Source organism: Uloborus diversus, chromosome 1 (genome assembly GCF_026930045.1).
Source record: "Uloborus diversus isolate 005 chromosome 1, Udiv.v.3.1, whole genome shotgun sequence".
In the NCBI taxonomy this organism is placed as follows: domain Eukaryota; kingdom Metazoa; phylum Arthropoda; class Arachnida; order Araneae; family Uloboridae; genus Uloborus; species Uloborus diversus.
The window spans coordinates 224,763,489-224,835,577 of record NC_072731.1 but is presented as its reverse complement, the minus strand read 5'-3'; the positions used below and the strand labels follow the sequence as shown (position 1 = coordinate 224,835,577).

Genomic DNA, 72,089 nt, shown 5'->3' with positions numbered 1-72,089 from the left:
TTTATTTTGTTGTTTATATGGGAAAAATGATAAGTTGGTTAAATATTTGTTAGAACTTGTCTGTTTTATCTGATGCTTATTTCAAAATATTTTCAATTCACAAGATTAAAAGTTGGAATCATTCGTCAATTAGAGGAAAAGCTCCGCAGACCCTTCCAACGGGCTATTTTCCTTTTATACCTTAACAAACTCTCATTGCGGTACCTCCTCCAGTTTCTTGATGATTCAACGTCTGTCAGGCTCCAAATCTCCAGTAAAATTAGAAAAAGGCTGTGCGACTCGGAAAAGCGTCCCGACGATATTGATCCAAGACCAACAATATTTATTACTAATATCACATGCCGTAAAATAAGGGGTATGCTCTCCTTATCTTACAAACCGCGATGTGGGTGCGCTAAATATGTCTCGCTGTCTGAAAACAGCTAATAGAGAATATTGAGATTGTACACTTCAACTAAAATACCACCAACTGAGTTTCAAATCAAGGTCAAGATGGTTAATACATTTACTCCATCCTGGTTTAGAATAAAAACCAACCATTCCATTAGAGACGGAGCTAAGCATGCGTGGGAGTTCTTTTTGCATCAAGATTCTTGCCAAAAAAGTATCAATGTAATTAATTTCGTGACTTGCTCGAAAAGGTACATTTTGTAGTTTTAATTACGCATAGTTGACAAGCTTTATAAGTAATTTTATAATTTTGTCCCCAATGGATAGAAATCTATATCCTAAATGCAGGTCTAACTTTTTGCATATTTCCCAGAGAGATTTTGTAGCCGTATAAAAACATTGATTCTTAATCGAACTTGTTTTTACATGCAATTAGATTATATAATTAAAGACCTTGTAATTTTTGAATCTCTACCCACTTCAACACATACACGATCTTTAAAAAAAAAGTTTTTTTATTCCATTGAAATTTTGACTTCTTATCAGGGCAGAGGAAAATAACCGAGAGAGAACAAACTATGCATAATGATTTTTGTTAAAAGTTTACAAAATTAAAGACAGGCCCATTATTTCGAATTTTTCGAAGGGGGGAGGGAAGGGCGTGAACACAAGGAAATGTTATCGAAAAACCACAATAAACACGCCCAATTTCATGTAAAAGCTTCTAAAAGCTTAGTTCTTAAAGTAAGGGGGGAATTGACCCCCTCCCCTTAAAATTTTAAATGATGGACCTGGAACAAGGGGGTAGACTTATTTCGTTGATATGATTAAAAATTAATGTCAATGTATTGCAGCGTATTAGGCATGTAGCTACTTTGTAATGTGTCACTCGTATATGAGGAATTTTATGTGAAACTCTCAAAATTCAGGCCTCTTGACAGAGCAAAAAAAAATAACTCACAGGCTTGAAAATGTACTCAGTAGTTTGTGTTAGGAAGTTAAAAAATTACCGCGCTAAGGTTTAAAGTTCAGCGGAAATTAAAAATAGTTTGTAAAGTTTCTCCTTATTTGATGTTTTTCTAAAAATCTCAAAAATTCAAGTCTCTTGCCAGAGCAGAAGACATTAACTCAGAGTCACGACATTTTTTCACAGTAATTTGTGTTTAGGAGTCACAAATTTCCGCACTAAGTGCTTTGCAGAAATTCGATTTTTCCGAACCACCCTACTGTACGTAGAGATATATAGTTAAGTATCATGTTTATATGTATGATTTTAAGGAAAATACTAAACATTAAAAAAAGACAGGGTTCCGACTTAAATATTTCATGAAATAACGACTTTTTGAAGTTTTAAGGTAGAGGAATTGCATATTGTTTTTGTTTTATTAAAGTAAAATATATGAACCTGGATGAGAGATTTAGGTAAGTGTTTTTACCCTAGTTCACAAATCACACTACATTGTACTATGTTATGAATTATTGTATAGTTAACAATAGATATTTGGCATCATGGACACTTCACGGCACCCCTCGCCTATGTCCACGGCACCCCATGGGGCTGCGGCACCCATTTTGAGAACCCCTGAATTTTAGCAATCTAACAACAGCGTAAAGTGAAACCTGTGTAAGTTGACCACTTGTGGGGCACTACTTTAGTGGTTAACTTAAACATGTTGTCAACTTATAGAGGTTGATGAAGATATAATGATGAAGATCTAATTATGTGCCTGAAAATAGCGGTCACAACTTAGACAGGTGATCAACTTACAAGGGTGGTCCACTTTACAGGTTTTACTGTACTTGGCGTGTCAATCCGTCACCACTGCAGCTGAACTACGATAAAGTGTTTGATTGAGTAATATAAATGATAAAGATATAGTGAATAGGTGCGAAACAACCCTATGTAATTTTGTTACACAGCATTTTTCTTTTTACCATTAATAAAAAGATACCTCTGCTTAGCTAAGGATTTGTTTTGCTTACTTACCATACTCCCAAATTATCCGATTTTTCGTTTTTCCATGAGTTTCCCTTTGGCCCCAGTTACTTTGGGAAACGAGATTCTATTTTGAGTTTTATTGTATGTCTTCCATTGTTGTTATGATTTATTTACTTATTTATTTGCTTTAATGATTAGTTCATTAGTTTATATTCAGAAATTTATGTAGAGCAGTGAAGGAAACGGGATGACAATCTATACGTCGGTGTATCTGTCCATCTGAAGCTTGGTGTTCTCGAGAATCGCTGCGAGTTGAACGTCGAACGAGGTGCCGTTCGATGTGAAATTTTCCAAAGAAAACAATAAGACCAATCTCGTAATTGTACGCCTTTTAATTAGCGAAGATGTTAATTAAAACGTCAATCGTTCGCCACGTTCTCAAGTATTTTTATTTCTTTCCTGTTGCCATTTTGCATATGAGTTAGAAAATAAAGTTCTAATAATTGTTTTAAAAGCGGATTTTTTTTATTGCTATACAAATCTTAAAATAAACTTTTCGTCTAGAATTTTATTTTAAACTAGCTTCATACCTATTTTATTCTGATACTAGAAAATTGCCCGTCAAGGTATTCGCAACTCCAGAGCTCGAATACGATAATTGCGGTGGTTAACAATACCAAAGAAAAAAGGTAAAACATTCCATTCCACGTGTTTTTTTTTGGGGTAAATTATAGGCTTCAGACAGTTTTTGTCTTAATGTAATTTCATCAGAATAGAAAAGAAAGCTTCCCAAAAACACGATGAAAAATTACTGCCATTCACGAAGCGTAGATGCAAGTTATAAGTTACAGCATTTGTTTTACCTTTTTCATCCGCCATTAGACAGTGGCTGCAGCATCCCCTATAGTTTATTGGAGTTGCGAATGACGGATGAAAATTGCTTCTACATTTGAACGAAGCAATTGCCTGTTTGGTGATGTTTTGAAAGTTGATATTTTAAGCGTAACTCCAGTGGATTAACCCTAAACTTCAGTAGATAACGTTCATTGTTGACCACTTTTTCGTTCCTTCATTCTCCTAAAATGGCAGTCTTACCAGTAATACAGTTAAGTTACCAAATTCAGTTCAGCCTTGTCAAAATAAAGCATTTCCCTGCATATCAAACATTACCAAAAAAATACATCAAATTATCATGCTATGGCACGAGTTTCATCGTTGATGATGTCAGAGCGATATTCGATCAGTGAATTCGCTATTATATATATGAGGATATAAGTCCTAAAACTACTTTTTAAGGTAATGTTTTCGTTTAGAATTTTAGCTTCGTTTCTTTTTTGTTCTAAGCAATGATTATTATTTCTTTCTGTTGCTATTTTACATATGTGTTTACAAACCACATTTTAATAAATGTTTCAGTAGGACTGAAGTCATCAAAGGCTACGTTCGCCCACCTGGACCAGTAGCTACCGGTCGATAAACGAACGCAGGCCAAGCAACCTATCAGGTTAACCGGTTGCTCTATTCGAGCATAACCTTCATTTATCGCCTGTCTATTCTATTCTATTGGGGCCGTGGTAGCCCGATCGGTAGAGTGTCAGATTCGGGGCCGGAGGGTCCTGGTTCGAACCTCGATGGTCGAAGACCCACCGTCGTCATTAAAGGGGACTGGGCGACGTTAAATATGCTCGTGGTCTCAATGTCCTCCAAGTGAAACGATACCTCTGGGGGTGCTAGTACTAGGTAGCTATTAGCTCCTGAACTAGTTCTAAATTCTCATTAACTGTTCGATCCGGTGATGGTGCTGCCATCTATCGGTATATAAAATAATGGAGGCAAGGCACTTAGTATGCAGTCCTCGACATAAATACAGTTGTAGTCAGTTGTGACTCTGAATAGGAATAGGTATTCTATTCTATTCAAGAGTCACAACTGACTTCAACTGTATTTGTGTCGAGGACTGCATACTATGTGCCTTGCCTCTATTATTTTATATACCGATAGATGGCAGCACCATCACCGGATCGAACAGTTAGTGAGAATTTTGAACTAGCCCAGGAGCTAATAGCTACCTAGTACTAGCACCCCCAGAGGTATCGTTTCACTTGGAGGACATTGAGACCACGAGCATATTTAACGTCGCCCAGTCCCCATTAATGACGACGGTGGGTCTTCGACCAGCGAGGATCGAACCCGAGGCCCTCCGGTCCCGAGTCCAATGCCTTACCGATCAGGCTACCACGGCCCCTTATCGCCTGTCTTAGACATTTTTTAAAGCCAACGTTCTCAACTTTTTTCAGCATACGAAAGCTATTTCTTTAGTTATGTTTATTTATTGAAGCGTGAGTGTACCATGACCAGCCTCATATCTTGGTAAATTTAGGATGTGTGACAAAATTATATTTATTTTGTTGGACGTTTCCCCTTCACATGGGTAAGTTTTCGAATTATAATAACTTTCTTTTTCCCTCATTTTCTTTACTTTTGAAGTATATTTTGTATGGTTAAAAGAAGTTAAAAAGTTCTAGAACAAAAAAAGATTGCTTTTAATGATTTTAGCTAAAGCTTAATTGGAAGTTGATGACTTGGTATTAAAGGAATGCAATTCTTGGTACTTAATAAATCATGATTCTTTAATTTAGTGTAATCAACAAGTAATATATGTCATTTTATGTATAAATCTCATTGCTGTAGTAATATAAATATTCTGGACATAAATGTAGTCTATCAGATTTAATTCAGATTTACGTGAGCACAGGTTATAGTTGGTAATGCATATATGTTCCTCTTTTGTGCTAATTGAAAATGCTAATAATTTTGTTTGATTGACAACTATTATTGACATTTTTTATATAAACTTTATTTTATAAAATTATTTTACAAAAGCAAAACAAATATAGTAGCTGAATATAATATAGCTGAACCCGGCCATTTTTTTTATCTTTTGTGATGGGGGACAACATTTGAAGTTTGAAGGGAAATTGTGACTGTAATAAATTGGGTGTTTTTTTCAAGCCTTACGCCTGAAAACATCTGAAAGATCAATGTCTGTTAAAATGACAGTTATACATGGAAATTTTCAAGAAAAATGATGGTACGTAGCCAACGTTTTCTCTGGTCGTATAGTTAAAAGACAGAACAACTTGATCCCCTTTCAGTTTCGAATTGAAATATAGGCATTTCCGTAAACCCGATACATATCTTTATACCATTTTGTTTATACAGTAAAATTTCTTGTCTTGCTTTTCATTTTTGTTCAATTGAAGGTGTTTGCGTGAATGGAAAGTAAAAAAAAAACCGTCAGTAAGTTTCATGAAAATGGAAGCCCATGCCTTGAATCATGAGAACTGTAAAAAAGTTTTCACCAAGAAATTTGTTCAGTAAATGTATAATTTTTAAAAAGAAAAAGTTGTATTAAAAAAAGAAAATTGGACTCCGAAATGTTTGTAAAATACAAAAGGATATTGAAACGGCATGTTAAATAACCGAAGAAATTGAGGGGAAAAAAACCTAATGCAAATAACTACTATAATAAAAATTGATGAATTACAAAGGTTCTAGATAGGTTAAAAATAAATAAAATTGACGCTTACAGGGCTGATTTCATGTTTCATTCAATATAAAAATTAAAAAATCACGCGATTCTTAAAATTTCGTCACGTACTAATGCGTTTTCATTAAAAAAGTTGAATTGAATTCGGTGCAAATTTTAGAGTTCACATTTGCAGGTTTTAAGTCCCTGTAAATTAAGAATTAATGCATGATAATTGATGAAGCTTCGTATTGAAGAACCTATCCAGAGTTGCGGAGTCGGACGGAAAATGACCGACTCCGGAAACTTAAGAATCTTCTACTCCGACTCAGACTCCTTTACCCCAAAATCAGTTCGACTCCGACTCCCCAAGCACTGGCACAGTTGCAGACTTTAAAGCAAAATTACCGACTACGACTCATGGAACTTTAAAGCTCCAACTCCCGAAACAGATTTACTCCAAAATTGGTCCGACTCCAACTCAGACTTCGTTTCCACAACCCTGAACCTATCTGTTCTGTCTAATTGCATCAAGACAGCTGTTTTAGTATCAAAACAAAGATATTTTCCTTTGCTCTTATTACATCAGAATGTTTTCTCAAACTATTAAATGTAAACGAGGTTCTCAAGCTTTTAAAAGTAGGGAGAACTGGCGTAAACATTTAAATCAAGCACGAGTCTGACTAATTTTTATTGGAATCCTATTTTTTAAATGGATTTGATTGACAGATCTTGGAAGACTAGATTGCCGTGTGCAGGTAAACGGCAGTATCTGCGGAAATGAGTTTCCGAGATATTCGAAGAAATGTGTGGTGGATTCAATACAAACAATAGGAAACTGTTGGGATTAGATGTTTTTTTTTGTTTTTTGTTTTTTTGCGCCTTTTTTACAGCGGAAACCAAATAAGCGAGCTTGTACAATAAAGATAATGTACAACAGATGACAAAAATGCAAAAAAAAAAAAAAATAAATAAATAAATAAAATAAAATAAAAATAAAAATACAGTTACTGCCCTTTACCTGCTCACGCAGTATAGTTGGGGCAACCCTAACCTGCCAGCATCACAATGCTGTGATTAGGATGTGTAGCCTTCACAATGTTGTCAGGTTAGGTTTGCTCCGACCACAGCACAGCGATTGGATAGAAAAGCAAACATCCGATTTACAGGCGGAAATGGAATCATCTATTAGTTTTCAGGGATGTCAGATTTTGCAGATGTATACAGTGAAACCTGTGTAATTTGACCACTTGCGGTGCACTACTTTAGTGGTCAACTTAATCAAGTGGTCATCTTATAGAGGTTGAACTATATGATAAAGATTTAATTCTGTGCCTAAAAATAGCGGTCAACTTAGACAGGTGATCAACTTACAAGGGTGATTAACTTTACAGGTTTTACTATATTTGCCTCTAAATTAAGCAGAGTCACTTTCAAATGAGCGGAGCACGCATATCAAATTTTTACTTCCCCCCCCTCATTCAGATTGACTCGTCTTAACTGGACGTTCGTCAATTCTATACAGCAACAACAACAACAATTAGAAAAACTAGAAATAAATTACAATATTTTACTTAGACATAAATGTCACTTCCATCATATCTAATTATGATCTAATTTTAGTCCATCAAACTTTCAAATTGCTTCCCAAACAAACTGAGAACGTAACTGCACGTCTAAAACAGTTGTTTCAGTAACAAAGATATTTCTCACTGTTCTAATTACTTCACTATATACTTACAAACTAAATATGGAAGAGTTTGAAAGCAATCCACAGTTAGTTTTGAAACTCTTTAGAGTAAATCACCAAAAGGATTATTTATGTCGACAATGTGAATACATGTCTTATCATGAAATCTGCGTATGTACCCCCTAATTAACGCCAGTTTCCTTATTTAAAACGAGAGGCGATTATATTTGAAAACTCTATCGCGATAAGATCTTTTACAAACAGCGGAAAATGTTCTATACTTCGTTCGGAGGGATTGTATCTCAAAGTCCCACAGCTCTATAGGGATTCTCTAAACCCTCATTAGTGATTTCATTCGTTTTAAATTAAAATCTGAAATGTAATACAGTGTTTTCGAAATAACAGCATACATTTTAGTAGAATTCAAAATATTGATACACAAATTGAAGTCGCAAAAGTATGGCGATAGACCAGGGTGGACGAACTATGAGGACAGCACAAAAAGGTTTTTACCATATAAGTAAATGAAAACATTTCATTTGAAAATGTGAGCCTTCTTTAGACGAAAATTAAAACTGTTTTATGAATTTAACAGTTGGTTAAATAAGCATACTAATTTAACTACTTTGCTTTGTTTCATCCACTTTTCCCCAAATTCACTTGAATAATTGTACAAAACATTTAAAACAACAGTAATCTAAATCTTAATATATAAAAATCTTCTGTGCGTACGTTTGTCACCATAAGGCTTTTAAACGGCTGGATCGATTTTGATCAAATTTTTTGTATGTAATTAAGCTATGCCAAGCATGGTTTCGAAGCGCGATGGATCGAATCGGAAACGTTTTTGTTAATTAATTAATTAATTTTAACATTGCATGGCAAAATCTCCCAAATGATTAATATTTATTTTAACCTATTGTTGAGCGAGAACTGAAATACATATTTAACCCGTTGCCAAAGGACATTAAGAAAGCCAGCTCTGCTTTTTATAATGAAATTTCCTACTGTGATATGTCAATTGAGAATAGATAAAACGTAGAGAGTGAGAGTGAAGCCTTCATTTCTTGAAAGCAACGATTTTAGGTCCAGTGATATATTTTAAAGTAAAGTACTGTAACACGTGTATTCTGTCGTCGCAGTTGAACCATGTGACCGGATCAGTGCTTTAGGTTTTCCTAACCAAAAGATCAGAAAGTACCGTACCTAGCAACATTTGTTTCTCGGTTGAAATCCATTTGAGTTTTGGCACCAATGTCAAGAATACTTTAAGGATTATCTAACTAATTAGTACATTATTAAAGGAAAAGATGATGGAATTTAAAGACGAAACAAATTTTATTTTCGCCCAGATACATTATAACAGGGTAGTTCTGTGAACAAAAGATCAGTGGCAGTGGAAGATCTTTATCTTTGGTGGGAAGAACAAATTAGGCAATATATGAAGTTTTAAAAGTTTTTGTTCAAAAGATCGGACCGCTAATCGGTCGGAGTTCGCTTCCCTCACTGATCGGCTGGATTACAGTAACGTGGTGGCTTTTTGACTTTGACTATAAACAATAGAATTGCGTGATCATTTGTTTACATTTTAAAGCTACTGTTAATGTATTTTATTGCATTTGTTGTTTTATTTGGCGAAATATTTCAAACTGCAAAAAACCGATTTTCGTTTTTAAAGAGTGTTTAGTCGTTTTAGTTGAAGAATGTTTATTTTACATCGGGGGGGGGGGGGGGGCTTCGCTTATTCAGAACTGTTTTTACCTTTATCATTTTTTAAACGATATCATTTCGATTGTTTTGTTCTTTTTCATATGGCGGACGTTGCAGCGGGATTTCCCGTTTGTTCTAGATGGTTAGTTAGTTTTTTACACTTAATATCTGAGGAAGCTTTTTATCCTTTGCGTATAGCTGAAGGAATAAACCGTCAGGTACGGGAGAAAAAATAGTTGATAAAACAACTGCTCTGTGGGCATTAGATAAATCAAGTTGTAGTAAATACTATACGCATTCTGATACCAAGCAGCTTAAAACATTTTCTTTTAACTTTTCAATTTACAAAGTTTGAGCAGAACAACGTCTGCCGGGTCCTCTAGTAATAAATAAATAAATAGAGCACTGAACATTACTAGTTAATTAATGAATACTTAATATGTTAATACCAATAAATTTATCATTTTTTAACAAGGAAATTAATTTTTGAAGCAAAACAAAATAATGCAATATGAGTATCAGTTTTTAAAAACTACTTGTATTTTGCATTATTACGCTTAAATCTTCGGAGGAAACTTTTTCGTGAATGGAGTACATTACATGTGATACTATATAGAATTACTAGATAGGTCGATCTAAAACCGGAGTAAATCTTTCCTCATTCCACTTTGCCCCACATTCTCTTATTACTTAAATTGATTTATTCTCAAATACTACAGTTGCGCAAACATTCATGATGTTATGCTTACTGATGGGTTTTTGTAATCCAAATTAATAGTACATACTCGATTTTCAAAAGTTTTTTTCCAAATTTCAAAATTTTAATGATGTTTCACTTTTACCTTTTCTAGACTACCACGCACCAATTATTTACACTAGCTGTAGGTGAGTTTTGTGGCAGGAAAAAACATGAAATTTAGGTTTTAATTTAGTAACTAGCTCGCTGTATCAAAAGTAAGAGCTATGTCACCTTAGTTGCCGAAGTGCGGACGTATTTCGTTTATTTATTCATACTTCTTAAAGTTGCATTTTTTTCCTAAAAAATAAATATTTGCCTGGGATTTAAACAAACAGAGCTAATAAAAAAAAATTAAAAGTACAGTAAAACCCCTCTAATGCGGACACTGACGGGACAAATTTTCTTGTCCACAATAGAGGGGTGTCCGCTGGACAGGGGTTTAAAAACGTTATTTGCATTAGAATCGGGGAATTAAAAAATGTCCGTATAAGAGGGGTGTCCGTTAGGAATTGTTTTACTGTATTTCCAATTGTGCAACGGATAACTTTTAAAAGCTATTAAAATCAACTGAAAATGGCTATTAAAAGCTATATGATATATCTCCTTTCAGACAGCAGTGGTAAAATTTCATTAAGTGGACCCTAGAATAACATTTTTATTTTTCCAAACATGTCGACTATCATCTTACGATAAATGAGTTAAATATGTATGGTGTCTCATATTTTTAATCACTATTTTCATATAAAAGATTAATTGGTTTTACGTGACGTCAAACGTAGAAAATTCGCAGTTAATAAAACTGTTTATCCTTGCGCGAAATATGATGGCTAATTTACCTTTTACTGGGACGCAATTTCAAATTTAAACCGTAATTATCTCCACGTATCAAGTCTTACAGTTTAAGTTAATTAAGTATAAACATTAGATCTTGCGAGATAAGCAAACTTAATGAGTTTTACTCCATTTCATGCTTATACTTCCTCTCCGCCACCGCCAAGCTGTCAAGGAAAATTCGTCATCTAAACTCGATGCAAGTGAAAAATATGGCAATTATATAAAAAAGGCTTTAGCAAAACTAGTACTTTAAGCTTTTGAAAATACTTAAACTATTTCTTGAGGACAACTGGCTAAACGATAGTGAGTAATGAAAAATAAAGCGAGATACACTTTGAAATTTCGAAGTGGTAGTTGCTGAGGGGTTCTCCATATATATTTAAGTGGTATCATATTTTTTTTCAACATATTTGACCACCTTCTCACTGTGTCACTAAGTGTCAGACGCTCTTTCCACTGCTACTTATATTACTTTGTTTCATTATCAGGGCCGAATTTGGAAGTGTGGAGGCCCCGGGGCAATGAAGGAGTGGAGGTCCCTAATCAGGGTTCGAAAAGATCATCATATTTTCGAAAATATCCGATACTTTGATATATATCCGAATGTTTTGATATATATGTATATATCCGACATTTTCGACCCGTGAAAGTTAGGATATTTTGTAAAAATTTTATTGTGGGGACCCCTTTGTTGTGGAGGCACCGGGGCCGTAGCCCCGCCTGCCTTTCCCTAAATCCGGCCCTGTTCATTATTACAATAATCCTGTAGTTCCACGGTTCGAACTAACTTAGAAGACAATAAAATGGAAAACAAATTGTGGGAAAATGTAGACAAAACTGAGGTTGTAATTATAACTTTTGCATTTAAAGAAACTGGTAAAATACTATTTTTAATAATAAAAAAAAAATAGCCGAGAACAGTAATACATTGACCCTATAAACGATGCATCGACAGAAGAGGTAAAGCTTGACCACGGAGAGATGGCGGATGACCTTGCAGAGGAAACATCATTTGAGGCAGTGAGAAGCAAAGGGATGCAAGTGTGGACTATTTTAAGATTCGAGTAAAACGCGTTTAAAGATCAGAGGTAGACTTTAATTGAAATGTTTTTCTACATCATGCTGTACAGCAGCACCTACCAGGGCTACCAGTACAATCTCTTGCCCCAAGACAGAAAAGAGGTCCACCTACCATTTGTACTGGTTATCTACAAAATCGAATTTTCGAAAAATCGCTTCGAGCTGCACACCCCTATGCTACAAACTAATTTTGATCCAAATTTCATGAAAATCGGCCGAACGGTCTAGGCGCTATGCGCGACACAGAGATCCTGACAGAGAGAGATCACGACATCCAGACAGAGAGACTTTCAGCTTTATTATTACACTGTTAAAACTACAGGATTCATTCGGCACCTTTCAGGGGAGAAACGCTTGTTCACCAGCGACACCCAATACGGAACCGAAATCGCACCTCTAAATAGGGTGAAAAACAGGCACCTTTTTAAAAATAGACAGCCGGAGTGAAAAAAAGGAGCCTTTGGAGAGAGAAATGGCACCCATACTATAGATCCTCCTCCTCCCTCCCCCGTATTGTGTGCGTTTTTGAATACAGTTGTGTATTTATTTATTTATTTATTTTTTAAGTTTTGTTTTCATTTATGATATTCTTCGTTTTGGACATTTTTCACATTGAACTCGATACTGGAAATGATTAAAACATGTAATTACAGCATTTGATCATATTTCAGAGTTTTCAACATAGTTAAGAAGTGCTCATTGCTCTAACTCAGTGTTTCTCAACCTCTTTTGACTCACGGGCGCGGTAAAAGCAAATGAAAAACTTTGCAAACCAATGAAATCTTTATCGTTTTCTTAAAAATTCATAAAATAAATAATATTAATAATAACTCTGGGGCCGTTAAAAACATGTGAAAAATGCAGTTCTGACGAGTTTTTTTTTTTTTTACAAAAAGTAATGTTAAGATTTAATAAAACAATAAATATCTACCCCTTTACTTGGTATCAAAGATCTGTCACAAATCGTTATAATTTAAAGACGAGTAATTATTTAAATAATGTGAGAAATTATACATTTAAAACCTTGACGCATTCCGAAAATGAAGCATAGCTGTACTTATGGATTATTTACATGAAGAGCCAAAAATATTCAGGGATATTACAGTTACTGAAAAACAAAATCGTTTCATAAACGTTAATCAAGAGTAACAAAATAAAATACACATGAAGTTTTTCGATAGTTAAAAAACCAAAAGATATTTATAACGCTATCCAGACATTAACCGCTAACAGGAAATGATTCTAACACTTGAATGAAAAAGCCAAAAAAAAAAAAAAAAAAGCTAGACTGAGAGAGATTTTTTTTCGCTAGCTTTCTGTTATAATCTACGTAGCACAAGAATCATTTTTATTAAGATTCTCACTTGTTGATTATTGATATCTTATAGCTTTTTTTTGGTGATTAATAAAAGCTGCTTATCGAGTACTCAAGAAAATAATGACAGATATTTTTAGTAGCGTTTTGAATGATGGAAATTTCACGATAGTAACGGTTAACGGAAACTAAAAGACAGTAACGGTAACTGAAAAGAATTAATGCACTTTTAACCACTTAACTATGTTTGAAAGCCCCTAAAAGCTACAAAGTGATCAAAAGCTGTACTTACTTGTAATTTCGGATAATTAATCCAAGAAAAATTGTGTTTAAATCCAATAGTGTACTTCATTCAATGTGAAAGACACACAAACGCAATCATCATTTGTCCGCCATATTGAGGTGGTTGAATGTATGTCTAAGGCAAAAGCGCATGCGCAATGAGTCTTTTTTGTGATTGCATGCTGTTTCGGCTCCTCTGCTCTATTTTCTAGCTTGCATTGCACCTTCAGGCACTGTGCTTTCACCTTAGAGGGAATATTTTCACTCGTCTGGAACCCCTGGTTATAACAGTGTAGTAAAGAAACTGCTGAAACATAATTAGAAAATATTGACGTAATATCGGCGGGATAAAATAAAATAATATTTGCACTTGTGTACATCAGAATAGGAGTTTTTCGTACCGTTTTATACGCGTCTAAAATAAGAATTGTAAATGAGTGCTAAGGAAACGCAGGAAAACAAATAACGTGTGATTAAAAAATAACTTAAGACTTCAGTTCTTAGTGTAAGTTCATTCCTGTATAGATTAAATTGATACTAATGGTGCTCATGTTTAGACTATTTGTAATAATTTTGTGTTTCATTTTCAAACTAACTGCATCGCCTAGCTTTGCTCGGTCTACCTCGACATTAAAGTTATGTCAAGTGACACGTGATCAACAATCAGGCTTGAATCAAATAAAAAGAAAATTGTAATATTTCTCGACAGATCGCGGGAAAATAACTAAAAAGGAAAAATTTTAAATCCCCTCATAACAGAACAAGGCTCAAAATAAAAGCCAAAATTTTATTTCGAGAAAATAATGGCAACAGATCTTTCTTATCAGTGATTTTCTTCACGCTGAAAATTTTACTAAAAGCATTATTTAACAATGAATAACATTGTTCAAAAATTCTAATTTTTGTGAGCATTTTTTCGCACTCATATTAGAAAAATGTCATTTTCGGGTTCAAAAACTAAAACTTGAACGGTTTGGTAGTTTTTCTACGTTCCTTCTAGGAGGGGGGGGGGGGGGTGCTCAAATACCTACCTACCAAATTTGGTTGAGATCCGACGTAGACTGTGGATTTGTATGGAGAACATACATATGTATAGGTGTCCCCCCAAGAAAAGAAAGTGAATTTTTTAAATTGCACATTTTTTTTTAGTTCGAAATTTTGTATTGATAAAACGTTTCCCCTAGAGCCCCAAATGTACCAATGTACCACGAAATATTTACCCAAATCGAAAAAAAAAATATTTAGGTGTCCAGCAGGAAGCTTAACATTGTTATTCGTATCAAAAAATTGATTTTTTAAATATAGTTTTAAAAAAATGTTTTTAAAGAAGTTATCAAGCTGAAAAATATACACAGTAAAGTCGATAATTTGCGTTAAATAGAAATGTTTGCTCTCTTGCAATATTTAATCCTCTAACATTGTACTCAAAATATGGATTATTTCAATGTTAAGTTACATTTTATTATTCACTTTTTTATTATTCATTTGTAAATGTTGATTTGAAAATGTGTTCGCTTATGATTTTTGAACTTGATATTCTATTTAAATGTATTTATAAATGTTTAAAAGATAAACGGAAAAAATCGTTGTTTCTTTTTTTTTTTTTTGAAAAAAATTATAAATTTTAGGCCTCCTGCTGGACGCCTAAATATTTTTTGTGATACATGTGAGGCTACAGGCGCAACGTTTTTATCAACATGAAATTTCGAACGTCCAAAAAAAAAACTTTTTTTTTTTTTTAATTCGTTCTAGAACACATTGCTGGTTTACACTTTCAGGTTCCATTTCGGCATGGATTGCCGTAATTAAAATTAAATGAAACTTTTTTTTTACCATTGTTTTGACCTAAAAGGAAAAATATAAGAGGGTGTGCGACTTGAAATATCGACTTTCGTTTTTCTTGGGACACCCTAATTTATATACTATATACACATATATATTGTTTGTTTTATTTATATAGCTTAGTAACTCTTTTCCTACTTGTTTCGTTTCACACAACAACATAACACATTGGATTCACTCAAGCAAATAGAACACTAGAAGATACGTTCATTTCAATTTTGATATTTTCTCTCCTTGTTGGCGAATCTCAGATTTAAAAATACTCATGAAACACTTCTCTAAATGTTTGTTAATATGAATTTATTTGCAATAATAGCCATTTTTAACCCCCGACACACAACGGAAGGGGGTTATAAGTTTGACGTATCTATGTATGTATGTATCTGTGTATTTGTGTGTCTGTCTGTGGCACTCTAGCGCCTAAACGGATGAACCGATTTTGGAAAAAAAAAAATGTGTTCGAAAGGAGAGTTGATCGAGAGTATTCTTAGCTAGGTTGCATCTTTGGATGACATTAATTAACGGAGATATTAATTAAAAACCTCTGAAAGGTTTTTCGCGATTTTTGCAGTAATAACATAGTTAAAATTTAATACCAAAATAAAGAGAATTTTTCCGCATCTGATAGAATCTGTTTGGAGCTTTCATGTTTCATAGAATTCAAATTATAACGTTTTTTAAAGCATATTTTAATAACGGCTAAGCCTTTATTCACACGATTGATAACCGAATTCATTGTTGGCCGACAAGGAAATAAAACGCAATAAGTTAAAATTTGTCTCTGTGGCTAGTTTCTATTTATTAGCAAATAAAATACTCGACATTGATTTTAAATAATATAAGGCTTTTAAAAGGATTTTCAATTTGCCCTTTTGATTCTACAGTTGCGACTCAGTCAGGGGTTTTAAAATTTTTTTTAATTTTATCGTTGCTTGTGTAATGTGTGTTAATGTAGGGCTTTTTCACTTAATCTTTTCATATATCTTTGAAAACTTCCTTTCAAGAGAGAAAAAGTGACTTACTCCAGAAAGTAATCTTAAAATTCTTTTAACGCTCGCATTATTTACGAAAGATAGACTATAGCTATCCATCAATCCATCAGAGCTGACAAGAGAAATTTATTCTCGAACTATTTCGTCGTTGAGCGAGATAGTCGTCAACAGCATTGCAGTTTCAACATGACAGCTCCATATTTAATAGATTTTACTAATTATTCGACAGCAGAGATCGTTTAGAATGAGTGATTACTATGTTTCGTCTGAATTCATTACTGGAGAGCACTAGATCACATCATTCAGCTCTTTTTAATTTTTAACGCGCAACATTCGTTTACAGATCGCATAATACTTTGACATTTCATTTCGATTTTAGATAATTTCATTTAAATTATATTAGATTTTTAAAGACCATAACATATCAGATGGATACACATTTATCTGTAGAAACAAATTGTAAATAATGCTAACAGATCAAACGTTCGTTCTATAAAATAGGAATATTTTGAGCATATTTTTCGTGCGTACATAAGTGTGAAGTGCACAATCATCCATTGTTCAAAAAATAAATATTAATAAAAATACAATTTAGCGTTAATCACAGTTTTGGAATTAAATTTTAAAAATAGAAATACAAAAAAAAAAAAAAAAAAAAAGGAGAGGGAGAAAAAAAAAACATAAATACACCACATCAAAGAAATATGAAAAATCATCATAGTTGAGTTATGGCCAATCTTGGCAAATAATACCTTAATCGCACGCTTTTCTTTTAAGCTATAATTAGGTGTTTTAAAAGAGCTCTTAATTCGCTTTTTTTTTTCTTTTTTAGCAACCGCATTTGATTTCATGACTTTTCTGTACCAAGATTTTTTTTCCAAGGCATCACTCGTTCTCAAAATGTATTTTATACCACCGGTATACTTATGATCAAAAGAATACAATTTCGGGGATTTTTTTTTTTGCTTCTAAAAATTTATTTACCAAGCACGGAAAAAAAACACACACACACAAACTTGCTCGAACAGGAAACTTCTGACTGAAACAAAACGATCATTGCCAATACAAGAAACTAAAAATCGATAAAAATTTTAATTAAATGTACTGCAAGGCGTGACGATATTTCTGAAATGTTTCGATTTTCAAATTTAAACTGCAGTAAATTTTTACTTATTAAAAATGTGATGTGAAAACAACAGTGCTTTCTTGTGCGCCAATTAAACAAAAAATAAATTTTATAATCGGAAACTTGTCCAAATCTTATCTCGATTAAATACTTCTGAATATGCAAACTAGAAAATACTGAAAATGTAATAAAAAGTGTGTGAAAAGTTCAGTTTTGACAAAACATAAAAATTTCCTAAAAGTAAGTACCTAATACCTTGATACAAAAGTGACTTGAAATTAACATTGAATTGAAGCAAAAAACACGCGAAAAGCCTTTTTAAAACATCGGACACCAACCAAAAAAGGCGATGCACTAGGGAAAGACCGCCTATATTGGACCCCCTAAGAACAAGAGTCCCGTGTCGCTAAATGTGAAGTAAAACAAAAATAAAAAATTAGGTATCTGAAGCCAAATTTAATTAGGAACCGCCTTAGGTACTTACATTTTCTGTAAATATGACGATAGTTTTTTTTAAAATTATTTTTGACGAAGTTGCCAAAGTCCAATTTAGGAGTTCGCCTATATTGAACCATGTGCGCTTCCTAAATTGGACCGTAACAGTAAATGATATTATAACTTGCATTTGAACTGTACATTCTTTTTACAGGATTTGCAATAGAATTTCCTTTGCTCTGGGCTAACTTTGCGCAGTGTTGATGAACCCACTGATGGCATTTCATACACTAAATCATGCTTTGCACTTCATCTGTATGGCAAATATTGCAATACCAGTTATTTTGTGCGGCTTTCTGCTAAATCTTTTGCATTTTTTTTTCTGTTCTGTGTTCTTTTACTGTGACGATGGCGTTAGAACATTTGCCGAAGTAGGTTTCCTTCTTCTGCCTTCAATTTTTTATGCAAAGGTAATATGCGTGCCACCTTAACAAAATCATCAATAGAATCGACGATCAAAACTTGATGAGAACTAACCAGATTCCTCAGAACTTGTATGAATTTTATCCGTACATTGTTCTTGTGCAGCTTGAACCGCAGACACCGAACATGTAGCATGTTGACTTTGGTAGTCTCATCTGGACTACAAACTTCTGACTCGGTTGCTGCAAGGTCGCTGTCATTAAACACAATTGCGGCTAGCAGGTTAAACTCCTGTTCTAGAGAATCCATTCACAGAATATTGGCCACGCTCGCACTTTGTCCATAAGAGTCACCTTACAGTTCTCTTATTTTATTTTGGGTAATGGACCTCATTGGATGTTCTCGCATCCACGTATCACAGGTTCGATTGAAATATGTGGACAGAGGATTAAAAAAAGGCCACGTCAAAGGGCTATAAACGATGCGTAGTGTGTGCTGGAGAAGGAAGCAGTATTGTATCGTTATCGTTAGCCAAGTTTATAGCATAGCTCCATAATCATCATTCCTACAAACAGCTAGGGCTCTTTCCATTATTTTTCCCGCCCAAGAACCACATTTACCCTTTTAGACATCTTCAAAAATCAAGAATGATATAAATTAACGTAGCTTGTAATTAATAAAGAAATCAGCTAAAAAAAGGTTAAAGAGCACAAATTTCAGTCAAATTAAATAATAATAATAATAAGGAATTTAATGTAACAAAACTGAAATTGAAGCTTCCGGCTAAAAGGAAAAGAAGGAAAAAAAAAATCTATTTTATGAGGTTGAAGCTTCTAAGCAACTTATTTAAAGACCAGTGTGAATACTTCACTTAGCCTTAATTTATATTTTAAGTGATCCTAAATGCTCATTTAAATGTCACCATTAAATTATTTTCTATAAAAAGAACTAAATGTTTGATTGAATTTTATGTTCTTAAACTGGACATCGCAATCCCTTTAATTAATAAAATAACCAGTCAACAAGTAACGTGAACAAGCACAAATTTCAATCAAATTGAAAAACTATATCAAACAAAACTGAAATTGAAGCTTATTGGATAAACACCTTGATTTACGGGTGGCAGCATCTAGAAAGTGTGCTTGAAAAAAACTGAGTCAAAATGACTTTCCTGAATTAATGATATAATATGGACAAAATAATCCAAACTACGTTATTAAGTTACACTAATCACTTATTTTATAACGTAATAAGTAAACTAGTATGTTGTGGCCATCACGAAACTTTCTTCTATATTTTTCCTTTTTCTGATCCCTCCCCATGCTTGACGAGGAAGCAATATTCCTAACAGAAACAAAATTACACATGCAAAAACTTGACGACCATCCCAATGTCTGAATTATTGTAAAAACAAAACAAAGAGCGAAAATTGAAAGTTACTTTAAAAGCCTTACTTGAATTAATTACAAATATTTTATTTATTAACAAACATAAGATGGCAACAGTTAAAAATTTTAAATCATTGAGATAATATTTCCGATCATTTCCATACAATTAAAATCACGAGAAATACGCAGACGACAATCTATTACGATTTATCTTTCTTATTGTTGCATTAATAAAAATATTTTTATTCGCAAAAAAAAAAAATCAACACCTCTTGGAGCGAATGGAATCAAAATTGAACCAAAGCCTGTTTACGTATGGATTCACATATATTCCAAATTTCAACCAGAACGTAGCATTACTTCTTGAGATAGGGCACTCACAATGGAAAAAAAGAACGGGCGATTGCGCTACCCCCTTTTTAGCTGTTGACACCAAAATAAAATCAGCTCTTATACCCACCAAGGGCTACTTGTCAAAAAATTTTTGTTTGATTCCGTTCGTTATTTCTTGAGATACAGCAGTCACAATTGACGACAAAAAACGTTCTATAGCTCAACCCCCCTTTGAGTTATTGACACCAAAATTGAATCAGCACCTGCTCCTGTTAATGGCAACATATGGACCAAATTTTGTTTGATTCCGCCAGTTACTTCCTGAGGAATAGCAAGCACGCGTAACTCAAAAAACGTCCCATTGCTCCACCCCCCTTGGAGGAATTCGCGCCAAAAACTAATGGGCACAAGTTCACATAGGGGCACATATGTGTACGAAATTTCGTTCGATTTCATGCGGTAGTTTTTGCTGTAGAGCGGCCACAAAAAACTGGTCACACACATACATACACACATACATACATACACACACACACACAGACAGACAGACATTTTCCAAAAATAGTCGAAATGAACTCAGCACACCTCAAAACGTTCGAATCATTCGAAATTCGAAAGTTTGCACGAATCCAATACTTTCTTCTATATATTAGATATAGAAGAAAGTAAAAAGGCTTGCTTTATTACATATTCTTAAATTGGACCACTGGTCCAATATAGGAAAAAATTTTCGGTCCAATAAAGGAAAACACGCAATTTTTTATTCCTTTTACAACAAAGGAAGTATTGTATTCCCGATATACTCAAAAATCGACCTTAATTTCCATTTTGCTCACCCTCGAATGAATGCTGAGTTTTTTTTCTGACTCGACCACATGTGGATAAGTGCCTAAGAACATACAGACATGCGAAATATCCATTTTGACGATTACCGAGTTAGCTACAACGAGTTTTTTCGTGACGTCTGTATGTACGTATGTATGTATGTGAGGATGTGCGTATGTATGTGGCATAACTCAAGAAGTCTATGTCCCAGAAAGTTGAAATTTGGTTACGTAGACAGTGGGTTCTAGTTGTGCACCTTCCTTGGTTGCATTTAGGTGTTTCTAAAGGGGTCTTTTGCCCTTAAAGGGGAAATCATTGTTAATTTCGATGTAAACTGAAGTGGTGCTACAATTTGGCGGGCACTTGGCGCCAGTTTTTTTTGGTCGCCAAATTTTGTCGCCAAGTTGGCGACAAATTTGGCGATTTTTTTAATTTATTATTATTATTATTTTTTTTTTTTTTATTTATTTTTTTTTTTGAGCAATCACGATTGCTTATTGTTCTCACTTGACTGTTTTCGACGTTCCTTTGATTTTTCCCACCGCCACCCTCCGCACCATCACCTTCAACGGGCTCCTCACGATGCTGCACCTCTAGCGAAAGCCGTCTCCAGGTTGCATCCATGTCCTACACACACGCGCATACATACACAACTATACACACACAAACACATACACACACCTACACAAACACATACACACACGCATACATACATACACGTACACACAACTATCCACACATTCATGCCTGCACACAGACACAAACACATATGCCTACACACATACACATACCCCCCCCCCCAGACACAAACACACTTCCTACACACAACTACCCACACATTCATGCCTGCACACAGACACAAACATACATGCCTACACACACAAAAACACATACTCCCCCACACGCCTACATACACACACTCGTGATTGCGAAAAACATAATTTGAATTCAATATGTCAAAATTCAAATTATTTTTTTTTTTAATCTGGTTTCAATTTGGCCTTTGTTGGTGATATTTAGAAAGTAAACAATTGAATCGCATTAAAATTGCCAGTATTGGGAAAAATGCATTAAATTGGAGTAAAAGGAAGTCATGTGAGGCACACTCAGCTTGTTTACTTCCTTTTGCAAAAATGGAAGTATTGTATTCGCGAAAAAAAAATCACTCAAAAATCGAACTTGATTTCCATTTTGCTCACCCCCGAATGAATGTTGAGTTTTTTTTTTTTTTTTGACTCGACCATACGTGGTATAAGTGCCTAAGAACGTACAGACACGCGAAATATCCATTTTGACGATTCTCGTGTTAATTACAACGAATTTTCTCGTGACGTCTCTATGTACGTATGTGCGGATATGCGTATGTATGTCGCATAACTCACGCATAACTCAAGAACGGTAAGTCCTAGAAAGTTGAAATTTGGTACGTAGACTCCTAGTGGGGTCTAGTTGTGCACCTCCTCTTTCTGTTGCATTCGGGTGTTTCTTAAGGGGTCTTTTGCCTGTTTTTTGGGGAAAATCTTCGTTAATTTCGATGCAAACTCAAGTGGTGTTATAATTTGGCGGACAATTTTCAATATATCGGCAGTCTTTTGATCGCGAAGTTTTGTAGCCAACTTGGCAACAAATTTGGCGATTTTTTTTTAAAAAATCCGTTTTAATTTGGCCACTGATGGTGATATTTAAAGAGTAAACTATTGAGTCCCATTAAAATTGCCAGTAATGGGGAAATGACATTAAATTGGAGTAAAAGGAAGTCATGTGATGCACACATCCGCTCGTTTCTTACGTCTTAACCTATGGGTATCTTTCGGTTACAAATACTTTTTAAATATTAGCACCGATGCAAGTGATTTTAATGCAAATGATCCAAAAAAAAACTCTAATTTGAATTCCGAAATTTTGAATTCAAATTATGTTTTTCGCAATCACGAGTTGCGACAAGACTCTACTAGTTAGAGTTATTGTTTCTAGAAATGGCTCCCCCGCCCAAGCATGTCCCTCCACCTGGGTGCTTACGTGTATATAGTTGTGTGCGTGTGTGTGTAGGCTTACGTGTGTGCACGTAGGCGTGTGTATGTGTGTAAAGGCGTGCGCGCGTAGGCGACTGTGTATGCGCATGCGTGTGTAGGACATGAACGCCACCGCCCAGCAAAAGTGGATTCCGGGGGACAGTGCTCAGGACCAGCCGCCGCCGGTGGACGGTGGTGCTGCAGGCCCGGTCCAAGCTGAAAAAGGAACCGGAACATCAAGGACTGTCAAGTGAGAACAATAAGCAATCGTGATTGCTCAAAAAAAAAAAAAATAATAATAAAATAAATAAAAAGAAGGGAAAGCTGATAGCAACTTTTGTTTTGTTTTTTAAAATTTTACGCGACTTAATTGAATTTAGCTGAACTCCCTGAACGCTCGAATAACATATAAATTAAGCCCTGCGCAAAAGATTACAAAATGGGCAGTCGAATTTTATTTTGTTACATTATTTAGATAGTAAGTAACTAACGCCAGTAGCGGCCAGTGCTTCACTAGAGGGGCACTTCAAGTTTTATATTTGAAAAAAAAAAAAAAAAAGGATACCAGGTCTCCCAATGGATTCAAAAATGCATCTTTAGGAAACCTGGAATCCTATTTTTTCAAATATAAACTTTGAAGTTCTCACTACTTAAGTACTGGCCATCACTGGTGTGTTTACCTTATTTACGAAATAAATTACACTTAATTATAATATACCTTTTTTTCATACAGTACATTTTTATTTGTTGACCTATCACCTAATTACTTGAAGATAAAAATTATTGTGAGGATGAATTCATTTTGGTTATAATTACAGATTTAAATCCAAATCTAGTCCAATTTAAATGAAAATTAAGACGCAAGCCTTCTTTTTCCATCACTAAAAAAAGGTTGAATTTTAGACAAATACAAAAATTTCTGCTCAAATAATTCATAATCTTCCATCAAAGTTAAACTACAACATAAATAAAAACAAAAATGCTCAAATGTTCTTCAAATTAGAAAGCTTTTATTCACACTAATACACAAAAAGACACAATCAGATACAGGTTGAATAAAATGAAATAAAAATATGACAGATCTTTATTAATAATGTAGAAAACTAGAAATTTCTTTAAGTTGTACTTATAAAACCTTTTCATTTTGTCCTGTGCATTTATAAAGCGGAGTAAACAATGAATAATGATTAAAACTGTTCATTAAAACTGAGTTTAATAACCAAAACCTTTAAAATCTTATCATTGTCAAAAAGAGAATTTTATCGTATTTTTTGCCTAATTAGTTTCATTAAAACTAAATTTCCTTTCCAACTCCGAGGGCTTGTTTGACGCTTGTATTGCACATTATTAAAATACCTGTAATTTCAGATCAGGAAACCTTAATACATAAAATTTTCTCTAAGTTTATTTTATTCAGAAGTCATATTTTTTCTTCTCAGAGGCACAGTAAATAAATGGTAACTTGTCTATCAGTATAATACACAAGGCAAAAGTATTATTCCTTCCATTTTTAAATGTTTGTCAATAGGGTTCGCCGATATATATCACGATATATATCCGATATTTATTTTGAAAATATATTTTTACAACTACGGTATTTTCAATATAAAAATTATATTAATCATAGAAATATTGTTCATTTATTATCAAAAAGTCAAAAACATATGTACTATACTTATATGATGCGTTAATATATTAGAATAATATAATATTCCATTTTTATTTTATATTCGTAAAAATATTAATAATGTAACAATTTCTATACAGATTAAAAGTTCCTAGTTAAATTTTTAAAAACAAAGGTCAGAATAAAAGAAAATGTCTTATGACTGCGCACCAACTAATGAACTTTTTTTTTATTTCTGAATTGTATAATTATGTAAAAGAAACTAACAAAAGAAAAATGAGTCAAATAGCTTATGCATAAATTAACTCCATTAAAATCGACAACGATGTGAAATAAAATATTAGACATGGATAATGAAAAAAACATTTTAATTTTAAGTCTACATAAAATAATATAAGAAAATAAATAGCGAATTGAGGATGAATTTACTATTTTAAAGATTTTAGTTCGTGCTGATTGAAAATATCGGAATAATACTTAAAAAAAAAAGGAAAATTTTTCAAATTCCTTTTTTGAGTCATTTCTACGTTGGATGCTCTGTAGTAACATAGGGTGTTTGTAATTTCCTTTTATCGTGCTTTACTGGTTTCCTTTGACCCTTTCTAAAATAGTCCACCATTATACTATTATTTTCAATTGACGTTATGTTGTATTTAGTTTTTATCGCTTCGGAAATTATAATTTCTTTGAAGTTAGAACGTAACGCCCAAAACAAAGCGGTGTTGTCGAATTTAGGCTTCTTACAATCTTTATTAAGTAACAATTGTTTTACGTTTTCTACTGCAATGTAGCTAGCGGAAAACACATTTACAGGCATAAAATAACGATATGTTGTAACTTTGGACAACTTTAGCAACTTAAATTTTTATTACTTAATAAATGATTTATAATTTCTATCGCATTGTCGCAATTTCAGCATCTGTTTACTGCCATAAAATTTGGAGGAGTCGAATTTGGACTTTTTAAAGTTTATTTAAAGATACTGAATATTTATGTTCTCTATCACATCGTCGCTAAGGCAGGGGCGGGTACAAGGGGTGGGTCATGGTGATCATGCCCCCCCCCCCCGTCTTGCTTTAATCGTCGACAATATCATCCATTCACACTGCGTTCAAATTTTTTATAAATAAGATGTGAACGATTGCAGTAATATTTTCAATGTTTTAATTACATTTAAAATTAAATATTTGAAATACTTTCTTCCTTTCATTGCTTATGAAATTAATATGCAACGTTTATGCCTTACTAGGTGCCTTATTCCTAACCGATTAAGTCCAAGCATTTCAGAAATTTTTCGTACCAAAAGAAAAAAAACTTTTATTATTAGCGTGACCCCTCCTAAAATAGTAGTCTCACTAAGTTAACATCGATTTTCTAGCATAAAATAAGGATATTTTGTTGAATTAAGTCTTCTTAAAAAACGATTTTCTTGTTGTTGTATCACATTGTGGATAAAATTTTATTTATGTAACTCTTGGCGAGCTCATGCCACTGGATAAGCCTGTGTGTGCTGAAATCTTCGTTATGATTGCCATATTATGAACAGCTATCTTCTAATTAAAAAAGAAACTAATTGGCGTGAGCACATGGATGAAAAGCAAAGTACTACATTCATGGTTTAATTGTTTATATGAAAAGCGTGCACAGTCAACACAATTTTTTACACAAATATATATGTATTTTTATAAAACTGATAAAAGTGCATGCACACTTACAACAATTTGTACTCATTTTCGTACTCGTAAGTATTAGTATATATAGATATTGAAGAATTGCCAACGAATGCAAAATGGTGTAAAGCATCGAATGCATGGTGCAAAGAAGCCGGTAATGATTTCTGATAACCAGAAACCATGAACCATGCTTGTATTTTACTCAAAACGCTCAGCGATTGCTTTGGAGCTGCATGTCATTTATTCTGTTTCATTCTAACGAGTTCCCGCTTATAATCAAATATTTACAAAAAACATTCTGTTCAATATGGCAAACTTAATGCAATATAATTTTTCTGGCAATTTCAAGATTAGAAAGATGTTATTTTCCTATCTACATGTGACGTATACGTATTCATTTACATCAATATACACTGTATTAAAATCGTTTCGTACTTTAAATAATAATTTCCAAGTTTACAAAACAATTATTAAAATCTCACAGCATTATAAGAATATAATCCTCAACCTTTTTGGCGAGTTCATTATTTTCGAACACATGCTATCAAAATAACACATAAAACCTTTCCGATCTTTTGTCTTTCGCTGAGACCACGAGAGAACTATTTGTTTGCTACTCAAAATAGTCATCCCGAGTTAGAATAGTTTCACCTATTGAGCTAAAGCTGACTTTCTCTTTCAGCTCAATTGCTCCACCAAGTAACCAACGTTGCTTACGAACCACTGTTAAGAAAAATGCCTTTCTGTTGCTCAAATCAAGCTCCGTGATCTTTCAGTCAGATCTCCAGTTGAAAAAATATCCAGATATTGAAAAGTCAGAAATTTGTGTTCTAACTTTTAACGGCGAAAGTATCGCGTTGATGTCGGGTTTGTTCTCATTACAAATAGAACCTTTCATTCAGAAGCTACAACCACTAAGCAGACGGTACTTTCACGTCTTTTCAATGGTGGTAAGATTGATGTTCTCCATTTGCGTGACTGATGTAGTAAATCTGTATTTAGTGCCCGTCAAGTTGTTTCGCTGGCGTGACATGTAATCTTTGTCACAACAGCGACAGCACAGGAAATTCTTGAATTCTTTGCGAAATTTCCCTGTAAAAGAGAAAAGCCATTGTTAGTTTCATTTTTTGATTAGCATGAACAGAAATTAAATTACTTTTTCAACTTCTATAATAAAGGGATTATAAATAAAAGTTTCTTTTCAAAACTTGTCACAAGAAGGGAAATAAATGTAGCAGTTTTGTTCATAAATCCTTCTATTGAACCACTAAAAGCGTTACCGAATTTGTTAAGCATATTATTCTTCGCATTTATGCTTTCAAAATAGAGAAAACAATGTAGTTTAGGAGGTATGATTCTGAAAAACTGGTCAGTGGAAAGTTTCGTGTTCGCAAGGCACATATATAATTAGCTTTTATTGCAATCTTTATCTTTATTAATAATAAAGCTAAAAGTCTTTCTGGATCTGTAAGACGCTCACAGCGCCTAGACCGTTCCGCCGATTTTCATGAAATTTGGCACAAAGTTAGTTTGTAACATGGAAGTGTGCATGCTATCTTACTAGAAAATTCTCCTGAATTTTTAACAGTGTAAGCACTTACGGATAGTGCTCTCAACGCAATAATAGCAATCACTGAGAGGATGAAAAACTTTGTAATAGTGCAGAATATCATAACAGTAAACATAAATAGCCTAAACATTGATACATACTGTAAAAAAAGTGGTACAGTGGTGGCAGCTCCATTACCAAGCAAAAGAAAAAAAGAAACATCTACCGTTCTTGCTTACATCATTTATCACAATTGTGCAAAAGGAACATATAAAGGTTGTTATTTTTAAAGTCATGTTTCATTTAAAATTTTTGATCATTCAGTACCAATATAGGACCAGCAAGGTTTGTGCTGTCCAAATGAGGAAGTTTTCTCCAAGAAAGTATTGCAATTTCGGCGTATACGGCAAAAAAATTAATTTGCGAAAGAGTTGTGTGCTGTTCATTCTTTTATATTTACTAGACCAGGGTTTTTCCAATTCGCACACTTTGAAAATTTAGAATTTTCTCAAGGCACCCTAGTTTGTCTCTATTATGTACATATGTTTCTTTGAAAGTCCAAAATCCGGTAAATGACGGCAATAACCGGAAAATCTCAACGTTCACATACCAAGGAGAACGTCGAAGGACCAACTATTTGACGCAAATCTGCGGTGAAAGTCTACATTCTCCAACTTTGGTCTTATATGGTAACATAAAACTATTCAGTAGACACTTCGCGTTAGCCTTCGCTCTTCTTATGACACCTCAGGAGCCGCAGCACCCACTCTGGGAGCCCTTGCTCTAGACAATGTTCTAAAGCAAAATATTCCTATAAATAATTTCTCGTAAATTTAACTAAAAAAATAAAATAGAAAGTACTTCTTTTATTGCTAACCAGTGGAACCCGCACGGCTTTGTCCGTAGTAGAAAAATTAAAAGGTCTTTTGGTTCGCCTGGTATATTTACAAATAATGTATGATGAATTTCTCGCCAATTGGCTTGCCTATGTTACGGTTTCCACGTTTGATAACTTTGTAATTTACTCGTACATCTTATGATAATTTTGATTGGGAAAATGTTCTTAAAATTGGAATAGAAAAAGAACAAAATCTAATTTCGAAAAATCGCTTCGAGGTGCTCTCCCCCATGCTACAAACTAATTATGTGGAAATTTCATGAGAATCGGCCAAACGGTCTAGGTGTTATGCGCGTCACAGAGATCCTGACAGACAGACAGACAGAGAGAGAGAGAAATCCGGACAGAGAGACTTTCAGCTTTGTTATTAGTAAAGAAAATACTTTTTTTATTATTAAATACTGGAAAGTGCTCATCAAGGTATGACGGGTGAAAATTGCTTCTACATTTGAACGAAGCCATTGCCTGTTTGGTGATATTTTGATAGTTGAAGTTGTAACCTTAACTCCAGTGGGTTAACCCTTAACTCCAGTAGGTAGCGTTCATTGTTGACATTGTTTCGTATCTTCATTCCCCTGAAATGACTCAGTCTTACCAGTAAAACAGTTAAGTTACCAGATCTAGTTCAGCCTTGTCACAACAAAGCCTTTCCCTGCATGTTAAACATTACCAAAACATATTATCAATTATCATGCCGTGGCGCGAGTTTCATTGTTGAAAGACGTACGTTACTCGACCATCGGCTATTATATATATCGTCGCCTCAGAGCAACAGTAAGATATCTTAGTGTTATTTCTGGGATTAGATATCTTACTGTTGCTCTGAGGCGGCGATATGAGGATAGGAAAACAACTGTGACAAAATTCAAATCAGGAAAACAAGCGATTAATATTCTGTTTTGATATTACACCAACGGTTTATAAATGATTTAGATGAAATTCATTAACACGTGTGTATATAAAAGCGTGAAGAATATTTCAAAATAAAAATGAAAACTCTTATACTACACATACTTTAACGGTAGAGTATGACTATCGAGAACATATTGCTACAAATTCTGTAAATATTAGTTATTTTTGTGATTAATTTGTCGTAATCTAGCTAAATTTGGCGTTTATTAAATTATCTGTCATCTGAAATTATTGTAGTAACGTAACCTGTAAATAGTTTCCTGTAATGAATACACAGCCCCTGTACATTTGGCTGAAGTATATAGTCCCCTCATTTCTGAATGATAAAATTTGTGAATGGAAAGAAATAAGGTAGAGGTAGAACCGTCTACGATTTTCTGGAATATTTGAGAGATTTCTTTCGATATCTATAAAGAGCGTGCCGCATGAAAAAAAGTCAGTCTCGTCTGAACCGTTGGGCTGAGAACATTTATTTTGCTCTGTGTATTAGCTCTGTTGATTGCGAGGCATTTCGCTGTTTTGTTTTGCGTATTTGAATGTAAATACATGTGTAACCGTTGAGTTTACGGTATTGATTGATATTTGCTTAATTGCTGATGATTAATTTAGCAGTTGACAACGATCTTTCCTGTACATAGTGTAAATAAATCTGTGTTTTTCTCAAGAACTGTGTCTTCCTTTCAAAAAAGTTGAAGCTGCACCGGAACCATTAACAATATTTTAAAAATGATTACCAATCCAAATTGAGAACGGTTTTGAGAATCTTGCATTTTTCTAAAATTTTAAATAAGCAAAAGAAAGGAAATGTTGCATTCCTTCATTCAATTCTTACTTAAACGTGCGAGTACTAATTTAATTCTGTTTTTGACTCTTCACAATAAGACATTTGAAGCAGTGAGAAGCAAAGGGATGTAAGTGGACATTTTCAAGTTTTGAGTAAAATGCGTTTAAAGTTGCGGTGCTAGGTAAACTTTCATTAAAAAGTTTTTCTAATCAAATTTTTCTTCCCATTTTTACTGGTTATCTTCGTTTTTTTAAATTTTGGCACTTACATCCCTTTGCTTCTTACTGCCTCATTTCTGTACCTCAGAGAGAGACTACACTGTAACAAATTTCAGAAACGTTTCTGGGTACATCGGAAACGTTTCCGAAATAATAAGAATCCTTCATTCAATAGCGAACTCCTCATTATTCAGAAAGCTTTCGGTTATTTCAAAAAATCTAGAAGCGGAAGTGAGGCGCAATGCTTCGAAACGTATTTTATCCTTCTAACACTGGCACCAGTGAGTCGGAAATAACGAGACCTTATTTTTTTCCTTATCTATGGTTGCTGCAGTCAGCAACTGTTTAGCATTGGATTGCTTGTTATTTCATGTCTAGAGAGTAGTAAAATGTGTCGAAACTAATTTTACGCCTTTGCATTTTGGACTGCCCTTGATTTTTTAGACGATGTACGCAGCTATTAAGTTAGTTAATAACCATTTTCTTCTTTACAATTTCCAATGCGACCATAATTAGATATATATTGTGTGTTCAAGCGTGAATAGTTTCAACACCCGTGTTTATACTTAATGAAACGAAACCCTTTGGATTACTTATTCAGTTGTAATGGAGGTATTTAGATTTTCTTCCGCTCATGTTCACTTGTAAGTATTAATGAATATTTTAAAACATGTTGTTATATACATTTATATTTTTGTTGATTGGCATTTGATGAGGCTCCAATTGTAACTGTTTTTGGGTTTATCGAATTAATTTAAAGTTATCCTACATACCTATGTGCGCAGTGTACTATTTGTTGTAACCAATTGAAACTGATTAATTACGCAAAAGAAATAAGATTTATAGTTGAAAAGCAATCACAGAAAAGTTATTTCGAAATACTTGGATATACATACATTGGTTCAAAAAAAAAAAAAATCAATTGTTTAATTCATTAAAAATATGGTAATGCAAATGTTTTCTAGTATTGTAATATGCTTCACAAAAAATCTGCCAGTATTATTTATCTTTTTTTATTATAATTTATTCATTTATTTAAAAATATTTATACCATTAGAAAATGGCCCAGTTATCTATTAGTAAGCAACATAGTTATGCAATTAATTCATGTGCTTATTCGTTTTGTTAAATGTGGTTGACAATAAAAAATTCCTTGACATTAGTTGTTCGATAAATAACATTTCCTTCGTGGATATACTAGTTTAATATAGGATAGTCAGGAGGAATGAGTCAGTGGCAAAAATGGAACAGCTGCATTTACAAGCCGAAATAAAAAGAAATATTATTTCATGTCATTGTTTTAAAAGTGATCATTTTTTAAATACTATGTTATTAATATACAATGCACATATGGGGAGAAGACGAGGGGCGTTCACCACGCAGACTGCCATTGACATTTTCAGGGATTGCTTTTTTTTTAAAAGGGGGGCGCTTTATAGCATTTTATGGGTTCACCATCACTCTTATGGTGTGAGGGGGGGGGGGGAAATCTCGTATATATGAAATGGAGCAATCATGCAATAGAATTCAATGTTTTAATAAATAAAATATGTAATGCACTTTGCGCACATTGTAAAAATAAAATCAGTAACCTATTTTGATTAAGTATTTATATTTGTGATGAACTGGAAAAGGGCAAGAACAGAAGAATCAACCCGAATGGTTCTAACAGGAGGACTTGGTGTTATATTTAAATTCACCAATTTCTCTGTTGCACTTTTCAGTACACTTTGTTCGTCAGAGAAATAGACTTGACGCGAAGTGAAGGAAAGTTCTGTCAAATTTTATCCGAAAATAAAAGCTATCAAGTTTGATACAAGATATGTTTTTAAGTTCTGCATTAAAAATACAATATGTTGATAATTTTGTCTTGAAAATATTGAGAGAAAAACTGAAGTTTAAGATTGTTTAACAAACAATCTTCACTTTTGAGAAAGTACCCCCCCCCCCCCCTCCCCTGACGATTTTGTGATTAGGAACGAAACTACTATATTATTTCATAAATTTTCAAAAATTTATAAATGTGCATATGTTATGCTGTTAACCATTCTATTTGTCATTAGAAATTCAGAAAAAAAATCCACGAATGATTCTAAAATTGCTTGTTTCATTGCTGTTAGATATGAAAGAACTGAAACTGATATGGTATACAATACTATAATAAAGAATTATATTTTAGAAAAAATCACGGAAAAAGGATTCTGAAATTCTCGGAAACGTTTTTGAAAATTGTTTGGAGAGTTCCGAAATACTCGGAAACGTTTTCGAAACTTTCATGAACCACAGCTGCACAGAATACGCAGAAACATTTCTGGAAATTACGGAAAGAGGATTCCGAAATACTCAGAAACGTTTCTGGACAATACAGAAAGAGAATTCCGAAATACTCAGAAACGTTTTTCAAAATTTCGTGAACCGCAGCTGCACGATATACTCAGAAACGTTTCCGGATTTTTTTTACAGTGTAGCTTAAGTCCAAAAATTGGGATTTTCCGTTTATTAGTGCATTGTATGAAGAATCCTATTCCGCATCTAGCCCTATGAACGTAATTCAAAAAAAAAATCCTTTGTAATGGGGTCGTTTCCAAAATTTTAAGAGTTTTTTTTTGAAAGAGCATACTTAAAAACATAGGATCAGACCATTTTTTTTATAAATTTGTTTACGTTTAATATAAAAAAAAAAATTACCTTAATTGGAGCGCTTTCGTTTTTTACGGCTTCTGCCGATGACATCACAAATGATGATATGCCATTCAGTGTTGCCATTCACAGTGCAAAATATTTAATTCGCATCTTTACTCACGTGTATTGGCAACGATATGGTTGGTAGCAAGCGTAGAGCGCAATTTTCGCTGCTTGATTAACATAACGCGGAAACGTAGTAGAAAGATCTGGCAAAGTGCATCATTTGTGACGTCATCAAGGCCACGCCTTGTTTCAAAACTCGGACATTTAAAAAAATTAAATTAAAAACAAAACTGTTGGAATAATGAAAGAGTTTTCTGGGTCCATGCTATTTTTTTTTTTTTTTTTTTTGCTCATTCTATCCATTTCAATGATAAAAGTAGTACTTTTGACTAACGGAAACCACCCCATTATCTACCAGTGTTGAAAGAGAGCGCTTTCCGCCCAATGCATGTGCCAAAAAAAGTTTTTCCTCTCTTCTGTAAAGTAGCGATTATGTGACTTACGTTGTTCTAGTTCTGAGGTACAGATTTATGCAATGAAAATTTCTTACCATTCATGAAGTTATAGATGATGGGATTGATTGAACTGTTGGCATAACACAACCAGTGGGACATGAGAGAAGCCACTGTTGTAGCTGTTGTTTGTGGCAATCCAACTGTATATCTGTAAAAATAAATATATGCCCCATATTAGAAGTAACAAAAAGTACGTTGAAAACTAGAGAAGACCACTTTTCTCATCCATCAACATATATTTTGAATTAGCTCGGTCTCTCTCACCCTTAGCTTGCACCTCTGATCATGAAAAAAATAGGTAGCATTCCGTTTTGGATTGACGTCGTCACCCCTCCCCCAAACCGTCTCCGGAATTTCTATGCGGAGACGGTTTGAGAGAAAAGATATGACGTTAATTCGAAGCGGGATAAAACATTGAGAGTAAGGCCCCTATATATAAACGAGCCGACGCATCAGCTTAATACCAGCCATTTTGGATCGGAGCGCGTGTTTGACTGGTTGTCTTTTCTAACAAGTTATCGCGTTTGTCGATTTTTCACTGCGAGCAATTATGAGCACATGAATTGTTTCTAAAATAAAATATTTTTTTCGGTCAATTTGGCAAAACCCGAAACTTTGCTCTGGTAACCATACCTCTACAACAATGAAAAATCCGATCCAAAATGGCTAAACTTAAGCTGATGCGCCAGCCTGTATATATAGCGGCTCTACGTGAGAATGCCGGAATAAGCCTTTTCACCTCGACCCCACATTAAGTCTAAATGCCTTTACAACGCGATAAGAGCAGTGTTTTAACGCATACGCATAAAATAAATTGCATTCTCAAGTACTGAAGTCACAAGAAATATATTTATCACAGAAAATATATGCACTTCTGTGCTTGAAGAAAGTAAATCGTCCAAGTGAAATTTTTTAAATGTAAAAGCTAAAGTAAAGAATCAAAGCGTTTTCAACGTACGCATAATTTGTCTATATCATTTTTCTTAAATGTATATACTGTATGGCTTTTTGTAAACGTTGTAAATATGGTGTTTTCTTCTGTAAACGTTTGCAATTGATGCTTTCTTTTATAATTGAAGAAATAGTATGATCGAAAATAAAAAATTACTTAAGGATATAAAAACTTAGTCAATAAGAACTGCAAAAAAAAAAAAAAAAACAATAATAATAACAACCAATGGTATTCCAAGACCAAAAAAAAAAATATTTATTATTATTTATTAATTTATTTATTTTTCATTTAAACCTGCTTTCAAAATTGATTCCTCCCCCCCCCCTCTTTGTTGTTATTTCTTACTCGTTTCTTTAGATATTAAGAAAGGAGGGGAGGAGGATATAAGAGAAGATACATTCTTATCGCTAAAATTTTGTTCATTAAATCTAGAAATGTATTTCAAAACTTGTTATAACAATATCACACTTGAAAAATATGTTCTTCGAACAACACACCAGTTTAAAAAAATTGATGGATTTTTTTTTCTTGAACTCGTTTAAATTTGAAGAAAATATTATATTCTACATTTCAAACTTAGTTTATAGCAGTCTATTTCATACTATTGCAAGAAAAATGGGGATTACTGAAACTGTGTAAACTGAAAATCTACTTTGCCAATCTTCAGTGAAAAGATTAAGTTTGTTTACAGGAAAAAAGTTCTTCTGGAATTTAAACAGTTGCATGATTTTCCTCTGCAGCTTCGGCGGATCTGTTTTTTGTTGAAATTGAACATCTTTCATGAAGCGAACATTTTCAGGGCTATTTTCTTGAATCCGAGTATTTAACATGGGTGGAACTGATTGGATCTATGTAAGCTGCTGAAACTTTAACAACTCGTCTCTGAAAACGTTTTGAATTATACTGTAATGGAGGGAGTTCGAGTATTCTTTGCTATTCGCTGAAGGTATTTTTCATTTTAATGCCAGTACTTGAGTTTCGTAAGTTAAAGGAAAGAAGTCGAACAAGATAATAGTTGCCAACAACTAATATTTTGTAAACATTTCTAATGTGACTTGATTCAAGTTTCTTAAAACCTATGATTTTATTCAGATTAATTTCTTTTTTCTTTTTTTTTTCAGAAAATGTTTCTACATGTATTTTTAACCCCCGACACACAAAGGAAGGGGGTTATAAGTTTGACGTAAATGTGTATCTGTCTGTGGCACTCTAGTGCTTAAACGGATGGACCGATTTAAAAAAAAAAAAATATTCGAAAGGAGAGTTGATCGAGAGTGTTCTTAGCTATGTTGCATCTTTGGATGACATTAATTAACGAATAAATTAATTAAAAACCTCTAATAGGTTTTTCGCGATTTTTGCAGTGAAAACATAGTTAAAATTTTTAACATTTAATACCAAAATAAAGAGAAATTTTTCCCGCGTCTGAAAGAATGTGTTTGGAACTTCCATGTTTCATAGAATTCGAACTATAACGTTTTTTAATGCAGATTTTAATAATGGCTAACCCTTTATTCACGCGATTGATCACCGAATTAGTTTTGGCCGACAAGGAAATTAAACGCAATGATTTAAAATTTTTATCTGTTGCCCGTTTCTATTTGTTATAAAATAAAATAATTAAATTGATTTTTAATAGTATAAGGCTTTTAAAAGGATTTTCAATTTTCCGTCTTGATTCTACAGTTGCGACTCAGTCGGTGTTTTTTAAAATTTTTAATTTTATCGTTGTGTCACATGAAATGATAAAATCAAGAGAACTATCATCCTTATAAGTTACTTCATTTTCAGTGTTAAAAATAAGATTATTATTCAGATCTACATTTATAAAGTTATGTCATCTTCACTAAAACGCCAAAAATGAAAAGTTACTCTGATTCACACAGTATTCGTAACTTTTAACAAATTAACTGTGGTCTATATGGGTTACTTAATACTATCTTTACGAAAAAGTCAAAAGAGAAGAAATTACTATTATTATGAATTAACTCAGCTTCTTGATACTTCTTTACAGGAAATTATACTTAACAAAGATGTTACAGAATTAAACCAAAAATTAAGGTAGGTGCGGGTAATAAGGCCTATCTAAGGGAGATCTGAAATAAAATAAAAACTATGTATCTGAATCGACAAATTGTAATATTAATTGAACATACAGATCAATTACTACAAGAAACAAACAAAAAGTCACCAATTTTGCGGAAAACAAGCATCAAATAAAACATTTTTCAAAGCCTTGTCACTTAAGTCCTTGGCAATAAGGTCTACGAACTTTAACACTCTTAATAACCAAAATAAGCTTCTAACGTTGATAATTGAGATCAATTGTAATATATCTGCATTAATCATGCTTAAAGTCTTCAAAATGACAAAAAAATTCTTTGTTTAACAACCGTCAGGACACTCAAAATTAGCTTTGTCGTAGACCATCACACCAACGCATTCCTTATGATACCACTTGCCACATTTTAGATATAGTCTCATGTCATTCATCTCTTATCCTTTCACAAGTGTGTGACAGTCCTAGATAGCATCGTTTTCTTTAGCATCATTTTCTTCATTCAGGGGTTACGTCTCTCTTATTTTCTTCTCTTTCTTGTTTCTGTCAAACAAGTCTTTGATGACTGGGGTTCTCTGACAATCAATGGCGCTGGTTTTTAAACAATTTTCTCTGGTGTATGCATAAGCTCCTGAAATGCTGTACTTTTTAATGGAGCGAATCGCACATTGTCTTTTTCATCGTCCGAACTAGAACCGTAAACCATATGGTATAACTTTTCAGAAGGTTTGCTGGGGGTACTTCTATAACACTGAACCAATTAGTAAATAGTCGTAACTACTTGTAAACATCCATAATATATTCAGAAAGGTTTAAAGTAAGATGTAAAACTGACAAACATTTTTGCAAAAGCAAAGGAGTATAATAAGACCTACTATCCAATTTGGTAGGCCTTATTAGCCGCTGGCATCGTGTACATAGAAATACATAAAAGCACAATAATTGGTTTACATATATAATTCAGACATCAAAAATCGATAGAAGCATTGACAACAGAAAACGAGCGCAAAACTATATCTAAAAGTGTAATATTACAAAAAAATTTTAACATTCAGTCGCACGATTTTTTATTATTCTCTCTCTTGACGTCCGTATGTACGTGTGTATGTGCGTATGTATCTCGCATAACTCAAAAATGGTATATCGTAGAAAGTTGAATTTTGGTAACTAAACTCCTAGCAGGGTCTAGTTGTGCTCCTCCCCTTTTGGTTGAATTCGGCTGTTTCAAAAGGGGTCTTTTGCAATTTTTTAAGTGGAAACCCTTGTTAATTTCGATGCAAACTCAAATGGTGTTATAATTTGGTGGACACTTGACGAAAAATTGCCAGGCTTTTGGTCAACAACTTGGCGACAAATTTTTCATTTTTTAAGAAAAATCTTATTTTAATTCACCCACTATTGGCGATATTGAATCACATTGAAATTGCCAATAACGGGGAAATAAATCTGTCTAAAACACGTTTTTGCTTCGGTTCGCAACAAACTAGGGGTGAAAATATTTAGTGTTTCCTTGCTTACTCCAAGCCACCATTATCATTAAATCGGCGTAAAAGGAAGTCATGTGATGCACAAATCATCGGGAATCAGCTCGTTTTTTAATGTCTTTAATTAAAAACTAACAACTAATTGCCAATTCCATTGACATTAGACATGAGTTTTCGTGTAAAAGATCGTTCAATCGCTCTTCGAGCTGAATTTGACGGTCAGAACGAGGTACGTTTTCGAGATCAAAATTTCGAGTTTTAGCGCCTTGAACGACAATCTACTTTTTTACCCGTAAAATACAAACCGCGAAAAACATTTACCCCCATTGGTCTTTTGCTCGAAAATCTTTCTGAAAGCTGTGATCTGACTCATAAGTACATGATTTTTCAATTTTGTTTCATGCCGAATAGAATGGTGCAGAGCAAATTCAATTTAATCAAGGTTTCGTTGGTGAAAATACGATTTGAATTATTAAAAGTTATGAAACTCTGGTTAAAAGTGCTGAAAACCCAGTTTACCGGGATAGTTATCTACCCCAGTTTGTGGTTCTTGACATACCAATCGCGAGCGGCTCTTTCAGCTATGGAACCTTCTCCATAGCACTAATGTCACAAGTAGTATTTGCGAACGTATAGCCTTGATTAAAACAAACCGAAGGACGCGTGGAAAATATTAATTTTCTTCTACTTGGTATTAAATGTTAATGATTTAAAAATGGACTTAACTCAAAAAAGGCACAAGTTCTTGAAAAGAACAAAACATACTCATTGGAATGATTTAAAAATTGTTCCAAAAATAGTTCACATCATGCGGGTTACATTACAGAAATAGAAAATAAGAGAAAGAGGGAAAAAGAAAACCTTCGTGAACTTAGTTGTCATCCCAATATCAACATTTCGGGCATTTTACCATCTAGTTGTTTGAATTTATTACCTGAGAGCGTTTATGAGATGTACTGGAAGGTAGCAAAGCCCAAAAATAACTACAACGGCTATTAGCATTTTCGCCGCTTTTCTTCGTGACTGAATTTGGCTTTCGCAGCTTGGATTGACTGTTATTAGACGAACAGTTGCACCATTTTTTCCATTCTTTTGGGACACAGCAGCTGCAAAACACAAAAAAGTATTAGTCATCGAAGAAACAATGCCTCTAGTAGTTACACTCAATCCTTTTAAAAGAAGTTATCCCTGATTCAAATTAAAAAAACAGAAAAACTTTCGACCTTTTTCGAATGCAGCATTGTAAAATCAGCTTGTACAAGTAATTTAAACAGTTTTTTTTTTATCTATCATTCGTAATAAAGTTTAAAAACTGCTCCATGCACTTTTCCGCCCTAAAACCTACAGCTGAATGCGTCTCCATTTTCAACTTGCGATGTTTTTTCTGTGACGGACGAATATGAAAGCTGTTATGAGAAATGTCACCCTCGCACTCTGTTTAATTGGTTGGCGTATAATATCTGATTAAAAATGTTTGTAATTCGTTTATTGTTTACGTCAGAACTATCCTAAATAGAAAGATATTAACAGCAATTTTGAGTAGGGTAGACCGGAGCACGTTTACGCGGATTTTTTTTCAATGAATTTTCTAACTTTTATGTTTTAACTCAGGAAAATTTAGACATTGCAGTTTTATGAAGCAGTTATTGGAGTCAAAATTGGTACAGTGTCAGTTGTTGCTCAGTTTGTGTTTTGAACCGTTAAAAAAATTATTTTTTAGTCCAAGTCGGTTGCGTAAACTTGCCCCGGACACGAAGTATATTTATTTTGACACCTAACGGGGTTAGTGTTTTGAACATAATGTCTTACTATTATTAAAATTAAGCAAACTTATTATAGACTGAATAGTGTAAAAAGTAAAAGCTGAACGGACATGAAGAAATATATAGCTACATGATTTTAAGCTATAAGATAAGAATTTGTAACTCAATTAAAAATTACATAGTGATTTTCAAAACTAAATAGCCCGAAAATACTAAAAAGTTTTGGGACATTTCGGAGAGAAAGAAGCATCAGGGCACATTTAGAAGTAAGACACAGTAAGAACGTGCGTTAAAGGGCCCCGTCGCCAACTTGGACTTATTTTTAACGTGCAAAAAAAAAAAAAAAAAAAAATATCAATAACTTTAAGTTCATGCAAATACAATTCTCAAAAAAGGATAAATTTCTGCTAATTTTCATATATTTGTTCTTTCTTAACTAAGTATTTTTTCATTCACAATAAGCTTCAAAACGTTCAACTCAAAATGTACTCGACTTGGTAGAAAACAGATTATTCTTCCTGCATGTAAGACCGAAACTCGACTGGTGCTCAAATCTAGTGAGGATATTTGCTAGGGAGCAGCATTAATATGTTATGACTGCTGACTTTCCAGTTATAATTCGTTTTGAAAAAAGGGCACTGCATAAACGTGCATCGGTCTACCTTATAGGTAATCAGAAAGTCATATACTTTTTTTATTGCATACTTTTTAGCACAAAACCAAACTTTTAGAAATAGTCTTTATATTAAAACAAATATATATATTTTTTTAATTTAATTCCGGTTTAGCTTATATATTTTTATATTTAGTTTCAAAAATGCATTAATCATATTTTAAATATTTTACAGCAATTAAAAAAAAAAAATTATTAACCTGTTCGAGCTGGGTGGTGATTTGTTTCTGAAGATCCTGGTATGTTCTTATTCCACAAAACACGCGCAATCTGATAGTAAGCAACAGCCATCAGCAGGAAAGGAAACACATACAGGAAGAGGACGAGGAACAGTTGGTATATCCGAGTGCTGTTCTCGCTCCAGGTGTACGTACAGTCTGTCAAGTAGGCTGTTTCCAGTGGTAAAGTGTGCTTCTTGGTGTCCAGTACAACCACCTCCGGTAGAACGACGACGGTGGACAGCAACCAGATGATGAGGATGGATGTTTTCGCTCTGGCTGCGGTACTCTTGAAGCTGAGAGGATGGCAGATGGCGTACCAACGGTCGACAGATATGAAAGTGAGAGTCAACACAGATACGCTGACGGAGACACTCTGGGAAAATTTAGAGGCATTGTAGAATAATTGCATATTTATTAAATAATTCAACTTTTAGCATTTTTTTATTCAAATCATAAATTTACCTCCTTAGGTGCTGATTCAAATTTAACAAATCATTGCATCTCCAAAACGATTACATAGATGATAGGGTTCCCTTTGCACATTTCCCTCTTCAGAAGTTTTTAACAACTACTCGAAACTGTTTGGTGTCAACATACTTTTTTTTTCTTAATTTTGACTTATTTTCTCTATTAAAAAATAATGCTAAATTTCGCCAATACAAATATTTTATTTAACAAACAATTCTTATTCCGCTAATAGTTGCTTGCAGTGAAGAATCACCAAAAGGCGATATTTTGCCAGTAAAGACAATCACACGCCCGGATCCAAGATGCTTGGCTTCAATTGTGACGTCACACGATGAAACATCTTGTTTTAAAAATCTGATATTTAAAAAAAAAATAATTAAATATCTGGAAAATAAAATAATTTGCATATTCGACCGATTTCAGTGACTAACAGTAGTGGAAGGAAACACTCCCTTTAGAGAAAAAAAATCGAAATTTTACCAGCACAATATTAATTTAGACTACAAAACATACCAGTGAATAAGCCTCAAAAATGTTTCACGCATATGGTAGTATTTGTAAATAAGTCAATTAAAAGTAATACTGCTCAAAACCTAGATTTTCTCCAATATCCTTTTTTGAGATATGCTACCATTTCTGCCGGATTTTTTAAAACTTAGTACAGATATAATCCATGCGTATAAACAAACAATATATGTACTAGCAGCTCGATTTCTTACTTTTACAAGACTGGACATGCATGCTATGAAACTTAGTAGATAAAAATATTTCTTTCTGACATAAAGGCTTTGCGTTTATTGTTTCCAAAAGTATTTGTCCGTAAGTGCGAAAAAATCGGAAAAGAAACAAACAAAGAATTCCCCTCTAAGCTCTCCAAGCATGCTGTTATAACACATAGCTGTTTCTTTTGTCGGCATCTGCTAATGGACCCGAACAAAAATCCCACAGCTTAACAAAGATCAAGATTGCCTTAAATGGATGAAAACTGAAAAGATTATTCTACCGATGAATCGGCTGCTGAGAATCTTTTATGGAACAAATAAGGACAATGAAGCATCTTACAGATGTTATTGAGAAACGCAAGTAAAAAATAATACTAACAAGATAAATGAACACGGAAATTCTATTTTCAAATGAAACACAAGATGTTCCAAAGATAGCGATCCATTTCAGTGAAAACAATACTGCATTGATTTTTTTTTTCACAAGTGATTGAAAAAATGCTCTTCTTAGTAAAAACAGTAGCCTTGACTTTCCTGTAAACTGGGTGGTAAAACATTTGAAGAGATGATTCCACTGTAGCAGAGCGAAAATACAGAAAACAGCCTCCACTCTAACGAGCCCACCTGATCTAACACTGCTTGACTTTTTCCTCTGGGTTACATACAATCCCTTGTGTACAAAGTTAAAGTCACAAATCTGCATTAACTACTTGCAGGGATTGAGGAAGAAGTCAGCAGCATGAGAGCTGATAAACTACGGATGTGCTTCGTACAATGCCGGAACGTTGGTCTCTGTGCGTTGAAATGTAGGATTGACAGGCTGAACTTTATTAAATTCCTATGTATTTTCGTTTTTACTTCTATGCACGAATTTTTCATTAAACAAGCCGATCATGAAAATAAATCGTTATTTTTGGAACACCCAATAGAAGATATATTTCATAAATGCAAGAATGATTCGAACTTTTAAGGGAAAAAAGTAATAAACCAATAATATACGGGGGCCACATGGGGGCAATTGTATCCCGATAGCTTTGAAAAAGCTATGTAGTATTTACAAAAATTTATCCGTGTTTGTCGTTGTTTTCCTATATACTATTCATTCTGCAGATACGTACCTTCCTGCTGGAAACATTTTAAAATGCCGGGCCATGTTAAAATTTTTCCAGTAGAACAGGGTGAGAAAAAAAGAAAAAGTAGCCATTATATGAAACCGTATTATACATTACTATTTCTAAAATGGATTTTCATCTATAAATCAAGACATTATGGCTTTTAAACATTTCCAAGATATTCGTTTCTTGCCTTAATTACTTGCGTTTGAAAGAATAGTTTGCTTACTTATGAATAAATAAAAGAATTTTTTAAAGAAATCTTGGAACGTGAACATTTTTGTACATTACGATCATTTCTGAACACTTGATTTTCTAAAACAATCGTTATAAAATGCATACATGAATGGTTTGGAAGACAGATTTTTTATACCAAAAACAAAACCGCTAAGGGAGAGAACTTGGAACAATGAGGTTTCAAGAGAAATTACAATCAAATGGAAAAGGGATGTTTCAGTTCCCTCATCGAATTATCTTACGCGGTAACAAAGCGGAAACGGAAAAAGAAACATTTCACTAAGTTTAATTGTTTACAGTGCATACCTATATATCGAAATGCTGAATTTCTTCAAAAACAGAAAATTTTACTTTAAGATTAATTAAGACTGTTGTGTTTTCGATACGACGCAAAAATAAAATCCTAAACGAGAGAGAGAGAATCGATACTTCTTTTTTAAAGGTACACTACCACACTATCTCTAAAAAATATAGTCATGTGCCTATTTTCTACCTTTTAGATGTGAGAGTTATTTTAAACTAGTGGTACACGCACGGCTTTGCCCGTAGTAGAAAACTAAAAGGTGATTTGGTTCACTTGTATATTTACAAATAATGGGTGACAAATTTCTCGCCAAGGCTATGTTCATTCGCTCTCCCATTCCACGTCATGATAATTTTGTAATTTATTCGTCCATCTTACGATAATTTTTCTCCGGAAAATGTTCTTCAAATTGAAATAGAAAAAGAACAAAATCGAATTTTCAAAAAATCGCTGCGAGGTGCACACCCCCATGCTTCAAACTTTGTGCCAAATTTCATGAAAATCTACCGAACGGTCTAGGCGCTATGCGCGTCACAGAGATTCAGACATCCAGACAGAGAGACTTTCAGCTTTATTATTAGTAAAGAAAACAAAGATGAACTAATATTTTCTCTCAGAGAGTAATTGAGCAAGTAAGATAACTCTCGAAAATTTCTGTTGAATGCCAAAAGAGTATCAAAATAGTTTGAGTTAGCGAGGATTGGTTAGAATTGACAATATATAAGCTGAGAATAAATGTCGCTGATTATTGAAACTAAAACAGATCATTTGCCCAAAACAATACTCTACATTGAAAGGGAGTTTTCCAATTTCCAGTAAATGAAAATAGGAACAAAATCGAACCAGGGAATTGAATCGTTTTAATACAAAACCCATTCTAGAGATAGTATTGTTCAAGCACTACTTTGGAATTTCGAAAGATTACTTCTCATCGTCTTTCGATTGAGTTATTTATTGCTTATCAATCGAGACTAAAAGACAAACTACTATGCGATGACTGATTTGAGTCGCAGTTCGGTATTGCTTTAATAAAATGTTTAAATAACTAATCCAGTTTTAAAACGTAGATAAGCATGTACTCTTTTAAATACTGAGCAATACCTGAAAACTTTCTGAAAGAGAAATGAAAGCATTAATTCCTGTTTCCATAGGTACCCTAAACTAAAATTTTTGGGAGGGAAGAAATTCTCAATTTACCGATTGAAATTCCGAATTTTATCGAATGATAAAATACAAGGGTGCACACATATCTTGTACAGGGGCGGCAAATAGGGGGTGCGAGAGGGGGCGGTCGCACCCCCAAATTTTTCACTAAGAATAATATAAAAGGGTAAAATTCAATTTAGATAACTTAGAAAATCGTTTGCCTGAATTTTCAGAACAGAAAAAACTGATGGAGGATAAGTGTTTGCCTTAACTAAAGAAGTAATCTCTTCATATGGGTTAAATATTTCAAAATTGAGTAATCTATGTTATGATGGAGCATCTTGTATGAGATACCCGTACAGTGTAGAGTCTGTGCAATTTTTACGCGTAAATTCCATGTCATTTTGCATAAATTTTTATGCTCATATTATAACTTAACTAGCAAAAATACCCGGCGTTGCCTGGGTCAGTAATAATTATTAGAAAAAATCGTTACTTGCTTTTGTTTTCTGTTTTAAGTAAAAGAATTTAAAACACATCTTTTTGACGTGATTAAAAATCGAGTTTCTTCCTTACCCATAAAATAAAATAGCAATAAGTATAAAGAACAAAGTAGTATTGATTTAGAAACGAAAGCACTATATTTAAGCATATACAAATTTAAAAAACATGAAATTAATCTTCTCATGTTTAAAAAGATTAATCTGTTGATACTTTTTTTTTAACATGGAGTCTAAAACCTTCTCTGTATGGCTAATGAAGTACGAAGTGATTAAAAAAAAAGTAGCTGCGCTCGTAATCCCCTTATACTTGCTTTAGTTATTTCGGGAAATTTCAATCATTGTGGCTCTTGGTGCGATTTTACCGAATTTGCGAAAGTCGTTTCGAGGTACCTTCGATGATGCTCCCCCATTCTTTCCTTACTTTGTAAAACGATATGATATTAATTTTCGTTACAGAGATATCGTCGCCAGATGCTGAGATATTTTTGGTCACCATAAAATGGCGCTAAACAGTTTCATCCGAAATGTTACCAAAATAAGTAATAAAATTTGGTGATTGTTTGAAATTGTGCAAAAAGGAAAATTAATAGAAGTTTTTGTGCTGTTTATGGATTTGCCTAATTTAGTTGCTGGATTATTTAACACAGTAAAAAAAGTCTTTTGAAAATTATTTGATTGGCGATATTTTGTTTACATGGTGAAAGCTGAGAAACATTATGACGTAGTCTTCGGCTTCAAAAACAGCAACGTTGAAAAAACTGCCAAATGCATCAGCTACGGAAATCTTTCTGCAAAAATTTTGGCGATCTGCTGGTTGTTTGGATAATGAGTAAGTGTTCAATTAGCATAAATAATAATAAAAACCTTTAATTACACTAAAGTTCCGTTTAAATGGAAAATCATCAGCCAAATCATGTATTATTTGCCAATCTTGTGCAAAAATCTTACTTTAAGATTTGACTTGAGAAAAGCCTTGAACAATCACGAAAAGCAAAGAAAGTCAACAATACAACAATTGTCGCTATCGACAGGGAGTTGAGATGATACACTAAATACTGTATTGAGTTGAGGAAAGCCTTCGAACATGGATCTAAAAAGCTCATAACTCGTTTTTTATTCTACTTAGAAATTTCGAACAGGTGCCATCTTCAGCAGAAAAATCAGAGCTTTCGATGGACATATAATGTAAATATGTGCAAGTATTTTTCATCCCAATATTAGAGAATTTATACAAAAATTGTGTTTTATTACCCCCCTAAGGGGGTTTTCCCCCCCATAACGGGACGAAAACTACCCTATGTGTTATTCTGATGCATAAGCTATATTATTGTAAAGTTTCATCAAAATCCGTTCTGTAGTTTTTGCGTGAAAGAGTAACAAACATCCATACATCCATCCATACATCCATACATCCATACAGACAAACTTTCGCATATATAATACTAGCAAAAATACCCGGCGTTGCCTGGGTCAGTAATAATTATTAGAAAAAATCGTTACTTGCTTTTGTTTTCTGTTTTAAGTGAAAGAATTTAAAACACATCTTTTTGACGTGATTAAAAATCGAGTTTCTTCCTTACCCATAAAACTAAAATAGCAATAAGTATAAAGAACAAAGTAATATTGATTTAGAAACGAAAGCACTATATTTAAGCATATACAAATTTAAAAAACATGAAATTAATCTTCTCATATTTAAAAAGATTAATCTGTTGATACTTTTTTTCTAACATGGAGTCTAAAACCTTCTCTGTATGGCTAATGAAGTACGAAGTGATTAAAAAAAAGTAGCTGCGCTCGTAATCCCCTTATACTTGCTTTAGTTATTTCGGGAAATTTCAATCATTGTGGCTCTTGGTGCGATTTTACCGAATTTGCGAAAGTCGTTTCGGGGTACCTTCGATGATGCTCCCCCATTCTTTCCTTACTTTGTAAAACGATATAATATTAATTTTCGTTACAGAGATATCGTCGCTAGATGCTGAGATATTTTTGGTCACCATAAAATGGCGCTAAACAGTTTCATCCGAAATGTTACCAAAATAAGTAATACAATTTGGTGATTGTTTGAAATTGTGCAAAATGGAAAATTAATGGAAGTTTTTGTGCTGTTTATGGATTTGCCTAATTTAGTTGCTGGATTATTTAACACAGTAAAAAAGGTCTTTTGAAAATTCTTTGATTGGCGATATTTTGTTTACATGGTGAAAGCTGAGAAACATTATGACGTAGTCTTCGGCTTCAAAAACAGCAACGTTGAAAAAACTGCCAAATGCATCAGCTACGGAAATCTTTCTGCAAAAATTTTGGCGATCTGCTGGTTGTTTGGATAATGAGTAAGTGTTCAATCAGCATAAATAATAATAAAAACCATTAATTACATTAAAGTTCCGTTTAAATGGAAAATCATCAGCCAAATCATGTATTATTTGCCAATCTTGTGCAAAAATCTTACTTCAAGATTTGACTTGAGAAAAGCCTTGAACAATCACGAAAAGCAAAGAAAGTCAACAATACAACAATTGTCGCTATCGACAGAGAGTTGAGATGATACACTAAATACTGTATTGAGTTGAGGAAAGCCTTCGAACATGGATCTAAAAAGCTCATAACTCGTTTTTTATTCTACTTAGAAATTTCGAACAGGTGCCATCATCAGCAGAAAAATCAGAGCTTTCGATGGACATATAATGTAAATATGTGCAAGTATTTTTTCATCCCAATATTAGAGAATTTATACAAAAATTGTGTTTTATTGCCCCCTAAGGGGGTTTTGCCCCCCATAACGGGACGAAAACTACCCTATGTGTTATTCTGATGCATAAGCTATATTATTGTAAAGTTTCATCAAAATCCGTTCAGTAGTTTTTGCGTGAAAGAGTAACAAACATCCATACATACATCCATACATCCATACATCCATCCATACAGACAAACTTTCGCATATATAATATTAGTAAGATTAGTAAGATGTTCAGCTAGTAAGTGTTCATTGACGCCATGTACTAGAAACACATTTTAGCAACTCGGTGTATCATATGCTTTCATGGGAACTTTTTGTAAAGATATGCTATTTATGAAAAACATCTCACATCAAAAAATACTTTCACATCAACAAATGTATCTTGAGGCTCTTTACTTGACAATCTCTGAGTGACACAAGATGGTCTTCAATAGTTATAAAAGCCTTCTGGAAGAATTAGTGGAAAGCGACCTTTTCATTGATAAACAATTTGTTGTCATTTTAATATGTATGCCTTTGTCTGAATTTTTTTGTTTACTTTATTTATACTGCGGAGCGTTTTTTTTTGATAAATGCTATACTCTATCATCAAAATTTTAATTCGCTAATCTTAATTCTTGGATTGACAATTGAAACTCTTAGTAATTTTCGCATTAATGCATACTTGAACCACGTGTGGAACTTTGTGACAGAACTTTTCGTAACAGTTTTTAATGTATGCCAATGTGGAAGAGGTGACAAAACCCAGATGAAGTTTTAGTCAAAATATTAAATCAATATTTTGAATAAACTGATCAATTCAGTTTCTCAAGAAATTGAGACAGGATTTAATGAGATATATTTATTATTGGTCTTAACTTCAATATTATGTAGGTCGGTTATAGAAAGCGAAAAAGAAAATATTACACTTATAAGTAATAGCATGAGGGAAGAGGAATTGTTTTGTGAATTGTGATTATACTTTTTAATGACACAAAATAAATACTAGCCTATTTAAAAAGCTTTCTTGGTTATTTTAAAAGAGAGGAATCTAAAGGAAATGTGCTTTTTTGACATAACTTTCTTGCTTCCATTGTTTTTTGACTGTTTCAATCAGGTCAGTCATTTGAAAGATGACTTCCGTGATTAGATTGAAAAACCGATGTAAATAAAGCACAAATTTACACGAAAATACAGCATATAGCTGTTTCAAGGCTACAATAATGGAACCTCTTCATCGGTGTAAAAAACTACGCACACAACCAGAAAGTTGTAGGAGATCTGAACGTCAACCAATTTTGACTTTCGTGTCTCAGGAGGTTAGAGAATTGCCTTCGAAGCGCAATGAGGCAAAGCAAGACCTTCCTCTTTATCTATACTGGCAATAAATTAAGTCATTGGATATTGATTAACTATAGTTACAAAATTTTCTGTTCTTCCTGACTCCAAAAATAGCAGATTAAAACTTTACTAAAAAATAAAAACTAGTACCGAGATATTTTGTGAGATAACTTATAACAAAATAAATTTAAAGCTTCGGTCGAAAAAATTTTAATTGTTCTTTACAAACCTAATTATTCTTAACATTAAAACCATTTAACTATCAGTTCTTGTTAAACAATATGTATTTTATACCGTTCTGAGGAAATTCATGTTCAAGAAACACGACCCCCCAAACGAAATGCTGAAATGCCGCCCCTGATCTTGTATGTTCAGTCACTAATGAGAAGGAATATCAAGTGTTACTATAAAATAATTCTAATTTTTTTAAAAAATAATTAAAATACAAAAAGGCAAATCAAAAAATCTTTGCGCCTATTTTTTATACCCAAAATACGTCTGTCATCACAAAACAAACATATACATTCCCAACAGTGACAGCTCCTTGAATCGTACCAGCCGTATCTGCTTTTTGCTCGGAAGAGCGGAGCTGCTGTTAGACATTTAAGATGACGGTTGTTCTTCAGACGTCCACTGCTTATGAGCAGCAAATTGTTGTTAGTTTTGTACGGAGTAAGGGACAAAGCTCCATAGCAAATCACAGGGAAATGCACCTACAGTTCAGACCTTGTCCTTGCGATATTCACTCCATTGAAGAAGTTTCTGGCAGGACAGAGATTCACATGTGACGAAGAAGCCAAGAACGCGGTCCAAAGGTGCATGGTTCCACAGGCAGCCGGAAGAGTTCTGCCACAGGGAAATCTCTAACTTGGTCCCGCGATGAGACAAATGTCTGAACCGGTGTGGTGACTATGGACTATGTGGAGAAATAGTGTAAGTGACATAGTTTACTATGTATATTTGTAAATACTTGTAGGTATCTTTTTTTTTGGAAAATAAAAAAAATAGGCGCAAGGACTTTTTGATTTGCCCTCGTATTGAATCCAAATATTTCGAATTGTCAGCAAAACTTAACAAATAAAGAATCTTTTGGGACATCACAGTGACCTCCCGTGGCATCCCATCGTGGTGTAATTACCAATTACACGTGCCTTATTCTTACCTGACTTACATAGGTTATTTTTCGAACACTATACATCGAAGTATACACTATACACATGTGCTGCTTGGCCGGGAGTGCCAAGTAGGCAGCTGCAAGCAACAACAAAGCTTTAAGTGAGTAAAAATTTTACTCCAACACATTATTTGTTTTTAGCAGTAAGTTACCGCCCCTAAGCCGGGGATAAGGCACAACTACATGCAATATACCAGACATCCCGGTTATTACATCCAGAGACTGCAGTTTCGTTCTTATTAGAAGAACTTATCGGTCTGGATTGATGGACAACCGAGTCGCAGGAAGATGTCATCGCATTGAAGCTGAGAGTGCCAACAAACTGGTGGATAAAGTAATTTTACCTCACCAGCGAGTGTCCGCAGAATGGTACGGTTCGACTCGTAAATCGAAGGCAAAGCTTAGGTGCGCTTAAGCCAGGTCTAAGGCAAGGCTAACAGCATGCAATGTAGCAGACAGCCCGCTTATCGTATCCAGAGACTGCAAAGCATAATAAAAAACAAAACTGCGGTCTTGGATGTGATAACCGGGCTAGTTCTGCCTTAGTCCTGGCTTTGGGGCGGTAATTTACTGCTAAATTCTCAAGCTTCGCCTTCAACTCACTAGTCGTACCGCACCATGCTGCGGGCACTTGCTGATGAGATAAATTTACTTTACCAACCAGTTTGTTGACACTCTCAGCTTCAAAGAGATAAAATCGGCCTCCAGCTCAGTTATTCACTAATCCAGACTGATGAGTTCTAATTAGAAAGAAACTGCAGTCTCTGGATGTGATAACCGAGCTGTTTGGTATATTACATTATATGAACTTTAATACCTTTGAAAACAATTTAGCAGATTTTTTTTCTCGCAGTGATATCTTTTCCTTTTTTTAAAAATATTAAAAAGATTAAAATAATTTACTTTGTTAAGTAATATTTATTTCCACCCATTTCACGAAAGTGACATCCATATTTTATTTTATACTGAATACTTGGTATTAGGCTCATCATCAATCTTAAGTAAATGTAAAAGTAAATGAAATACTGTAATATCAAAAGTAAACTTCTTTATCTGCTTGTTTTTTTTTTATAATTTTGGGAACATTGTTTATGAAAACTTCAGATTTGTTTTCAAATTCAAGGAATATTTGCTTTAGTTTCTGAGGAGAATGGGTGTATCATATTTCCGGTCAGCCTATAGGCTTCATTAAACTAAATTTGGCCCTAGCCTGATATGGCTTACACATCGGTGTAACATTTTCCCCACTAAACACAAGAAAAAGATTGGAAATACTCAAGACTTCTTTTTTGCCATCTTTAACCAACTATAATCGGTGGTAAAGGATTGAATAAAAGAAGTATGAGCATGCGTAAGACTGGGCATGCTACTCCAATGCTCGCAGTATTAGGAGCAAGATGAAAGAATTAAAAAGCAACATTGTATAACATTAGTTTTAAGTTTACGATATATTTTCAAAACGACGTCAGAAAAGTGAAGATTCTAATACACAAATAGAGAGTTAATTGTAAATTACTTTGAACAAGTTTTGTCTCCACACATATCTCATTCTATTTTCCCAGAATCCTATTAACGCATTCTTTTCCACTTACCCCCAAGCTTCAAACTTATTCTCGGCATTACTAATCAGGCTCCGAAATTAGCGATCTCACATTAGCAAAGTATTGGTTTTAATGAAAAATTCAGCATCGTAAGACGGGAAGAAATTTAATTTGGAAACCAATTTAGCACCTGCTGGTGTGAATGCCGAATTACATTATTTTCGCTTCCATTTAATTTAGGAGAAAGTAAATGAAAATCACATCAATTTTCCTCTTAACAATCAATTCTTGGTTTCGATATCAATTCTTTCCAAACACATTCTTATTAATTGGATCGTAATGCCATTATGCGCGATCTTTTTATGGGACACTTCAATGAAGATATTTGAACTTATTATTGCTTTATCTTTTTTTTTTATCTAACGAAAGCAAGAAAAATCAATAGCTGGAGACATTGCTTAGCGTAGTAATGGAAGTCAACTGTACTAAAAAATTTATTATAGATTATTTATTCTGGAGGTAAAGATTCTTGAAAAGAATCTTGACTTTCTAACAGAATATAGAAGAAAAGTTTCGTTGATAAATTGAATGCAATAAATGGCCTCGTTTTTTCCTGATAAATTATTGTCATAAAAAACTAAGTTAAGACATATCTTTGGTATTATTTGACTTAAACATCTTTATTCTGAACTGGCATGTTGGTTAAAATTGCCAATTCTTACCTGGCTTGAGTTCAGCCTTGAATGTAATAGTCTCAAAATTCTACAAATTATAGTGTCCAACCACGGATTGCATGGTATTTTCAAACGTCCAGATAAGACGAATCTATGTGAATAAGGGGGAAAAGTAAAAATTTGATGCGCGTATTCCGCTTATTTGAATGAGACTCTGCTTCTGCAAATGCTGACACTTAAAAAAATAATAGATTTGTCCATTTCCGGTTGTAAAACGGATGTTTGTCTCTCCATACAATCCGTGGTCAGACAGTACTGCATTTTCCGAAACAAACAAATGAAGCTAATTCGCAATTCCAGAGCTCGAATACGCTACCTTGCAGTGATTAACAACAATACTAAAGAAAAAGGTAAAACATTCCATTCCCCGTGTTTTCTTTGGGGCAAATTACAGGCTTCAGACTGTTTGCGTTGTAATGTAATTTCAGAAGAATAGCAAAGAAAGCTTCCCACAAAAACGATGAAAAATTACTGTCATTTACTAAGCGTCAAAGCAAGTTATAAGTTACGGTATTTGTTTGTTTTATATTTTTCATCAGCCATTAGACAGTGGCTGCAGCGCCCTCAATAGTTTATTGGAGTTGCGAATTACGAATGAAACTACCAAAGCCCCGTGATTAAACATATTCGTTACCGAATCGTTTCTTTGTACAAACATTGCAATTTTATTACAACTTAAATTTTATCAAAAAACACTCCCCACCCAAAAAAAAAATAATTAAACGATTTTAAGAATATTTATTTTGAAATTAATGGATTTACAGGTATCAATATCTGTTCCTATGACATATAAAATCGATTACATCTGAATTATATTTTTAAAAAAATGTTTTGTGAAACCATAACTCAAAGTTTAAAAAAAATCTTTTTTCATTATTCAAGCTTTATTTTCTCCTATCTGGTAAATAGTTCCCTTTTTGAGGGACGCAGAGAGAATTTCTCTACAAAAGAACTACTTTCAAAGCAAAAATAAATATTTTGATCTTTAACGGCGAAGTTTAAGTTTTTTTTTTCATTTAACAATTTCTATTTACTAACGCATTAAACTTCACCTCTATATTTATTTATTTTTTCAATTGAGTCCTTTCTAATGCATTTCTTATAAAGAAACTTTTCTTTTAAATTCTTGGAACTGTGTCAAAAGTTTTCTTATGTATCGATCCACCTACACAAATTTCCTTTCTCACTTTTATGTTTACAAATGTAAAACGAAAGAAAATGTGAAATAAAATGAGAATGAAGAAGTATTGATCATTGTTTGACTTTGTCGTTAAATAAAAGAACTTGCTGTGACTCTTTCCAGAGAATGTTTTCTTGTGCGAATTTCTTTAAAATTGAGTTTTGTTTATCTGTGAAAAGTAATCATTCCTTCAGCTTCTCTGTCTTTTTTCGAAACCATCAACTCTCCTAAAATAGATCTTTGAACTGAAACCGGAAATCGCATTTTGTGTATTCTTTTCTTTCTTAAATAATTTTTTTTCGAATCCACAAGCCCATCAGAAGGAATGAGAAATTCAATTTTATATAAGTTCAAAATTTTCTTTTGAAAAGAGAAATGGCACGCTAAAATGCATTCTCCTCTACGAAACGAATTTCGTTTAATAACACAGAAGTCAAGACAAAAAGTTGTCTTACTTGGCGAACGATTGTAGCGAACACGTTTTTACTTCCTTTTACAAAAAAGGAAGTTCTGTATTCGCGAAAAAATGTTCACTCAAAATTCGCCCTTAATTTCCATTTTGCTCACCCCCGAATTAATGTTGAGTTTTTTTCCAACCCGACCACACGCGGAAAAGTGCCTAAGAACGTATAAAAACCCGAAGAATCCATTTTGATATTCCCCGAGTTAATTACAACGACTTTTCTCGTGACGTCCGTATGTACGTATGAAAATAAACACCTGATGCAGAACCATAAAAGTTCCCTTTTTGAAAAAAAAAAAAAAAATACATACATGACTAAACGTGCATAAACGTACACATACACAACTAAAAATTTTTCTACTGTCTTATGCCAACCGATATAGATGTCTTTGTTCTATGAAATGTTGGAAAGGAAATTTCGGTTTTAAGTGTTAATTTACTAGTTAGTCTGCCCTATTATGATAAAAAAAATCATTGGTTGGAAACCTCTTGAGTGTCTATGGTTAACATTTGAAATGTGAGCTAGTACTGCGTATAGGTAATCAACAAGTTTACCCCCCAGTTTCGATGACATTTAAAAGTTCCTCAACCCTTCAATACATCAGAAGGTATGATTGAAAATGAAAAAACGGGGGGGGGGGGGACTTTGTGCGGGCGAAACTGGAGGTATACCAATCAACGAAATAATTCAACCACCGTTGAGTCAACAACTAGATTACTGCTTTGCAGCTACCCTTTTCATTAGTCACAGCAACAACATTACCGCCTATGGTTACTAGCAAAAATATTATTAATTTTTTTTATGAATAAAAACTCATTCTCAGTAGCTATGTTCATGGCCCGATTATCATATAAAAAGGATGCCTTAGACAAAACGCTTTTTTAGGTGTTCTTTGCAGCCAACCCTTTAGAACTTTGGTCATTGGCTAAAACCTTTTTTGATACTTGGGGGCCATAGGCCACGATCTAGATGGCCTATTCAATAATCAGGTCTTATCGACCGATCTATATAAAAATGGGTGTATGTGGGTGGGTGTGTATGTTTCTTTTATAAATCCGCAGTTAACATCGGATCTTTGCCGAATTCGGCCCAGAAATATTTCGATACTCAGGGGTTCACATGACGGGAGAGGGGGTAAAAATCCAAAGTGGTCGAAATGGAAATTTTGAGTCTTGAAACTGCTATTTTCTACACGTGGACGGGACATTTTACACTTGTTTTTTGTCTTTTCTAGAAGTATGATTGTTGAACATGCTTGACAAACCGAACTTCTAGGTAAACCGTTAAACGCCGGGAAACGCAACTAGTGTTGCAATAAAATAATCAACTTTTTTTTCATCTAAGTCATAGTAGGAAAAACACTTAAAGAAGAATCTTTTTATTTTCCATTTACATATAGCAAACAATTTACTTTGTGCTGCATAATTTTAAAACGATAACCTTTTAAAGAACCGTAATGCATGAAAATATTCTTTTTTTAACCTGTGGGAACTCAAGCGGGTCCTGAGTCACTTCAGGCACTTAAAAAATCTTCTACTTTTGGATGGGCAATTCAACAGATTTGAAGCCGAGTATTCTTGAAGCAGCAAATAACTTCACGAATTAAAGAAACTAAACAAATAGTATTACTGTTACATATTTAAACTGTTGATACTTTATTATGTCGAACTTAAATATCCCCTAATGCTCCGTGCTGAATAAAATCATAAATCAGAGATTCTTAGCGAGAGAAGAGGGAATTGCACTCTCGGGAGGAATGTTACTTCCAAGCGCAACAACAAATAGAAGATATACAGTAGTACGAGGAAAGGGAAATCTATGAGAGTAATAAACACAAATTTAAATACAAGTCACTTCGTAACTATAACGGTACTGTAGAAAAAATTTAAAAACTGTCTAAAGATAAATTACTATTTAAAAGACAAACTGAAATAAAATTTCATTTATGAACAAAAAACCGTTAAACAAAGTATTTTACTGGGCACACTGCTGGGGGGACTTGTTTGAGATTAGAATGACAAAATTCAAAAAATTTTGTTGGCTCATTTATTTGAATGTTTTTTTTTCTTTTTTTATTGAGCATGCAAACTTTCTAAAAAATATTTTAAAGTCATTTATGTTTTTCAATTTTATTCTTCTTTTTAACCTAATAAGTATTCATTTTTATTAAACCACTTGGTTTTTGAATAAAAGAAAGAACCCTCTATTAATGATTTTAGCATTAATTAAGACTGAAGAAGATATATATATATAATCTGTGTGTGTGTGTGGTGTTACTTTTTTTAAATTTTAAAATGTTGTTTTTTTTTATACCAATAAATTTTAGAATGTATCGAATAATTATTTGTTCGATAAGTCATCAAAACGAGAAGAAAAAAAATCGTTTGAAAGACATTTTGACACCCTTGAAGTAGTAGGCATAATACAGAAACACATGAGTTTGATGTTGTAAATTATATATAACTTTATTTTCAATATAAGATAAATAAATGCGGGCCTATGATAAAGATGTAATCAAGACTAAAATAAAAGCTAACGTTATTCTGGTTTTATTGCTAAAAATGTCATACTTCGATTAAAAATTATGACTTTCACTGATCATAAAATTAGTTTGCTGTACTTAAAGAAGTTGGTCCTAAATTGCTCCATGTGTAATAATTTCAATCATAAAAAATGTTTAATAGCCATTTTTATAGAACAGTTAAAACTCGTTGCTTTCTTGTGTGTAATGTGTCTGAACACGCATGATGCATAAGTTCCATCTTGACTGAAAGATTCAGCCTCTGTTTTTGATTAAACGAAATGATTTTTTAACAATTGTTTGCATACATCTTTTTAAAGGTTAATATATATTTGGGAACCTGGAATTTTTTGTTTCATTTCATTTGCCTATTATTTATAATGTTTTATAAAATATAAAAATGTAGCTAAATCATTTTTCATCCACTTTAAAAAATAGCTTTCCAACATTGCTTCAGAATTACTGATTGATACAATTAGCAGTGTACAATGTTGCCAACGTTTTTTTTTTTTTTTAATAAATAAAGAGTAGAAAATGTATTTCAAGGAAAGGGCAGCACTGAGTCTTCTAGCAGGTTTTTTTTTTTTAAAAATTGAATATACTAAAATATATTTAATGTAACGCAAAGTTAACAGGCAATGCTTACAGTTTCCGTGATCAACTGTGCACTTTTCCCCCATATAAAGTTTATTAACATTCAACTTAATCTAAAAATCACTTCTGTTCAAACTAAATTTCGTGCTGTAGAATAAGCACAACTTCTTCATCGATACTTACATAGTTCTTCCAGTTGTTATGATGGCTCATATCATCTTTGATAACAATAAAACTGAAAGTCTGGACCTCTGTCTAGATGTCTGGATCTCTGTGACGCGCATAGCTCCCAGACCGTTCGACCAATTTTCATGAACTTTTTCACAAAATTAGTTTGTAGAATGGTGGTGTGCGCCTCAGAGCGATTTTTTGAGAATTCGATTTTGTTCTTTTTCTGTAATTTTATTTTTAACGCCATTGGTGGATTTAAATTCCTCTGCACCGAGGAAATTAGCATAACATGGACGAGCAAATCACCATAACATAGACGAGCAAGTGAACATAGGATATTGGCGAGAAATTCATCATCCATTAATTATAAATATCCAGGCGAATCAAATGACCTTTTAATTTTCTATTACGGGCAAAGCCGTGCGGTACCACTAGTTAATAATATAACACTATAAAATATCATATGTAATCATCATAACTACATTTGAATACATATTTTTAAAAAAAATAATGTTGAAAAAACAAAGCTTACTTGTAAATATAGAACAAGCTTACAGGTTACGCTACCAAAAAACCACGTTTCTGTCACATCCCAAAGCACCGTCGGTGGTAAGCATACAAGGATGACCAAGAAATCAGCAAAAGCCAGGTTAACGATGAAATAATTGGTGACGGTTCTCATACTATGGTTGCGATATACAGAGACACAAACCAACGCATTTCCAACCAGGCCCACCAAGAAGACCGTCAAGTGCATTGTTATAAGTATCCACTCATAAGGGGTGGGGAATATGTAGTCCTCGATCATTGCCAGATAGTCCTCATCTGAAACACAATAGTCATTGGTGCACGGGGAAGAGTTGTTTCCTGTGTCATTGGGTAGGGTAATGTCTTCTGTCGGGTCGTAAGCCATGTCCAGGATTTCCAAGGGCAAGTGAGAAGTGTTGCTGAAGAAGTCAAAAGCTTGCATCACAAGGCCTAAAGCAGAAAAAAAAAACGGTTGATTTTAATACTGATGAATACCATTCTATTCAGAACAACAGAAACGCATACTCCTTAGCTCTAAGCTTGAAGTCTTAAGATTACAACTCGCGCAAAAACATTAGTTGAAAAAATTCTCCTCGTTTTGCAATATGACTCCTTTTGGTGGTGTCCTTATGATGGTCCGTTTGAGTTAATTATCTTAACCCGAGAGAGGTCGAGCGGGGCACACAATCACCCCATTCTCTCCCAAACACCTGTCGCAGGATAAATATTTATCTGTAGTCAATCACCCTTTCAGTATAGCGCAGCTCTGGTTAGTTGAGCTGTGACCTTGACAATGTTTACCTGTTTTAGGGGAGTTTAGTGTGAAAAATAGACGCGTTATTGGCTCGGATTTTAGTTGGAATATACAGGTGGGAGACAAAATAATATGAACACCTGTGAAATAAGGAAAAATCTTTATTAATAGGGGGTTGGACCACCCTTTGATTGAAGAACAGATTGAATGCGACGGGGGATAAATGCATAAAGGTCATGGACAACATTTAAAGGAATATTAAGCCATTCCTCCAGCAGAATGGTCTCTAATTCCGAAAGTCCGGATGGAGGTGAAAATCGGGAACGAAGTTTGAACTCTAAATATCCCCATAAATGTTCAAAAATATTTAAGTCCGGAGACTGAGGGGGCCAGGCGAGATGTTCAACTTCACTGTCATGCTCTTCGAACCATTCTTGGACACATCTGGCAATGTGTACGGGGGCGTTGTCGTCTTAAAAGAGCGGTCGCTCTCCAGGGAACAGTCTGGACAAACGGATGGACATGATCCTCTAGAATGCTCAGATAGTGATTAGATTTGACACGCTCATGCAGAATAACAGGTGGCCCAAGACCACGCAAAGATATCGCACCCCATACCATAATTGAGCCACCCCCTTGCTTCACAGTCGGCAAGAGGCATTCAGGATTAAAGGCTTCTGAGGGCGTTCGCCAGACATAAACGCGCCCGGTAGTCTGAAATAGGGTAAATGATGATTCATCTGACCATATTACCTGTTGCCACATCTGTGGGGACCAAACTTTGTGGTCTCTGCACCATTGGCGTCGCTTGAAAGCATTAGTTGCTGTCACCAAGGGTTTTCGAATTGCCACTCTGCCATAAATGTTAGCAGCATGAAGTTCCCTTTTGACAGTTTTTGTTGAAACGGGGTCCTGGAGATAGCTGTTCATTTCAGATGTTATTTCGGATAAGGATTGCTTGCGCTTTCGGGCTACTATGCGCTTCAAAGCTCTTCTATTCCTATCAGCAAACTTTGACTTTCGGCCACTGTGGTGCTTTGAAGACGTCGTCTTACCTTCTTTCGTGTATGCTGTCATAACCTCTGACACTGTACCTCTTACACACCCCAAAAGCTTTGCTGTTTTCGTAACCGATGCTCGACTTAAACGCGCCCCAACAATCATTCCTCTTTGGAACTCTGTAAGGTCTGACATCTCAACTTATTACAGAAATTTAGAACCAAGCACGCAACATTTGTGACTACTGTTGAGACACTGATAGGTTCCTCTTCACGCTCACCAGGTGGCAGACTTCTGTTGCAGGTGGCGTGGCTGTACTATAGGTGTGAAATACGGCATACTTTTTCATAGGTGTTCATATTATTTTGTCTCCCATCTGTACACGAAAAGCTACTAAGAAAGTTTCTAAACTCAACTTAGCGCCAATTACCTCTCCCTATTTACTGAAACAGAGGTAAAATTTTCAGATTCGGAGCTCAACTTCTCAGAGCCTCACAACATCCTCCTACCTAACAGTCCCCTTGGTAGGTGAAGTGTTAATTTTGTTTCTCTTTTTTTCTTCGCGTGAAGCAATAATTTCTTGGAATTCATGTGTTAATGATGTAACTCACTCCCCCCACGCGGGGGATCTATTACCACGGGGGGACATTATCTAATTCTAAGCAGCGTAGTTTTGCGTTCTATAGTTCTCTATTTGCAGTTATATTGCTTTGCGCTCTGAATACTGGCGTGCAAACGTAAACTTGCAGATTATGAAAAGATAGAAAACGATGATTTATAGAAAACTAAAGATGAAACCGATTGGGGTAACTCAGTCTCCCCGCGCGATCTCTTTTGTCACTGTTAAGCTGCGCTATCTCTCTCGGGTTAATGATAGATTGGAATTAATACTATATTTGTCCTCACAGTAACAGTGTAAATATTGTAAATTTAGCAGCTTGTAACATATATACGTAAGCTTACGTTTTTCTAGCGGCGACGTTTTAGTAGCGACATTAAAAAAAGAAATTATTCCGAAATATTTGTTCAGCATCAAATGCACAGCAAAGTCGTGGAATGCTTTTTCTTCTACAGCTGAGGCAAACCTAACATGGCAGCGTCGTAATGCTGTGGTTAGGATCACAGAAGTCTTCGCAATACTGCCGGGTTAGGTTTTCCTCAACCATATATGAATTTCAACAGTTCCAATCTTAGTGAAAGATCAGGATGTATATCAAAAATGGTTGCACAAATAACCGATGAAAACTAAATACTATTCGTTTTCTTTTGAAAAAAATCACCAAAAACATGAAAAAAAAAACTCATTTACTGAATTAAGCAGCACGTTACCGCCCTTGAGCCTGGACTGGGGCAAAACTACATACAATATACCGACAGCCCAGTTATGACATCCAGAGACTGCGGTCTCTGGACTACTAACGACTCCTCTGCGACGTAAAAGCATAAAATATTCCCAAAACTAATTCAAACTAAAAAAAAACTCTCCTAATGTTCCAGTGTAAAAACCAGAAGTAAAAAATACAATTGTTCATTATGCTCTAAAATTATCCTTGTCTATTTTAAATCATTAACTTAGATTTAAAAATAACATACTAATGATTTACGAAGGGGAAAATTTGAATGATCAGCATAAATATTATACATAATTGTACACATCTTGCACACAATAACAAAAACATATATTGTGTTTACCATTCATTTATTTACATAAAACTAAGTACATATATTCAAAAAATCAGTAATCCAACGTCAATAAATCACAAAAATTGCAAACAATTGCAGACACGTGTTTTGGTGTTACAAGGAACACCTTTTTCAATGCAAAGAAGTGTGAGCTTCTGGATGAAAAGTCATCCGAGAAAAGCAACACGGTAGAACAGGAGATAGTATAAATATCAAAAAATAGAAATTAAACAAAACAAAAAAGATAAAATGACACCTAGGAGGCAAAATTTATTATATAATTCCATCAGGAAAAAACCGTTAAGTAATAAATTTTCCAAGAAAACCCATAAACAATGCAAAAAGTCCAAAAATGAAACCACTCTGAATAAATTAGCAATAAATTTACCAGCGGGAAAAACTATGTATGGAAGCAATGTATAAAATGGAGAAATGCAGGAAAAAACAAAGTGAAGGATAAACATATTGGAGTTAGTTTTCACAAAACGAAATAAGAAAGCAAAAAATGAAAAAAATAAAAGTAAGAAACGTACGACGTTTACATAAAAATAATAGAAAAACTAAACCAAATTTAACAAAGGAGTCCACACAGAAGAAAAATAGGGAATTGCAGTAAGATCATTAACTAAATTAGAACGGTTCCTCAGGATGTGGAAAGATTCCCAAAAATCAAGATCCAACAAATTGGGGCACTTTTGGATAATTTGGTAAGAGTTAAAATCAAGAGTGATTCGATTCCCAACAGTGTTGGGCAATACTGGATTTATTCAGCTGTTGTTTCCTCACATAGCTTTGATGTTCTTTTAACCGAAATTTCAAAGAACGGCGGGTCTGTCCGATGTATCCGAGTCCGCAATTGCAAACAATTTTATAGATCCCACAACAATTAAGAGGATGAAAAGATTCTTTAAGAGAAGAGAAAGAAAGTTTATTAATAGGAGAAAATACCACTTGGAATTGGAATCGCTTCAGAATCTTAGCAACCTGAAAACTAATACCAGGGAAGAAAGGCAGAACAACTAAATTCTTAGTGTTAAAAGTTCTATTAAGAACAATATTTTGAGATTTTTTGCAAGGTTTTTTATAAATGGAATCAACTAAGGTGGGCGGATAGTCTCTATCAACAGCCACAGCTCTTAAATAATTAAGTTCCGCATTAAGAAGTTCAGGTGAAGAACAAATATTCATTGCACGATAAACAAATGTGTTGAAAGCTGAATATTTTTGATTAGGAGGGTGAGACGATAATCTATGTGGGGGAAATGAAACAGCAAAAGGTTTGCGATAAACTGTAGTTTCAAAACCGGACTCAGTTCGAGAAAGGAGAACATCCAGAAATGGAAGGCAATTATTCTGTTCTTTTTCAAAAGAGAATTGAATATGAGGATCAATGGAATTTAAAATAGATAAAGCATCATCAATGCTTAGTTGATCATGATTCATAAGAACAAAACAGTCATCAACATAGCGAACATAGAATTGAAACTGTAGTTTTTGAAACAATTTGAGCTCAAAGTAATGGATGTAAATATCACTAAGGATGGGGCTAAGTGGGTTTCCCCATAGCCAAACCATCCGACATTGTATAAAATTTACCATTAAAAACAAAGGAACATTGCTTTAGACAAGTATGAGTAAGGAAAACTAAATCCTCAATTTCCTTAGAGGTTAAATGAAATTCAGACAGTCTACTCTGAAGGCATAACAATGAACCCTCGACCGGAACGTTCGTAAATAATGAGTTCACATCAAAAGAAGCCATAAAAGAATTATTTGGAACGCAATTCTGAATTTTTTTGACAAAATCGATAGAGTTTTTTACAGTGAATACATTATGACTCATAAGAGGAGAAAACACAGAGACTAAATATTTTGCAAGTTTATAAGAAGCCGTACCAATATTGGAAACAATCGGCCTGAAAGGAATGCCAGCTTTATGTACCTTAGGTAAAGCATAAAATCTAGTGCAATTAGCAATAGAAGAAATAACAGAGCGTTTAACTTTTAATGGAATAGACTGAACAGACTTGACATCAGAAGAAATAGCCTTTAACTCATTTTCACTAGGATCCTTAGAAATCTCTAAGTATGGACCAGAAGAAATCAAATCATTAGTTTTGTCAACATAAGATGATTTGTCAAGAACAACAATTTGACCACCCTTGTCAGCTTTGGTAACAACAATAACTGAATTAGAAATTAAATTCTTTACAGTACGACTAACAGTATTAGTAAAGACGGGATTGGAAATTCTAGAATTAAAGTTCACATTAGAAGCAATAAGATGCCTAACGCAATCTTTTTGATTGGATGATAAGACACTAAATTTAAAAGCTTTCTCAATAGGAGCAATAAGCTTAGAAAAAGAAGGTTTGCTGGCCAGAGCAAAGTTATCATTGAATTTTAGAGCATTAATTTGAGAACTGTTTAAAGGAACACTTGAAATATTAACGACAACATTTTTATTTACCACTGGTAAATTTTCCGAAGGAACAACTTTCGAATTTCTACAAAGTTTAGCTAATTTCTTTTTCAAAACAACTTGATGATTCTCCGAAGAACGAAGGGTTCTAGACCAAGAAGTTCTATTAACATAATCAAAGTCGGATATATAATTTGTAATAGAGAGATGCAAATCATAGAGCTCACGTTCAATAAACGAGAGGCGTTTCCTAGTTTCTTGGATCGAAGCTCTAAGTAGAGTCAATTTCGACCAAAAAATAACTTTATCAATTTTTACAGAACGTGGTAAGTTACATTTCAAAGAAATAAAATTCAGAATGACTTTCCTGCGTCTACATTCTTGAAGAAATTTTAAGTATGTCACTGTGCGTCATTTTCTTCACTTTTTCGATAAATTATCGTTTTCGTACTTATGAAAAATGTTGCCAGCGCAATCTGACTAAAGTCTGAATGCGAAGAGTTGACCCTTGACTCCACCTTGATTCAGAATTGTTTATTTTCGTGAAGCAGCGATATAAAGAGGAAAGTTCGAAGAGAAATTGCAAGTGCTAGAGCTTGAATAACGGTGCCTTAGAATTTAAGAAATTAGGCGAAGAGTGACACGTTTTAATTCTGTGTGGTCAAGGCAGATGTCTCATTGGGCAGGTCACATCCTACGTAAGTGTGTGGGTCTTGGTTTTACTTCATTCCTCAGCGATTGGTCAGAGATAACAACGCCTCCTTAAATTAATTTCAATTGAAAATTGGCGAGAGTAGGGTTGCAATTAAGAATGCAAAGCTTGTCATTTTTACTTATTCGCCAACTCAATGCAGTTATTGCTGCTACTTAAACCTTTCAGGTCTAAATAATCACATAACGAAAATATACTGGGAGTACATGTTTTTTTTCATATCGCCAAAAATGTTGCTAAACTCCAAACCATGGCACACATACTTTCTTCTTTCTCTACCTATTTTAAGGAATGGACTCGTTTTCTCAAATGATTGACAACGGTCATTTGTTCGCGGTCAGACTATAACAACCACAGTAGCTCAATCGGCAGAGCGCTAAACATCGGACACCAGATCGAGTTCTGGCCAAGACGTTTCAGGCGCATTCGAAAAAGAATTGTACATTTTAATGAAGAAAATGGATTATAAACAAACAGAAACTAAACAATGTACTGGAAAGGCGTTGGTTATTCATACGTGTTTCAACGGATGCTCTGTTGATAACCAACAGCTGTGCTCAGTGCAGTACACGCAACCACGGACAACGAGAAAGAAAGCGAGAAGAGCGCATGTAAGTCTTTTCGTCACACAAAAAGGTTGCGGATCAGAATTTTAAAGCCCTTGCATAAGAAGTTTCATTTCAATAACTTTTATCAATAAAAATCACCGAGGAAACTTAAAGATAATTGAGGTTAATCCTAATTTACTGAAATTAAACAGCTGAAAAAATATTTTTTTTTTCTAAAATAAATAAAAAGTACACTCAACAATTAAGAAAATGACGCCAAAAGTATTTCGGATTTGTTTTTTTATTTTGTTGACATTTTTTAATGTAAAAAAGACCCGTGTTCTGGAATTACCCAGGCAGTGGTTCAGAACCTGTGTCAGATAACTCTAAATGCTTTTATTGAGTCCTAAGCCCACACACATTTTCAAGCTAATGGGAAAAAACACTTTTTCGTTAATGTCAAAGCAATAACACAAAAGCATTAGCTGTAAATTGGACAATATAACGACACTTATTAGATGACAAATAAAACAGTAGACGGATTAACATTACTATAACACCTATAAATGTTGAGCGAAAATAGTAAAGCAAATATATAAAAATATCCTACGTACCAATGTCCTGAAGGTAAAAGTATTTGTTATTTTCTTGTTCAAACGTAAACATTAACTGTGATATTTATCAAATATTTTAACTTAAAAGAAACTTTGTACTTCGGAAATTTAGAATATAATTCTTTATTCATCAGCTCAAAATGATTTCTCTTAACTAGTCCCAACAAAAATATTATGAAATCGCCCGGGGGGGGGGGGTTAAGATTATGTATCTTAAATTTAACTACTATCAGGTTTGAGACTGCATTGCGTACAAAATGCTCGAATATTCATGTAAAAAATCAAATTTTTTACAAAGAGAATGTATTTGCACATATTTTGCACACAATCGAAGGGAACCATACGAATTAAAAAGCTGTGTGATATTCACTTATACACAACAGAAACCTTTTTGATAATGAATCATTCAGAAGAAAATACAAATCAATGCATTGCACAAAAAGCCTACTTAATAAAAACAACAATATCAAAGTTCAAACTTTCAATATGATTTTAATCATTTACAAATGTTTTACTTTCTTCACATTCTTGTCTATAATTTAAAATGTTTACAAAGATGTACAGAAATGCTTGCTAAGCTATTTTTATAGTAAGAAAATCATAATACGTAGTTCAAACTAATCGATCAACAGTTTCTTATTACGTATTCTCTTCGAAGTAAAATGGGAAGAGCTCCAAAGAATGTTTAATTAATGAAAACGTGAAAATCTCAAACAGAAAACCACGCAATTTGAAAACATAATTCGTTTCGGCTCGGTTATTGTTCCATATCGGCCCAATAATAAAATATTAGTTCCAATTAAAAAATTAAAATGCCAATAACAGAGTGACATTATTTTTAAATATTTTCAATTGCTTTATTATCATTATTTTTGAGCAATCACGATTGCTTATTGTTCTCACTTGACCGTCCTTGATGTGGTTCCTTTTTCAGCTTGGACCAGGGAGCCCCTGCAGCACCACAGCCCACCGGCACGGCTCCTCTGGTCCTGAGCACTGTCCCCCAGAATCCACTTCTGCTGGACGGTGACGTCCATGTCCAACACACGCATGCTCATACATATTCACACTCATACACGCGCGCGCCTTCACACACATACACACACTTACGTACACACACTTAAGCGTACACACACACACTCAACTTTACACACGTAACCAACCAGGAGGAGGGATATGCTTGGAGAGAGGAGCCGTTTCTAGAAACAATAACTTTAATGAGTAGAGTCTTGTCGCTACTCGTGATTGCGAAAAACATAATTTGAATTCAAAATTTCAGAATTCAAATTAGAATTAGAGTTGATTGGGTGAAGTGGGGGTCACAGGTCATTATTTTTTTGTTTTCACTCACATCTTCTCTTGTAATTAATATTTTTGCCATCGTTGATGGCTTCAAATTCGTGTACTGATTCCGCTAGCAAAGTGATGTTTCTCTTTTCATGGTTTAAACAAAAAATAAATATTTCCTTCAGAGGAATTACTTGCAAAACATTGCAAAAAGCAATGTTCATACGAAAGTCATGTTTCCGCGCTCAATTCTTCGCACACCATGTGCGGAATGAAAACAATACAGTCACGTAAGGAAATTTTTCTGTCCAAGTCTTGCCAACTTTTAAAACCCCAAGAATGAAAATGTCTTCAACGTTTTCTTTCTTCATCGATTTTGAATAGTTAAGGAAAGTTTGTCGAATTTTTATCTTGAAATGAGGAAACGCTTATTATAATCGTTCTTAATGTTTCACTTAACACCATTCTTAAAGGCACACTTACTACCTTTAACGGCTGAATTCCGTTTTTAAAGGCTTAGTTAATATTGTTAACTACTTAATATTATTCTTAAAGATTCACTTAATACCGTTAACGACTTAATACCGTTCTTAAACGCTCATATTTTTATCCACATGTAGTTTTAATTATTTTTCTTACAATTAATAGCATTCATTAAAGGCTTTTTTCTTTGATTAAGAAGCTTAATGGAAAGACAATGTTATGCAAGAAATGAATAAATCTAATTAAATGGACTTTAAAGTTTTTAAATGTTTTAAATTTCGATTTTGTAATTACATCTGAATCAATGTGTTTGGCGCATCGTAAAGCTTTATCGAAAGTAATAATAAAAGAAAAAATAATTAATTTGAATTTGGACATCTTGAATTCAATGTTTTTCACAATAATGAGTGTGTGTATGTATGTAAGCATGTGTGTTTGTGTCTGTGTGCAAGCATGAGTGTGTGGGTATGTGTGTGTGTGGGTGTGGGTGTGTGTATGCGTGTGCGTTAAGGATAGAGATGCAACATGGAGACGGTTTTCGCTAGAGGAGCAGCATCGGGAGGGGTCGATCGACGGTGGTACTGCAGAGGAATGCGGAGGGAAATAAAATCATAGGACGTCAAAAACAGACAAATGAGAACAATAAGCAATGTGATTGCTCAAAAAGAAATGGTTACATTTTAAAATAAAACTAATAGCATATTCATTCGACCTTAAAGTCATGTCTTAAAAACAGTTTTTAACATTAGCACTCACTAAGCTATGGAAATTTGAAAGAGTAGGAATCACTAACTTGTTTGCCAAACTAAGCTAAGATACAGCAATTAGGAGAAGGGACGAAAGGATTTCAAGTTGAACTCTGGGCTGCAATGACAGTGAAACTGTAAAGCGCAAATCTTTTAATTTAATCAAACTTAAGTTTTAAACTAAACACTTATGTAATCCCGTGAAAATTAATCTCTACTAATAATAAAGCTGAAAGTATCTCTGTCTGGATCTCTGTGACGCTCATAGCGCCTAGACCGTTCGGCCGATTTTCATGAAATTTGCTACAGAATTAGTTTGTAGGATGGGGGTGTGCATCTCGAAGCGATTTTTGAAAATTCGATTTTGTTCTTCTTCTATTCCAACTTTAAGAACATTTTACCGAACAAATTATCATAACGTGGAACATAGGCGAGCAAATGAACATATAGCCCGGTCAATTTAGACAAAAAATAGTGATCAAATAACAAAAATTCCGGGAAAGCTAAATTTTTGTAGGGACCTTGGGCTTACTATTACAAATAAGGTGCCAAAAGTCCCCATCGATCCCATGTGCGCTAAAAAAGTTATTCGGGGTCAAAGGTCAAAATTTTAGGTTTTTTGGATTTTTCTCAAAAATGGTAAGTTTTATCAAAAAGTACCGCAGACCAAAGTTGTAGATCTCAAAATTCTCTATAAAAATGGTCCTTATGATTTTTTTCTCCAAGCTTCCCAGATATTGCGTACTCTCAAAAGACAGCCAGTCATTTACAGAATCCCCTCTACTTGCATGGCCTTGAATAACATCTGGCTATTCTAATCCGTGTGGCATCGTTCACGTACCCAAAGGGGCCGGACCTACTAAGGGCATGGGCGCACCCCTCAATATCGCGGAGCCCCCCCCCCCCAAGAAGCAAGAGTCCCCCTCCAAAAACTGAGAAAAATACCCCTCTAAACAGCCCCCTTTAAATGTGTTTTGAGCTCTCAAACTGTAACCACATTTCATACAATAAAACATAGTTTGGCTGGCGAGTCGCATTATTATCTTGACTTCTAACAATGTTTGGCCTTAGTGATACATTGTGAGTAAGATTTCTGGATTCTAATCTGACTCTAAGAAATCCATCTCTCTTGGTTAGACAACACTTGACGCTTCTTTGTCTAATTTTACGCATCGTCTCACTGCTTTAGTATAACGTGATGTATTGGAAATCATATAATTCAGTAGTTACGCCCTCAAGCACCATATCTTTTAAAGTTTTATCTGATATTCCTTTTTTAAGAAGATGATCCGAATTTTCCCACTTCTGCTTATCAAAGAACTCAAGTTGAAATCTGAAATTGTAAATTTTCGCTGTACAATCGAATTTTTTAAATTTGCCATCGTACTATGTTTAGAACATCAGCTCTTGTTCTGCAAACTGGTTACTTTGAGAATCTAAAAAATATAACACTAGGCATTGCGGATGACCATCATCAGAGAACTTGTTTCAAGACGGATTACGACGATCAGTTCGAAGATGGACAATGAACATGTATAATTCCAGATTTCAATTTTGAAGCAGAGAGACTGCTATGAGCTCATCGATAAGCAGAAGGTAAAACTCGGCAGCTCCCTCTTTCAAAAAGTGGACTTCCGATAAAACTTTGAAAGAAATTGCTTGGTGGCGTACCTACTGAGTAGTATGGTTTTCAAAACTTCACATCATACTAAAGCAGCGAGACGATAGGTAAAATAAGAAAAATAAGTGTCAGGTACTCAAAACCTCACGTGTCATACTAATGCAGTGAGACGATAGGTAATATAAGAAAAATAAATGTCAGGTACAGTTTGCTGCCTAACCAAAAGGGATGGATTTATTCGAGTCAGATTAGAATATAGAAATATTAAGCCACAATACCATCAAGCCACAATTTCAATCAAGACTGAAAATTATGAGAAGTAAAATAGTTCAACTCGCATGCCAAACTTATGTTTTATTGTAATCAATGTGGTTACAGTTTGAGGGCTCAAAACCCATTAAAATTTCTTTAGCAACGTCTTTTGTTTCAAAGGGTGACTGATGTGGGCTGTTGCAAGCCACATTATTTAAAAATTTTTATACTTAACTTTTGTTCTCTATCATAGGTAAAATTGACATTTTGAGCCAAAGTTATCTGCTAAGTGGAGAATTAAACATTTTTTTACTAGATAAGAAATGCTTTTATTACTTATTTTTTTTCGTATCTATGTAAGAATTAATTAATATGAAAACAAACTTTTACAAATCATAACTTCTAATTTTTTTTCTCTAAGTACGGAGCAACACGATGTTATTCAATTCTGACTGTATTGCTCAAATTCAAGACTCAACGCATGTGTGGAACTTTAAAATACAGTTTATTATTAAAATGATCTTATGCAATGTGTAATCTATACAAAAAGGTTGCTCTTAAAAGCGATAACATTAAATTTCTCAAATTTTGATATTTGATGAAATTATTATAACTTTTTCCAGTTTTTATGCATTTATGGTCAACTTCGAGGCGCGAGCGACACCTCAAGATATTTTTTGCGGTCGAAATCCTTTTGTTGAACCAAATATCTCTACAAAAGGCAACTTTTCCGGGCTATTACTTAGCGTTTATCAGATTTTGATTTTTTTCAATCCACCCTAATGAGCATGGTCAGTATTTCAAAAGTAAGTCCACCTCGAACAAGAGCGGGATTAAGTGAATCTGAATCCAGCTTTTGTTGTAAAAACACTGCTTATTTTGTGGCGAGGAAGCAGATGAAGAGGCTGAGAAGAACAAAACGCAGAATTATCGCAGAAAAATTTAAAGTTTCCACAGTTACATTCAAAGAATCACTTTTAAAATTAGCTAAAGATCGTTCTGAGGTGTGTCAAAAGCTGCTCTTGCACGTTTTAATTTCGAGTATGATTTAGTCGCTGCTTTATCAATTTTTCTTTCATTATTCTGCGTTTTCTTCTTTTCAGCCTCCTCATCCGCTTTACAGCCACAAAATAAGCAGTGATTTTAAAAACAAAAGCTGGATTCAAATTCACTTCATCGCGCTACAGTACGAGGAGGACTTACTTTTGAAGTACTGGTCTCTTTATCCTCACGTTGCTGCAGAGATTGAATTTTTCCGGGGTGTATGATTTTCTGCAATCCACGCGAATTGTAACGGACTTTTGACTTCTTAAATAATCAGCATTCTTATAACTTCTCCCGAGACTTGCATCGATTAAAGTTGGCATTCCATAACTGCCCAGCACAACAGTTTCACCTTCAGTCAAAAGTTTATTGCAAATAAAGCGAAATTGTTACATTTTTCTTAAATATTGATCAGCACAAACAACAGTAGACGCTTGTGATAAATACGTTTATTCACTCGAAGTGCACGTTTAACTCTAAAAGAAGCAGGTACGTTAGGGGTGCCCTCAACCCCCTAGGAGGGGTCATGGCCCAGACTGCGCCATCGAAATTTTTAGGGGAA

The 72,089-nt window shown here is 34.0% G+C and overlaps 1 protein-coding gene across 1 annotated transcript; it reads right to left on the bottom strand.

Annotated features, from left to right (window-relative positions):
• Window positions 1-27,115: 27,115 nt before the first annotated feature.
• On the bottom strand, window positions 27,116-58,753 carry LOC129225272 (orexin receptor type 2-like). The gene is made up of 5 exons (XM_054859860.1): window positions 58,367-58,753; window positions 40,880-41,273; window positions 39,178-39,349; window positions 33,784-33,896; window positions 27,116-27,276 (listed from the first exon to the last, which is right to left on the bottom strand). Exons 1-5 carry the CDS (start codon window positions 58,745-58,747, stop codon window positions 27,116-27,118), a joined length of 1,221 nt encoding a protein of 406 aa, XP_054715835.1. The 5' UTR covers window positions 58,748-58,753.
• Window positions 58,754-72,089: the final 13,336 nt, after the last annotated feature.

Bases quoted from the DNA above. Each gene is read 5' to 3' on its own strand.
- LOC129225272 (XM_054859860.1), bottom strand. From the start codon at position 58,747: ATGGCTTACGACCCGACAGAAGACATTACCCTACCCAATGACACAGGA. The intron at 41,274-58,366 runs GTAAGCTTTGTT...AAATTTTCCCAG, and splicing joins AGCTTGTTCTATATTTACAA to AGTGTCTCCGTCAGCGTATC. The intron at 33,897-39,177 runs GTAATAAATTCA...TTATTTTTACAG, and splicing joins CATCTCATAAACGCTCTCAG to ATATACAGTTGGATTGCCAC.